The sequence below is a fragment of the Cuculus canorus genome, chromosome 34 (genome assembly GCF_017976375.1).
Source record: "Cuculus canorus isolate bCucCan1 chromosome 34, bCucCan1.pri, whole genome shotgun sequence".
In the NCBI taxonomy this organism is placed as follows: Eukaryota; Metazoa; Chordata; class Aves; order Cuculiformes; family Cuculidae; genus Cuculus; species Cuculus canorus.
This window is the reverse complement of record NC_071434.1, coordinates 562,622-624,465: the sequence shown is the minus strand read 5'-3', so window position 1 is coordinate 624,465 and position 61,844 is coordinate 562,622. Positions and strand designations below refer to the sequence as shown.

The following is a 61,844-nucleotide window of genomic DNA, read 5'->3' as shown; positions in this document are numbered from 1 at the left end:
GTTGCTAGGCAGGCACCAGTGCTAACTGGTCCATACTGGTTTATACTGGTTTATACTGGTTTGTACTGGGACTCACGCGGATGGTGGGGTGGGTCTTGGTGGTGTCGGTGCTGTGCTCTCCGGGGATGGGGATGCTCGGAGGGGTCGGGGGGGGGGTTGCTAGGCAGGCACCAGTGCTAACTGGTCCATACTGGTTTATACTGGTCCATACTGGTTTGTACTGGGACTCACGCGGATGGTGGGGTGGGTCTTGGTGGTGTCGGTGCTGTGCTCTCCGGGGATGGGGATGCTCGGAGGGGTCGGGGGGGGTGTCGCTAGGCAGGCACCAGCGCTAACTGGTCCATACTGGTTTATACTGGTCTATACTGGTTTATACTGGTTTGTACTGGGACTCACGCGGATGGTGGGGTGGGTCTTGGTGGTGTCGGTGCTGTGCTCTCCGGGGATGGGGATGCTCGGAGGGGTCGGGGGGGGTGTTGCTAGGCAGGCACCAGTGCTAACTGGTCCATACTGGTTTATACTGGTCTATACTGGTTTATACTGGTTTGTACTGGGACTCACGCGGATGGTGGGGTGGGTCTTGGTGGTGTCGGTGCTGTGCTCTCCGGGGATGGGGATGCTCGGAGGGGTCGGGGGGGGTGTTGCTAGGCAGGCACCAGTGCTAACTGGTCCATACTGGTTTATACTGGTCCATACTGGTTTGTACTGGGACTCACGCGGATGGTGGGGTGGGTCTTGGTGGTGTCGGTGCTGTGCTCTCCGGGGATGGGGATGCTCGGAGGGGTCGGGGGGGGTGTCGCTAGGCAGGCACCAGTGCTAACTGGTCCATACTGGTTTATACTGGTCCATACTGGTTTGTACTGGGACTCACGCGGATGGTGGGGTGGGTCTTGGTGGTGTCGGTGCTGTGCTCTCCGGGGATGGGGATGCTCGGAGGGGTCGGGGGGGGTGTCGCTAGGCAGGCACCAGTGCTAACTGGTCCATACTGGTTTATACTGGTCTATACTGGTTATACTGGTTTGTACTGGGACTCACGCGGATGGTGGGGTGGGTCTTGGTGGTGTCGGTGCTGTGCTCTCCGGGGATGGGGATGCTCGGAGGGGTCGGGGGGGGTGTCGCTAGGCAGGCACCAGTGCTAACTGGTCCATACTGGTTTATACTGGTCCATACTGGTTTGTACTGGGACTCACGCGGATGGTGGGGTGGGTCTTGGTGGTGTCGGTGCTGTGCTCTCCGGGGATGGGGATGCTCGGAGGGGTCGGGGGGGGTGTTGCTAGGCAGGCACCAGTGCTAACTGGTCCATACTGGTTTATACTGGTTTATACTGGTTTGTACTGGGACTCACGCGGATGGTGGGGTGGGTCTTGGTGGTGTCGGTGCTGTGCTCTCCGGGGATGCTCCCGGCCGAGCGCCCCTCACATTTGTAGCGGAATCTCATCCCTCGCGCCTTCGGCTGCTCCAGGATCTCCACCGAGGGCAACGGCTCCCCCCCCTCTGCCGGGAACCCCAAAACCCCCTTAGGGACCCCCCCAATCCATAGGGACCTCCCAATCCATAGGGACCCTGGAGACCCCCATAGGGACCCCCCATCATCCATAGGGACCCCCCAATAGGGACCCCCCATCCATAGGGATCCTGGAGACCCCCATAGGGACCCCCCATCATCCATAGGGACCCCCCAATAGGGACCCCCTCATCCATAGGGACCCTGGAGACCCCCATAGGGACCCCCCATCATCCATAGGGACCCCCCCATAGGGACCCCCTCATCCATAGGGACCCCAAAGACCCCCTTAGGGACCCCCCCCCAATCCATAGGGACCCCCCCCACCCATAAGGACCCCCCCCAATCCATAGGGAAACCCCATAGGGACCCCCCCCCACCCATAGGGACCCCAGAGACCCCCTTAGGGACCCCCCAGTCCATAGGGACCCGGAGACGCCCTTAGGGACCCCCCCCAATCCATAGGGACCCCTCCATAGGGACCCCCAAAACCCCCTTAGGGACCCCCTCCCCATCCATAGGGACCCCGGAGACCCCCATAGGGACCCCCATCATCCATAGGGACTCCCCAATAGTGCCCCCCCAATAGTGCCCCCCCCAATAATGCCCCCCCATAGGGATGGGTGAACCCCTACTCGTGACGCCCCCCATAGCCCCCCCCCCATAGGGCCCCCCCCATATGACCCCCCCACCCCCATAGGGCCCCCCCCAAACTCACCCTGCGCCCCCCAGTCCTGCTGCAGGAGGAAGGGCAGGAGATCCGGGGGGGTCACTGCGGGGGGGGGGGGACACACACACATTAAGGGGAGAACACACATCTTTGGGCACACAGCGGCACTTACTGGTTTAGACTGGTTCATACTGGTGTGCCTCCCCCCCATTTGCAGTTAAAGCACCTTTGTTTTCTTGTTAACCCTGAAACCTACTGACGGCCCTTTGTTAACCCAAGAGCCTACTGATGGCCTCTATTAACCCCGGAACCTATTGACAGCTCCCGTTAACTCTTGAACCTACTGATGATTCCTGCTTCCCCATTAAACCTAGAACCTAAGGATGGTTCCCGTTAACCCTGGAACCTAATGATGGCCCCCATTAACCCCGGAACCTAATGATGGCCCCCATTAACCCTGTTAACTCTGGAACCTAATGATGGCCCCCATGAACCCCGTTAACCCTGGAACCTAATGATGACACCCATTAACCCTGTTAACCCTGGAACCTAATGATGGCCCCCATTAACCCTGTTAACCCTGGAACCTAATGATGGCACCTATTAACCCTGAAACCTAATGATGGCATCCGTTATCCCTGTTAACCCTGAAACCTAATGATGGCCCCCATTAACCCTGTTAACTCTGGAACCTAATGATGGCACCCATCAACCCTGGAACCTAATGATGGCCCCCATTAACCCTGTTAACTCTGGAACCTAATGATGGCACCCATCAACCCTGGAACCTAATGATGGCCCCCATTAACCCTGTTAACTCTGGAACCTAATGATGGCACCTATTAACCCTGGAACCTCATGATGGCATACGTTATCCCTGTTAACCCTGAAACCTAATGATGGCACCCATCAACCCTGTTAACCCTGAAACCTAATGATGGCACCCATTAACCCTGGAACATAATGATGGCCCCCCATTAACCCTGGAACCTAATAATGTCATCCATCCCCCCCGTTAACCCTGGAACCTAACGACGACCCCCGTTCACTCTGGACCCTACTGACGTCACGGGGCAGGGGTAAAAAGGGGGGGGGGAACCCCCCCAAATCAAGGCGGGGGGGGGGGGAAGGGGGGCACTCACCGTCCTCCATGGCGGGGGGGGAGGGGGGGCCCGGGGGGTCCCCCAAAAGATTTGGGGGGGGGGCGGGAAGGGGGGGGGAAAGGCGCTTCCCTCGCTGCTTTGCGGAAGCGCCGCCACCACCGCCCCCCACGTGACCCGCGCTGCCGGGAAAGCCCCGCCCCTTCCGCGCTCTGATTGGGAGGGGGGAGAGAGCTCGGGGAGAGCGGAAGTGGGCGGAGACAAACCCGGAAGTGAAGCCCCTCAAAGTCCGGAAGCGGAGGTTGAGGAGAATGGCGGAGGTGGTGAGTGGGAAAGGAGGAGGACCCCCCCCCCAAAGCCCCCCGGGAACCCCACAAAGCCCCCCCGGAACCCCCCCAAAACCCACTGAACCCCCCCCAACCCACTGGAACCCCCAAAATCCCACTGAAACCCCAAACGCCCTGGAACCCCCAAAAACCCACTGAACCCCCCAAACCCACTGGAACCCCCCAAAGTCCATGGAATCCCCTGGAACCCCTCAAACCCATGGAACCCCCCAAAACCCACTGAACCCCCCAAACCCACTGGAACCCCCCAAAGTCCATGGAATCCCCTGGAACCCCCCAAACCCATGGAACCCCCCAAAACCCACTGAACCCCCCAAACCCACTGGAAACCCCAAAATCCCACTGAAACCCCCCAAATCTCTGGAGCCCCCCAAACCCACTGGAACCCCCAAAAACCCACTGAACCCCCCAAACCTCTGGAGCCCCCCAAACCCACTGGAACCCCCCCAAAATCCACTGAACCCCTAAAAAGCCCCTGGAACCCCCCAAACCCACGGGAGCCCCCCCAAAGCCTTGGAACCCCCCAAAAGCCCTGGAACCCCCCAAAGCCTCTGGAGCCCCCCCAAAGCCTTGGAACCCCCCAAAAGCCCTGGAACCCTCCAAAGCCTCTGGAACCCCCCCAAACCTCTGGAGCCCCCCAAAGCCCCTGGAACCCCCAAACCCTCTGGAACCCCCTGGAGCCCCCCCAAATCCCCTGGACCCCCCCAAATCCCTGGAACCCCCCGCAGGGGGAGGTGTCCGAGGGCTGCCGGCTGCCGGTGCTGCGCCGCAACCAGGACAACGAGGACGAGTGGCGTGAGTGGTGGAGGGGCGTGGCTAAAGGGAGGGGGCGTGGTTAAAAGGAGGGGGCGTGGTTAAAAGGAGGGGGCGTGGGTTTGTGGGGCAGGTGGGGTCTGGTTGGTTTCTGTGAGGGAGGGGGCGTGGCTTGAGGGAGGGAGTGGGGTGTGGCGTATATCATGGAGGGGGCGTGGCTTTAAGGGACGAGGTATTGTTCAATAGGAAGGGGCGTGGCTTGATTCTTAGGGCGTGGCTTGAGGGTTGGTGGGATGTGGCTTTAGGGCATTGGGGGTGAGGCTTCTGGGTTTGGGGCGTGGTTTGAGGGGCTGGGGGGGCATGGCTTGACGACAGGTGTGGCGTGGGTGTTGGGGGCGTGGTTTGAGGACTGGGGTGTGGCGTGACTGTGGGGGCGTGGTTTCAGACCAAAGGGGGTGTGGTTTGAGCGGTTTGGAGGGGCGTGGCCTGGGGACTGGAGGTGTGGCTTGGGTGTTGGGGCGTGGCTTGAGGATGGGTGTGGCATTGGTGTTGGGGGCGTGGTTTCAGACCAAAGGGGGTGTGGCTTTAGTGGTTTGGAGGGGCGTGGCCTGGGGACTGGAGGTGTGGCTTGTGTGGTGAGGGTGTGGCATACATGTTGGGGGCGTGGCTTGAGAACCAAGGGGGTGTGGTTTGTGTGGGCGTGGCCTTTGGCTGGAGGTGTGGTTTGTGCCTTGGGGGCGTGGCTTGAGGACTAGGGTGTGGTTTATGTCTTGGGGGCATGGCTTGAGGACTGGGGTGTGATTTATGTCTTGGGGGCGTGGCTTGAGGACTGGGGGTGTGGTTTAGGTCTTGTGGGCATGGCTTGAGGACTGTGGGCATGGTTTAGGTCTTGGGGGCGTGGCTTGCAGTCTGGGGGTGTGGTTTATATGTGGGGCGTGGCTTGGTTGCTCGGAGGGGCGTGGTCTGATGACTGAAGAGGTGTGGCTTAAAGGTGGGAGTTACTTTGGGTGGGGGCGTGGCTTGGGGGCGTGGCTTAAAGCTGGGAGGGGCGTGGCTTGAGGGCTTGGGGGGGGCACACCTGGGGGTCCCAATGGGACAATTTGGGGGGGGGAGGGGGGTGGAAAAGCGGGGGGGGGGGGGGATTGGGGGGGTCCCCGGGGTCACGTGCTGAGGTGGGGGGGGTCCCCAAAAAGGGGGGGGTGACCCTCTTTTGGCCCCCCCAGCGTTGGCCGAGATCCTCAGCGTGAAGGACATCAGCGGGAGGAAACTCTTCTACGTACACTACATCGACTGTGAGTTGGGGACACGGGGGGGGACAGTAGGGGACATTGGGGGGGGCAGCACCCCCATAGTGGCCTTAAAAAGGGGGGGGGACACACATAGAAGGGGACATTAGGGGACATTGGGGGGGCAGCACCCCCATAGTGGCCTTAAAAAGCGGGGGGGACACACATAGAAGGGGACAGTAGGGGACATTGGGGGGCAGCACCCCCATGGTGGCCCCAGAAATGGGGGGGACACACATAGAAGGGGACATTGGGGGGGCAGCACCCCCATGGTGGCCCCAAAAAGGGAGGGGGGATACATAGAGGGGGACATTAGGGGGCATTGGAGGGGGGCAGCACCCCCATAGTGGCCTTAAAAAGGGGGGGGGGACACATAGAGGGGGACATTAGGGGACATTGGGGGGGCAGCACCCCCATAGTGGCCCCAAAAAGGGGGGGGACACATAGAGGGGGACATTAGGGGACATTGCGGGGGGGCAGCACCCCCATAGTGGCCTTAAAAAGGGGGGGGGGGACACATAGAGGGGGACATTAGGGGACATTGGGGGGGCAGCACCCCCATAGTGGCCTTAAAAAGGGGGGGGGGGGACACATAGAAGGGGACATTAGGGGACATCAGGAGGCATTGGGGGACAGGAGAGGACTTGATGGGATATTTGGGGTCCCAGAGGTGCCATCACCCCATTGTCACCTCATGTGTCCCCTTCAGTGTCCCCAAGAGGGGAATGGGGACACAGAGGGGTTCTGAGAGGGGACAGAGGGGACGTGAGGAGATGGAGAAGGAACGTCGAGGGATGGAGAGAGCTTTGAGAGGGATGGAGAGAGCTTTGAGGGGACACAGAGGGGACACGAGGGGACATGAGGTGTCGTAGGGGTTCTGTCACTCTCTTGTCACCCTTCGTGTCCCCTTCAGTGTCCCCAAGATGGGAATGGGGACACAAAGGGGTTCCGGGACGACGCAGAGAGGACGTGAGGAGATGGAGAAGGAACATAGAGGGATGGAGAGAGCTTTGAGGGGACACAGAGGGGATATGAGGGGACCTGGAGGTGATATCGTCCCTGTGTCACCCCATGTGTCCCCTTCAGTGTCCCCAAGAGCGGAATGGGGACACAGAGGGGTTCCGGGAGGGGACAGAGGGGACGTGAGGAGATGGAGAAGGAACGTAGAGGGATGGAGAGAGCTTTGAGAGGGATGGAGAGAGCTTTGAGGGGACACAGAGGGGACACAGAGGGGACATGAGGGGTCGTAGGGGTTCTGTCACGCTCTTGTCACCCTTCGTGTCCCCTTCAGTGTCCCCAAGAAGGGAATGGGGACACAGAGGGGTTCCAGGAGGACACAGAGGGGACGTGAGGAGATGGAGGAGGAACATAGAGGGATGGAGAGAGCTTTGAGGGGACACAGAGGGGACATGGGGGGACATGAGGTGTCGTAGGGGTTCTGTCACTCTTTTGTCACCCGATGTGTCCCCTTCAGTGTCCCCAAGAGCGGAATGGGGACACAAAGGGGTTCCGGGAGGGGACAGAGGGGACATGAGGAGATGGAGAAGGAACATAGAGGGATGGAGAGAGCTTTGAGAGGGGTGGAGAGAGCTTTGAGGGGACACAGAGGGGACACGAGGGGACATGAGGGGTCGTAGGGGTTCTGTCACTCATTTGTCACCCCATGTGTCCCCTTCAGTGTCCCCAAGAGCGGAATGGGGACACAAAGGGGTTCCGGGAGGGGACAGAGAGGACGTGAGGAGATGGAGAAGGAACATAGAGGGATGGAGAGAGCTTTGAGGGGACACAGAGGGGACACAGAGGGGACATGAGGGGTCCCAGAGGTGCCATCACCCCATTGTCACCCTATGTGTCCCCTTCAGTGTCCCCAAGAGCGGAATGGGGACACAGAGGGGTTCCGAGAGGATACAGAGGGGACGTGAGGAGATGGAGAAGGAACGTAGAGGGATGGAGAGAGCTTTGAGGGGACAGAGAGAGCTTTGAGAGGACACAGAGGGGACACAGAGGGGACATGGGGGGACGCGGAGGTGACATTGTCCCCGTGTCCCCTCGGCAGTCAACAAGCGCTTGGACGAATGGGTGACGCAGGAGCGGTTGGACCTGAAGCGCGTGCAGGTTCCTCGCAAGGAGGCCAAAACGCCCACCAAGAACGGACTGCCCGGCTCGCGACCCGGCTCCCCCGAACGCGACCCGGTGAGGGGACAGCGGCGGGGACATCGGGGACAGCAGCGGGGACAGGGGCTGCGGGGGACATCGGGGACAGCAGCGCTGGGAGAGGGTCGTGGGGATGAGATGGACGGGGAGGGACGTCACGGATGGGTTGGGGACAGGAGGTGGCCCTGAGGGACATCAGGGACAGGAGGTGGCCATGGGGGACATCAAGGACAGGAGGTGGCCTTGGGGGACATCAGGGACAGGAGGTGGCCCTGAGGGACATCAGGGACAGGAGGTGGCCCTGAGGGACATAAAGGATAGGAGGTGGCCTTGGGGGACATCAGGGACAGGAGGTGGCCCTGAGGGACGTCAGGGACAGGAGGTGGCCCTGAGGGACATCAGGGATAGGAGGTGGCCCTGAGGGACATCAAGGACAGGAGGTGGCCTTGGGGGACATCAGGGACAGGAGGTGGCCCTGAGGGACATCAGGGACAGGAGGTGGCCCTGGGGGACATCAGGGACAGGAGGTGGCCCTGAGGGACATCAGGGACAGGAGGTGGTCCTGGGGGATATCAAGGACAGGAGGTGGCCTTGGGGGACATCAGGGACAGGAGGTGGCCTTGAGGGACATCAGGGACAGGAGGTGGCCCTGAGGGACATCAGGGATAGGAGGTGGTCCTGGGGGATATCAAGGACAGGAGGTGGCCTTGAGGGACATCAGGGACAGGAGGTGGCCCTGGGGGACATCAGGGACAGGAGGTGGTCCTGGGGGACATCAGGGACAGGAGGTGGTCCTGAGGGACATCAGGGACAGGAGGTGGTTGTGGAGGACACAAAGGACAGGAGGTGGTCCTGGGGGACATCAAGGACAGATTGGGGACAGGAGGTGGCCCTGAGGGACATCAAGGACAGGAGGTGGCCCTGGGGGACATCAGGGATAGGAGGTGGCCTTAGGGTACATCAAGGACAGGAGGTGGCCTTGAGGGACATCAAGGATAGGAGGTGGCCTTGAGGGACATCAGGGACAGGAGGTGGCCCTGAGGGACATCAAGGACAGGAGGTGGCCCTGGGGGACATCAGGGACAGGAGGTGGCCCTGAGGGACATCAGGGACAGGAGGTGGCCTTGGGGGACATCAGGGACAGGAGGTGGCCCTGAGGGACATCAGGGACAGGAGGTGGCCTTGGGGGACATCAGGGACAGGAGGTGGCCCTGAGGGACATCAGGGACAGGAGGTGGCCTTGGGGGACATCAGGGACAGGAGGTGGCCCTGAGGGGACATCAGGGACAGGAGGTGGTCCTGGGGGACATCAGGGACAGGAGGTGGCCTTGGGGGACATTGAGAGCAGGAGGTGGTCCTGAGGGACATCAAGGACAGGAGGTGGCCCTGAGGGACATCAGGGACAGGTTGGGGACAGGAAGTGGCCTCGGGGGACATCGGAGCCGTTGGGGACAGAGCCGGAGCAGAAGGATGTCCCCAAACGCCTTTTTGGGAGGACTTGGGGACATCTCAAGGTCCACCTTGTGGGGCCACCGGGACCTCTTGGGGTCACCTCAAGGCCTTGGGGACATCCTTGGCCGTTAATGGGACCTTGGGGACATCCCTGAGCCCTGATGGGACCCTTGGGGACATCCCAACCCCTGATGGGACCCTTGGGGACATCTCAACCCCCTGGTAGGACCTTGGGGACATCTCTGAACCATAATGGAACCCTGAGAACATCCCTGTCACCTGATGAGACCTTGGGGACATTTCCAACCCTCATAGGACCTTGGGGACATCTTCAACTCCCTTTATGGGACCTTTGGGGACATCTCCAACCCTGATAGGACCTTGAGGACATCCTCAACTCCTTCTCTGGGACCTTTGGGGACATCTCCAGCCCTGATAGGACCTTGGGGACACCTTCAACTCCCTTTATGGGACCTTTGGGGACATCTCCAACCCTGATAGGACCTTGGGGACACCTTCAACTCCCTTTATGGGACCTTTGGGGACATCTCCAGCCCTGATAGGACCTTGGGGACACCCTCAACTCCCTTTATGGGACCTTTGGGGACATCTCCAACCCTGATAGGACCTTGGGGACATCCTCAACTCCTTCTTTGGGACCTTTGGGGACATCTCCAGCCCTGATAGGACCTTGGGGACATCCTCAACTCCCTTTATGGGACCTTTGGGGACATCTCCAACCCTGATAGGACCTTGGGGACATCCTCAACTCCTTCTCTGGGACCTTTGGGGACATCTCCAACCCTGATAGGACCTTGGGGACATCCTCAACTCCCTTTATGGGACCTTTGGGGACATCTCCAACCCTGATAGGACCTTGGGGACATCCTCAACTGCTTTTATGGGACCTTTGGGGACATCTCCAGCCCTGATAGGACCTTGGGGACATCCTCAACTCCTTCTCTGGGACCTTTGGGGACATCTCCAGCCCTGATAGGACCTTGGGGACATTCTCAATTCCCTTTATGGGACCTTTGGGGACATCTGCAGCCCTGATAGGACCTTGGGGACATTCTCAACTCCCTTTATGGGACCTTTGGGGACATCTCCAGCCCTGATAGGACCTTGAAGACGTCCTCAACTCCTTCTCTGGGACCTTTGGGGACATCTCCAGCCCTGATAGGACCTTGGGGACATCCTCAACTCCTTCTCTGGGACCTTTGGGGACATCTCCAACCCTGATAGGACCTTGGGGACATCCTCAACTCCCTTTATGGGACCTTTGGGGACATCTCCAACCCTGATAGGACCTTGGGGACATCCTCAACTCCCTTTATGGGACCTCTGGGGACATCTCCAACCCTGATAGGACCTTGGGGACATCCTCAACTCCTTCGCTGGGACCTTTGGGGACATCTCCAGCCCTGATAGGACCTTGGGGACGTCCTCAACTCCCTTTATGGGACCTTTGGGGACATCTCCAACCCTGATAGGACCTTGGGGACATCCTCAACTCCTTCTCTGGGACCTTTGGGGACATCTCCAGCCCTGATAGGACCTTGGGGACGTCCTCAACTCCCTTTATGGGACCTTTGGGGACATCTCCAACCCTGATAGAACCTTGGGGACATCCTCACCTCCCTTTATGGGACCTTTGGGGACATCTCCAACCCTGATAGGACCTTGGGGACATCCTCAACTCCCTCTTTGGGACCTTTGGGGACATCTCCAGCCCTGATAGGACCTTGGGGACACCCTCAACTCCTTCTTTGAGACCTTTGGGGACATCTCCAACCCTGATAGGACCTTGGGGACATCCTCAACTCCTTCTTTGGGACCTTTGGGGACATCTCCAACCCTGATAGGACCTTGGGGACATCCTCAACTCCCTCTTTGGGACCTTTGGGGACATCTCCAGCCCTGATAGGACCTTGGGGACATCCTCAACTCCCTCTTTGGGACCTTTGGGGACATCTCCAGCCCTGATAGGACCTTGGGGACATCCTCAACTCCCTTTATGGGACCTTTGGGGACATCTCCAACCCTGATAGGACCTTGGGGACATCCTCAACTCCCTTTATGGGACCTCTGGGGACATCTCCAACCCTGATAGGACCTTGGGGACATCCTCAACTCCTTCGCTGGGACCTTTGGGGACATCTCCAGCCCTGATAGGACCTTGGGGACGTCCTCAACTCCCTTTATGGGACCTTTGGGGACATCTCCAACCCTGATAGGACCTTGGGGACATCCTCAACTCCTTCTCTGGGACCTTTGGGGACATCTCCAGCCCTGATAGGACCTTGGGGACGTCCTCAACTCCCTTTATGGGACCTTTGGGGACATCTCCAACCCTGATAGGACCTTGGGGACATCCTCAACTCCTTCTTTGGGACCTTTGGGGACATCTCCAACCCTGATAGGACCTTGAGGACATCCACAACTCCCTTTATGAGACCTTTGGGGACATCTCCAGCCCTGATAGGACCTTGAGAACACCTTCAACTCCTCCTTTGGGACCTTTGGGGACATCTCCAACCCTGATAGGACCTTGGGGACATTCTCAACTTCCTTTATGGGACCTTTGGGGACATCTCCAACCCTGATAGGACCTTGGGGACATCCTCAACTCCCTCTTTGGGACCTTTGGGGACATCTCCAGCCCTGATAGGACCTTGGGGACACCCTCAACTCCTTCTTTGAGACCTTTGGGGACATCTCCAACCCTGATAGGACCTTGGGGACATCCTCAACTCCTTCTTTGGGACCTTTGGGGACATCTCCAACCCTGATAGGACCTTGAGGACATCCACAACTCCCTTTATGGGACCTTTGGGGACATCTCCAGCCCTGATAGGACCTTGGGGACATCCACAACTCCCTTTATGGGACCTTTGGGGACATCTCCAGCCCTGATAGGACCTTGGGGACGTCCTCAACTCCCTTTATGGGACCTTTGGGGACATCTCCAACCCTGATAGGACCTTGAGGACATCCACAACTCCCTTTATGGGACCTTTGGGGACATCTCCAGCCCTGATAGGACCTTGGGGACATCCTCAATTCCCTTTATGGGACCTTTGGGGACATCTCCAGCCCTGATAGGACCTTGGGGACACCTTCAACTCCCTTTATGGGACCTTTGGGGACATCTCCAACCCTGATAGGACCTTGGGGACACCTTCAACTCCCTTTATGGGACCTTTGGGGACATCTCCAGCCCTGATAGGACCTTGGGGACATCCTCAACTCCTTCTCTGGGACCTTTGGGGACATCTCCAGCCCTGATAGGACCTTGGGGACATCCTCAACTCCTTCTCTGGGACCTTTGGGGACATCTCCAGCCCTGATAGGACCTTGGGGACATCCTCAACTCCCTTTATGGGACCTTTGGGGACATCTCCAGCCCTGATAGGACCTTGGGGACATCCTCAACTCCCTTTATGGGACCTTTGGGGACATCTCCAACCCTGATAGGACCTTGGGGACATCCTCAACTCCCTTTATGGGACCTCTGGGGACATCTCCAACCCTGATAGGACCTTGGGGACATCCTCAACTCCTTCGCTGGGACCTTTGGGGACATCTCCAGCCCTGATAGGACCTTGGGGACATTCTCACCTCCCTTTATGGGACCTTTGGGGACATCTCCAACCCTGATAGGACCTTGGGGACATCCTCAACTCCTTCTCTGAGACCTTTGGGGACATCTCCAACCCTGATAGGACCTTGGGGACATCCTCAACTCCTTCTCTGGGACCTTTGGGGACATCTCCAGCCCTGATAGGACCTTGGGGACATCCTCAACTCCTTCTTTGAGACCTTTGGGGACATCTCCAACCCTGATAGGACCTTGAGGACATCCTCAACTCCTTCTCTGAGACCTTTGGGGACATCTCCAACCCTGATAGGACCTTGGGGACATCCTCAACTCCCTTTATGGGACCTTTGGGGACATCTCCAGCCCTGATAGGACCTTGGGGACATCCTCAACTCCCTTTATGGGACCTTTGGGGACATCTCCAACCCTGATAGGACCTTGAGGACATCCTCAACTCCTTCTCTGGGACCTTTGGGGACATCTCCAACCCTGATAGGACCTTGGGGACACTCTCAACTCCCTTTATGGGACCTTTGGGGACATCTCCAACCCTGTTAGGACCTTCTCTGGGACCTTTGGGGACATCTCCAGCCCTGATAGGCCCTTGAGAACATCTCCACCCCTTTCGTTGTCACCTTGTGACGTCCCCAACCTCCTTCTGGGCCTCTTTTTGGGGACCTCCTGTGGCGAAGGGAACCTCCTCGGAGGATTCCTTTGAAGGAATGGGGTTGGGGGGTGTTTTTTTTTTGGGGGGGTGGTGGGGGGACAATCCCGGGTGGCTTTGAAATGCCCCCAACTTTTGGCCGTCCTTTTCTTTTGACTTCGTTCCCCAAAGGTCCTCGTGGTGGCTTTGTCCCCAAGGTCCCTAAATTCCTCCTCTTCCTCCTCGCCGCAGAGGAAGAGCCTGGAGCTGCCGTTGCCGGCGACTCCGGCCACCGGGAAGAGCTTACCAGGGCCACCACCGGTGCCACCAGGGCCACCACCACCACCTCCACCACCACCACCACCACCACCGGCGGCGGCGGCGGCGGGAGGGCCACCGGGGGGGCCGCAAGGGCCACCGGGGACGGTGCCCGTTCACATCACCCTTCGCTTTCACCTGCCCAAGGAGAGCGAGGCCGAACCCCCCTCGGCCGCCGGGCAGCGCCCCACGGTAACGCCACAGAAAAAAAAGGGGGTCCCCAAATGGCCCCAAAAAGGCCTCCACTGCTCCCAAACCGCCTCCGAAATGACCCGAAACGGCCCAAAAATGACCCGAAATGGCCCGAAACGGCCCTGAAATGACCCAAAATGGCCCCAAATGGCCCAAAAATGACCCAAAACGGCCCCGAAATGACCCGAAATGACCCAAAATGGCCCAAAACGGCCCCGAAATGATCCAAAATGACCCAAATATGACCCGAAATGGCCCCAAATGGCCCAAAAATGACCCAAAATGGCCCTGAAATGACCCGAAATGACCCAAAATGGCCCCGAAATGATCCAAAATGGCCCAAATATGACCCAAAACGGCCTTGAAATGACCCAAAATGACCTGAAATGACCCAAAATGGCCCAAAAATGACCCAAAACGGCCCAAAACGGCCCCAAAATGACCTGAAATGACCCAAAACGGCCCTGAAATGACCCGAAATGGCCCAAAACGGCCCAAAAATGACCCAAAATGACCCAAAACGGCCCTGAAATGACCTGAAATGGCCCAAATATGACCCAAAATGATCCAAAATGACCCCAAAATGGCCCAAATATGACCCAAAATGATCCAAAATGACCCCAAAATGACCGGAAATGACCCAAAACGGCCCCGAAATGATCCAAAATGGCCCAAATATGACCCAAAATGACCTTGAAATGACCCAAAACGGCCCCAAAATGACCCGAAATGACCCAAAATGGTCCAAATATGACCCAAAAGGACCTAAAAAGACCCAAAATGGCCCAAATATGACCCAAAACGGCCCCCAAATGACCCAAAAGGACCTAAAATGACCCAAAATGATCCAAATATGACCCGAAATGGCCCAAATATGACCCAAAATGACCCAAAATGGCCCAAAACAGCCCCAAAATGACCCAAAATGGTCCAAATATGACCCAAAAGGACCTAAAATGACCCAAAATGGCCCAAATAGGACCCGAAATGACCCTGAAATGACCCAAAACGGCCAAAAAATGACCCGAAAAGGGTCCCTGGTGGCATCTCCAGAGGGTTCCTGTCCCCATCCCTGTCCCAAAGGGTCTCTGATGGCATCTCCAGAGGGTTCCTGTCCCCATCCCTGTCCCAAAGGGTCTCTGATGGCATCTCCATAGGGTTCCTGTCCCCATCCCTGTCCCAAAGGGTCTCTGATGACATCTCCAGAGGGTTCCTGTCCCCATCCCTGTCCCAGAGGGTCTCTGGTGGCATCTCCATAGGGTTCCTGTCCCCATCCCTGTCCCAAAGGGTCTCTGGTGACATCTCCAGAGGGTTCCTGTCCCCATCCCTGTCCCAGAGGGTCTCTGATGGCATCTCCAGAGGGTTCCTGTCCCCATCCCTGTCCCAGAGGGTCTCTGATGGCATCTCCAGAGGGTTCCTGTCCCCATCCCTGTCCCAAAGGGTCCCTGATGGCATCTCCAGAGGGTTCCTGTCCCCATCCCTGTCCCAAAGGGTCTCTGGTGGCATCTCCAGAGGGTTCCTGTCCCCATCCCTGTCCCAAAGGGTCTCTGGTGGCATCTCCAGAGGGTTCCTGTCCCCATCCCTGTCCCAGAGGGTCTCTGATGACATCTCCAGAGGGTTCCTGTCCCCATCCCTGTCCCAAAGGGTCTCTGATGACATCTCCAGAGGGTTCCTGTCCCCATCCCTGTCCCAAAGGGTCCCTGGTGGCATCTCCAGAGGGTTCCTGTCCCCATGCCTGTCCCAAAGGGTCTCTGATGGCATCTCCAGAGGGTTCCTGTCCCCATCCCTGTCCCAAAGGGTCTCTGATGACATCTCCAGAGGGTTCCTGTCCCCATCCCTGTCCCAAAGGGTCTCTGATGACATCTCCAGAGGGTTCCTGTCCCCATCCCTGTCCCAGAGGGTCTCTGGTGGCATCTCCAGAGGGTTCCTGTCCCCATCCCTGTCCCAGAGGGTCTCTGATGGCATCTCCAGAGGGTTCCTGTCCCCATCCCTGTCCCAGAGGGTCTCTGATGACATCTCCAGAGGGTTCCTGTCCCCATCCCTGTCCCAAAGGGTCTCTGATGGCATCTCCAGAGGGTTCCTGTCCCCATCCCTGTCCCAGAGGGTCTCTGGTGGCATCTCCAGAGGGTTCCTGTCCCCATCCCTGTCCCAAAGGGTCTCTGATGGCATCTCCAGAGGGTTCCTGTCCCCATCCCTGTCCCAGAGGGTCTCTGATGGCATCTCCAGAGGGTTCCTGTCCCCATCCCTGTCCCAGAGGGTCTCTGATGGCATCTCCAGAGGGTTCCTGTCCCCATCCCTGTCCCAAAGGGTCTCTGATGGCATCTCCAGAGGGTTCCTGTCCCCATCCCTGTCCCAAAGGGTCTCTGATGGCATCTCCAGAGGGTTCCTGTCCCCATCCCTGTCCCAAAGGGTCTCTGATGGCATCTCCAGAGGGTTCCTGTCCCCATCCCTGTCCCAAAGGGTCTCTGATGACATCTCCAGAGGGTTCCTGTCCCCATCCCTGTCCCAGAGGGTCTCTGATGGCATCTCCAGAGGGTTCCTGTCCCCATCCCTGTCCCAGAGGGTCTCTGGTGGCATCTCCAGAGGGTTCCTGTCCCCATCCCTGTCCCAAAGGGTCTCTGATGGCATCTCCAGAGGGTTCCTGTCCCCATCCCTGTCCCAGAGGGTCTCTGATGACATCTCCAGAGGGTTCCTGTCCCCATCCCTGTCCCAAAGGGTCTCTGATGGCATCTCCAGAGGGTTCCTGTCCCCATCCCTGTCCCAAAGGGTCTCTGATGACATCTCCAGAGGGTTCCTGTCCCCATCCCTGTCCCAAAGGGTCTCTGATGGCATCTCCAGAGGGTTCCTGTCCCCATCCCTGTCCCAAAGGGTCTCTGATGGCATCTCCAGAGGGTTCCTGTCCCCATCCCTGTCCCAGAGGGTCTCTGATGGCATCTCCAGAGGGTTCCTGTCCCCATCCCTGTCCCAAAGGGTCTCTGGTGGCATCTCCAGAGGGTTCCTGTCCCCATTCCTGTCCCAAAGGGTCTCTGGTGGCATCTCCAGAGGGTTCCTGTCCCCATCCCTGTCCCAAAGGGTCTCTGGTGTCATCTCCAGAGGGTTCCTGTCCCCATCCCTGTCCCAGAGGGTCTCTGATGGCATCTCCAGAGGGTTCCTGTCCCCATCCCTGTCCCAGAGGGTCTCTGATGGCATCTCCAGAGGGTTCCTGTCCCCATCCCTGTCCCAAAGGGTCTCTGGTGGCATCTCCAGAGGGTTCCTGTCCCCATCCCTGTCCCAAAGGGTCTCTGATGACATCTCCAGAGGGTTCCTGTCCCCATCCCTGTCCCAAAGGGTCTCTGATGGCATCTCCAGAGGGTTCCTGTCCCCATCCCTGTCCCAGAGGGTCTCTGATGACATCTCCAGAGGGTTCCTGTCCCCATCCCTGTCCCAAAGGGTCTCTGATGACATCTCCAGAGGGTTCCTGTCCCCATCCCTGTCCCAAAGGGTCTCTGATGACATCTCCAGAGGGTTCCTGTCCCCATCCCTGTCCCAAAGGGTCCCTGATGGCATCTCCAGAGGGTTCCTGTCCCCATCCCTGTCCCAGAGGGTCTCTGATGGCATCTCCAGAGGGTTCCTGTCCCCATCCCTGTCCCAGAGGGTCTCTGATGGCATCTCCAGAGGGTTCCTGTCCCCATCCCTGTCCCAGAGGGTCTCTGATGGCATCTCCAGAGGGTTCTGGGAGCACTGGAGGGCTACTGGGGGCATACTGGGAGCACTGGGAGGCTGTTAGGGGCATACTGGGAGCACTGGGAGGCTGTTAGGGGCATACTGGGAGCACTGGGAGGCTGCTAGGGGCATACTGGGAGCACTGGGGGAGCCCCTGGGGACTGTTAGGTGATACTGGGGGGGATACTGGGAGCACTGGGAGGCTGCTGAGGTGGTTACTGGGAGCACTGGGGGGATACTGGGAACACTGGGAGGTTGTTAGGGATATACTGGGAGCAGTGGAGGGGCACTGGGGGGATGCTGGGGGGTTACTGGGAGCACTGGGGGGATACTGGGAGCACTGGGGGGATGCTGGGGGGTTACTGGGAGCACTGGGGGGGTTACTGGGGGTATACTGGGAGCACTGGGGGTATACTGGGAGCACTGGGAGGCTGCCGAGGTAGTTACTGGGAGCACTGGGAGGTTACTGGTAGGATACTGGGAGCACTGGGAGGCTGCTGAGGTGGTTACTGGGAGCACTGAGGGGATACTGGGAGCACTGGGGTGATACTGGGAGCACTGGGAGGCTGCTGAGGTGGTTACTGGGAGCACTGGGGTGATACTGGGAGCACTGGGAGGCTGCTGAGGTGGTTACTGGGAGCACTGGGGGTATACTGGGAGCACTGGGAGGCTGCCGAGGGAGTTACTGGGAGCACACTGGGAGCACTGGGAGGCTGCTAGGAGGATACTGGGAGCACTGGGGGGATACTGGGAGCACTGGGGAGATACTGGGGAGATACTGGGGGGTTACTGGGAGCACTGGGGGTATACTGGGAGCACTGGGAGGCTGCCGAGGGGGTTACTGGGAGCACTGGGAGGCTGCTAGGAGGATACTGGGAGCACTGGGAGGATACTGGGAGCACTGGGAGGCCCAGAGAGGCACTACAGAGCCTCTTTGTCGCTCCCAGTTGCCCATTGGGCGCTGCGTTGGGCCTTACTGGGAGGAACTGGGATTAACTGGGTGGAACTGGGAGAAACTGGGAGGAACTGGGGGGATACTGGGAGGAACTGGGAGGGACTGGGAGGGACTGGGAGGCCTAACTGGTGTCCCTGCAGAAGCGGAAGGTGGAGGTGGTGTCCCCCGCGACCCCCGTCCCCGCCGCCACCGACACCTCCCCGGCCTCCGTCTTCCCCCAGGTGAGACCAGTATAGACCAGTATAAACCAGTATAAACCAGTAAGAGCCCAATAACCCCGGTTCTAACAGCAAAACCCCTCTCCCAGTAAAACCAGTACCATCCCAGTAAGGGCGGGAGGCGGTTACTGGGCTTTGGGGTCTCACCAGTATAGGGTAGGGAGATCCCAGTAACACCAGTAAAGACCAGTAAGGGGGGGGGGGGACCCAAACTGGGAGGGGGAGTGGTCAAACTGGGAGGGGGAGTGCTCAAACTGGGAGGGGAGACCCCAAACTGGGAGAGGAGTCCTCAAACTGGGAGAGGAGTCCCCAGACTGGGAGGGGAGTGCTCAAACTGGGAGAGGAGTCCTCAAACTGGGAGAGGAGTCCCCAAACTGGGAGGGGAGACCCCAAACTGGGAGGGGAGACCCCAAACTGGGAGAGGAGTCCCCAAACTGGGAGAGGGGAGTCCTCAAACTGGGAGGGGAGTCCCCAAACTGGGAGGGGAGTCCTCAAACTGGGAGGGGAGTCCCCAAACTGGGAGGGGAGACCCCAAACTGGGAGAGGAGTCCTCAAACTGGGAGAGGAGTCCCCAAACTGGGAGGGGAGTCCTCAAACTGGGAGGGGAGTGCTCAAACTGGGAGAGGAGTCCTCAAACTGGGAGGGGAGTCCCCAAACTGGGAGGGGAGTCCTCAAACTGGGAGGGGAGACCCCAAACTGGGAGAGGAGTCCTCAAACTGGGAGAGGAGTCCCCAAACTGGGAGGGGAGTCCCCAAACTGGGAGAGGAGTCCGCAAACTGGGAGGGGAGTCCCCAAACTGGGAGAGGAGTCCCAAACTGGGAGGGGAGTCCCCAAACTGGGAGAGGAGTCCCCAAACTGGGAGGGGAGTCCTCAAACTGGGAGGGGAGTCCCAAACTGGGAGAGGAGACCCCAAACTGGGAGAGGAGTCCCCAAACTGGGAGAGGAGTCCCCAAACTGGGAGAGGAGACCCCAAACTGGGAGGGGAGTCCTCAAACTGGGAGGGGAGTCCCCAAACTGGGAGAGGAGTCCGCAAACTGGGAGGGGAGTCCCCAAACTGGGAGGGGAGTCCCCAAACTGGGAGAGGAGTCCCCAAACTGGGAGGGGAGTCCCCAAACTGGGAGAGGAGACCTCAAACTGGGAGAGGAGTCCCCAAACTGGGAGGGGAGTCCTCAAACTGGGAGGGGAGTCCTCAAACTGGGAGAGGAGTCCTCAAACTGGGAGAGGAGTCCCCAAACTGGGAGAGGAGACCCCAAACTGGGAGGGGAGTCCCCAAACTGGGAGGGGAGACCCCAAACTGGGAGGGGAGTCCTCAAACTGGGAGGGGGGGGTCTCCAAACTGGGAGGGGGTCCCCCCAAACTGGGAGGGGGTCCCCCCAAACTGGTTTGTCCCCCCTTTTTGGCAGCAGAATGGTTCGGCTCGGAGAGCGGCGGCCGCGCAGCCCGGGAGGAAGAGGAAGTCGGCGTGTCTGGGGACCGACGAGGTGGGGAAACTGAGGCACGGCAGGAAGGGAGGCGGAAATGGGGAGGAAATGGGGTTTGGAAGGGGGAAACTGAGGCACCGAGGGGGGAAATGGGGAGGAAATGGGGCTTGGAGGGGGGAAATTGAGGCACCGGGGGGGGAAATAAGGAGGAAATGGGGTTTGGAGAGGGGAAACTGAGGCACCGGGGGGGGGAAATAGGGAGGAAATGGGGTTTGGAGAGGGGAAACTGAGGAACAGGGAGGAGAAATGGAGAGGAAATGGGGTTTGGAGAGGGGAAACTGAGGCACCGGGGGGAGAAATGGGGAGGAAATGGGGTTTGGAGAGGGGAAACCAGCCCTGAAGTGGGGAAACTGAGGCACAGGAGTGGAAAATGGGAGAAATCAGCCCTGCAGTGGGGAAACTGAGGCACGGAAGGAGGAAAGCGAACCTTAAAGTGGGGAAACTGAGGCAGAGGAGAGGAAAAAGGAACTTTCAAATGGGGAAACTGAGGCAGAGACAATAGAAATGGGAGAAACCAGCCTGGAAATGGGGAAACTGAGGCAGAGTAGAGGGAAAAAATGACCTTGAAGTGGGAAATTGAGGCAGAAGGCAGGAAAAATGGGGGAAACTGAGGCAGAGAAGGAGGGAAATGGGGGAAATCAGCCTGGAAATGGGGAAACTGAGGCAGAGTAGAGGGAAATGGGGGAAATCAGCCTGGAAATGGGGAAACTGAGGCAGAGAAGAGGGAGAAATGGGGGAAACCAGCCTGGAAATGGGGAAACTGAGGCACAGTAGAGGGGGAAAATGACCTTGAAGTGGGAAATTGAGGCAGAAGATGGGAAAAATGGGGGAAACTGAGGCAGAGAAGAGGGGAAATGGGGGAAATCAGCCTGGAAATGGGGAAACTGAGGCAGAGAAGAGGGAGAAATGGGGGAAACCAGCCTGGAAATGGGGAAACTGAGGCAGGGTAGAGGGAAAAAATGACCTTGAAGTGGGAAATTGAGGCAGAAGATGGGAAAAATGGGGGAAACTGAGGCAGAAAAGGGGGGAAATGGGAGAAACCAGCCTGGAAATGGGGAAACTGAGGCAGAGAAGAGGGGGAAATGGGGGAAACTGAGGCAGAGGATGGGGGAAATGGGGGAAACTGAGGCAGAGAAGAGGGGAAATGGGGGAAACTGAGGCAGAGAAGGAGGGAAATGGGGGAAACCAGCCTGGAAATGGGGAAACTGAGGCAGAGAAGGAGGGAAATGGGGGAAATCAGCCTGGAAATGGGGAAACTGAGGCAGAGAAGAGGGGGAAATGGGGGAAACCAGCCTGGAAATGGGGAAACTGAGGCACAGTAGAGGGGGAAAATGACCTTGAAGTGGGAAATCGAGGCAGAAGACGGGAAAAATGGGGGAAACTGAGGCAGAGAAGGAGGGAAATGGGGGAAACTGAGGCAGAGAAGGAGGGAAACGGGGGAAACTGAGGCAGAGAAGGGGGGAAATGGGGGAAACTGAGGCAGAGAAGGAGGGAAACGGGGGAAACTGAGGCAGAGGATGGGGAAACGGAGCCCTTGAAGCGCACGCCCTGATCCCGGCGCCCCTTCAGGACTCTCAGGACTCGTCGGACGGAGCCCCGTCGGCGCCGCGGATGACGGGCAGTTTGGTTTCGGACCGGAGTCACGACGATATCGTGACGCGGATGAAAAACATCGAATGCATCGAACTGGGGCGGCACCGCCTCAAACCGTGGTACTTCTCCCCATACCCCCAGGAGCTGACGGCGCTGCCCGTCCTCTACCTCTGCGAGTTCTGCCTCAAGTACGGCCACAGCCTGCGCTGCCTCCAGCGCCACCTGGTACGGGCACCCCAAAACCGGGGGGGACCCCCCTGGAAAGATTGGGGACCCCCATCACCTCCAAACCCCATTTTTCCCCCCTCAAACCCCATTTTTCCACCTCCAAACCCCATTTTTCCACCTCTAAACCCCATTTTCCACCTCCAAACCCCATTTTCCACCTCCAAACCCCATTTTTCCACCTCTAAACCCCAATTTTCCACCTCTAAACCCCATTTTCCACCTCCAAACCCCATTTTTTCACCTCTAAACCCCATTTTTCCACCTCCAAACCTCATTTTTCCACCCCCAAACCCCATTTTTCCACCTCTAAACCCCATTTTTCCACCTTCAAACCCCATTTTTCCACCTCCAAACCCCATTTTTCCACCTCCAAACCCCATTTTTCCACCTCCAAACCCCAATTTTCCACCTCCAAACCCCATTTTTCCACTTCCAAACCCCATTTTTCTACCTCCAAACCCCATTTTCCACCTCCAAACCCCATTTTTCCACCTCCAAACCCCATTTTTCCACTTCCAAACCCCATTTTTCCACCACTAAACCCCATTTTTCCACTTCCAAACCCCATTTTTCCACCCCTAAACCCCATCTTTTGACCCCCAAACCCCATTTTTCCACCTCTAAACACCATTTTTTCACCTCTAAACCCCATTTTCCATCTCTAAACCCCATTTTTCCACCTTCAAACCCCATTTTTCCACCTCCAAACACCATTTTCCACCTCCAAACCCCATTTTTTCACCTCTAAACCCCATTTTTCCACCTTCAAACCCCATTTTTCCACCTCTAAACCCCATTTTTCCACCTTCAAACCCCATTTTTCCACCTCTAAACACCATTTTTCCACCTTCAAACCCCATTTTTCCACCCCCAAACCCCATTTTCCACCTCCAAACCCCATTTTTCCACCTCCAAACCCCATTTTTCCACCTCCAAACCCCATTTTCCACCTCTAAACCCCATTTTTCCACCTCTAAACACCATTTTTCCACCTTCAAACCCCATTTTTCCACCTCTAAACACCATTTTTTCACCTCTAAACCCCATTTTCCATCTCTAAACCCCATTTTTCCACCTTCAAACCCCATTTTCCATCTCTAAACACCATTTTTCCACCTCCAAACCCCATTTTTCCACCTCTAAACACCATTTTTCCACCTTCAAACCCCATTTTTCCACCCCCAAACCCCATTTTCCACCTCCAAACCCCATTTTTCCACCTCCAAACCCCATTTTCCACCTCTAAACCCCATTTTTCCACCTCTAAACACCATTTTTCCACCTTCAAACCCCATTTTCCCCCCCCAAACCCCCTTTTCCCCGCCCAAACCCCGTTTTTCCCCCCAAACCCAATTTTTCCACCCCCAAACCCCTTTTTTCCCCCCCAACCCCCATTTTCCCCCCCAACCCCCATTTTTTCCCCCCCAAACCCCATTTTCCCCCCCAACCCCCATTTTTCCCCCCCAAATCCCCATTTTCCCCCCCAAATCCCCATTTTCCCCCCCCAAATCCCCATTTTTCCCCCCCAAACCCCATTTTTCCACCCCCAAACCCCCTTTTTTGCCCCCCCCAACCCCCATTTTTCCCCCCCAAACCCCCTTTTTCCCACCCCCAACCCCCATTTTTCCCCCCCAAACCCCCTTTTTCCCACCCCCAACCCCCATTTTTTCCCCCCCCAACCCCCATTTTTCCCCCCAAACCCCCTTTTTCCCCCCCCCAAACCCCCTTTTTCCCCCCCCAAACCCCATTTTTCCCCCCGCAGACCAAATGCGATTTGCGCCACCCCCCCGGCAATGAGATCTATCGCAAAGGCACCATCTCCTTCTTCGAGATAGACGGTCGCAAGAACAAAGTAAGAAGAGATTTTGGGGGGGTAGGGGGTCCCCCAAATCTTGGGGGCCCCCCCTGACCCCCCCTGTTGTTTTCCCCCCCCCTCCAGAGTTATTCGCAGAACCTTTGCCTCTTGGCGAAGTGTTTTTGGATCATAAAACGTTGTATTACGACACTGATCCTTTTCTTTTCTACGTTATGACCGAGTACGACTGTAAAGGCTTCCACATCGTCGGCTACTTCTCCAAGGTGGGGGGTTTGGGGGGGCTGGAGGGGTTTAAAGGGGGTCTTGGGGGGATAAAAGGGGGTTTTGGGCGGCTGAAGGGGTTTAAAGGGGGTTTGGGTGGGCTAAAAGGGGGGGTTGAGGGGTTTAAAGGGGGTTTGGGGGGCTTAAAGAGGGGGATAAAAGGGGGTTTTAGGGGGCTGAAGGGGTTAAAAAGGGGGTTTTGGGGGGATAAAAGGGGGTTTAAAGGGGCTTTTGGGGGGCTGAAGGGGTTAAAAGGGGGTTTTGGGGGGCTGGAAGGGGGGGTTGAGGGGTTTAAAGGGGGTTTGAGGGGGATAAAAGGGGGTTTTGGGGGGCTGAAGGGGTTAAAAAGGGGGTTTGGGGGGGCTGGAAGGGGGGGGTTGAGGGGTTTAAAGGGGGTTTGAGGGGGATAAAAGGGGGTTTTGGGGGGCTGAAGGGGTTAAAAAGGGGGTTTGGGGGCTAAAAGGGGGGGTTGAGGGGTTTAAAGGGGGTCTTGGGGGGATAAAAGGGGGTTTTGGGGGGCTGAAGGGGTTAAAAAGGGGGTTTTGGGGGGCTAAAAGGGGGGTTGAGGGGTTTAAAGGGGGTCTTGGGGGGATAAAAGGGGGTTTTGGGGGGCTGAAAGGGTTAAAAAGGGGGTTTGGGGGGGATAAAAGGGGGTTTGGAGGGTTTAAAAGGGGGTCTTGGGGGGATAAAAGGGGTTTTGGGGGGCTAAAAAGGGGGTTTGGAGGGGTTTAAAGGGGGTCTTGGAGGGATAAAAGGGGGTTTTGGGGGGCTGAAGGGGTTAAAAAGGGGGTTTTGGGGGGCTAAAAAGGGGGGTTGGAGGGGTTTAAAGGGGGTTTGGGGGGATAAAAGGGGGTTTTGGGGGGCTGAAGGGGTTAAAAAGGGGGTTTTGGGGGGCTAAAAGGGGGGTTGGAGGGGTTTAAAGGGGGTTTGGGGGGCTAAAAGGGGGGTTTTGGGGGGTTTTGAAGGGGTTTGGATGTGGATTGAAGGTTTTGGGGTGCCCTGAGGTGGAGTTTGGGGCAGTTTCGCGGTCCTTGGGGGGTATTTTGGGGTTCTTGGGGAGATTTTGGGGTCCCTCGTGAGGCTTTGGGGTCCCTGGGGAGGTTTTGGGGTGCAGGGGTGGCAACTGGAGGAGGTTTTGGGGTCCCTCCTGAACTTTTGGGGTCCCTGGGGAGGTTTTGGGGTGCAGAGGTGAGGTTTAGAGGAGATTTTGGGGTCCCTGGGGTGGTTTTTGGGGTACAGGGGTGTGGTTTAGAGGAGATTTTGGGGTCCCTGGGGTGGTTTTTGGAGTGCCGGGGTGGGATTTGGAGAAGGTTTTGGGGTCCCTCCTGAGCTTTTGGGGTCCCTTTGGAGGTTTTGGGGTCCCTGGGGTGGTTTTGGGGTACAGAGGTGTGGTTTGGAGGAGCTTTTGGGGTCCCTGGGGTGGTTTTTGGGATCCCTGGGGAGGTTTTTGGGGTCCCTGGGGTGGTTTTTGGGGTGCCAGGGTGTGGTTTGGAGGAGATTTTGGGGTCCCTGGGGTGGTTTTTGGGGTTCCTGGGGAGGTTTTGGGGTCCCTGGGGTGGTTTTTGGGGTCCCTGGGGAGGTTTTTGGGGTGCCTGGGTTGGTTTTGGGGTCCCTGGGGTGGTTTTTGGGGTCCCTGGGGTGGGTTTTGGGGTCCCTGGGGAGGTTTTTGGGGTGCCTGGGTTGGTTTTTGGGGTGCCGGGGTTATTTTTTGGGGTGCCATTGTGCGGTTTTTTGGGGTCCCCCCCCCCAGGAGAAGGAATCGACGGAGGACTACAACGTGGCGTGCATCCTCACCCTTCCCCCCTACCAGCGCCGCGGCTACGGGAAACTCCTCATCGAGTTCAGTGAGTGACCCCCAAATCCAGGAGGGGACCCCCAAATCCAGGAGGGGACCCCAAAATCCAGGAGGGGACCCCAAAACCACCTCAAGGGCTCCTCCAGGAGAGCCCCAAAACCTTATGATGGGGCAAAATTCGTGGTAGAAGACCCCAAAACTCCATTTTAGGTGGACAGAAGCACCGAAGGAGACCCCAAAATGCATGAGGGGACCCCAGAATCCATGAGGGGACCCCAAAATTCATGAGGGGACCCCAAAATCACATCAAGGGCTCCTCCTGGGGAGCCCCAAAACCTCATGATGGGGCAAAATTCATGGTAGAAGACCCCAAAAACCCCTTTTAGGTGGACAGAAGCACCGAAGGAGACCCCAAAATGCATGAGGGGACCCCAGAATCCATGAGGGGACCCCAGAATCACATCAAGGGCTCCTCCTGGGGAGCCCCAAAACCTCATGATGGGGCAAAATTCATGGTAGAAGACCCCAAAAACCCCTTTTAGGTGGACAGAAGCACTGAAGGAGACCTCAAAATCCATGAGGGGACCTCAAAATCAATGAGGGGACCCCAAAATCCATGAGGAGACCCCAAAATTCATGAGGGGACCCCAAAATCACCTCAAGGGCTCCTCCTGGAGAACCCCAAAACCTCATGATGGGGCAAAATTCATGGTAGAAGACCCCAAAAATCCATTTTAGGTGGACAGAAGCACTGAAGGAGACCCCAAAATCCATGCGGGGACCTCAAAATCAATGAGGGGACCCCAAAATCCATGAGGAGACCCCAAAATCACCTCAAGGGCTCCTCCTGGAGAGCCCCAAAACCTCATGATGGGGCAAAATTCGTGGTAGAAGACCTCAAAGATCCATTGTAGGTGGACAGAAGCACTGAAGGAGACCCCAAAATCCATGCGGGGACCTCAAAATCAATGAGGGGACCCCAAAATCCATGAGGAGACCCCAAAATCACCTCAAGGGCTCCTCCTGGAGAGCCCCAAAACCTCATGATGGGGCAAAATTAGTGGTAGAAGACCTCAAAGATCCATTGTAGGTGGACAGAAGCACTGAAGGAGACCCCAAAATCCATGAGGGGACCTCAAAATCCATGAGGGGACCCCAAAATTCATGAGGGGACCCCAAAATCCATGAGGAGACCCCAAAACCACCTCAAGGGCTCCTCCTGGAGAGCCCCAAAACCTCACGATGGGGCAAAATTCGTGGTAGACGACCTCAAAACTCCATTTTAGGTGGACAGAAGCACCGAAGGAGACCCCAAAATCCCTGAGGGGACCCCAAAATCCATGAGGGGACCCCAAAATCCGTGTCCTCCCGCAGGCTATGAGCTGTCGAAGGTGGAGGGGAAGACGGGGACCCCCGAAAAGCCGCTGTCGGATTTGGGGCTCCTCTCGTACCGCAGTTATTGGTCCCAAACCATCCTGGAGATCCTCATGGGACTGAAAGCCGAGGGCGGGGAGAGGCCCCAGATCACCATCAAGTGAGGGGGGGTACTGGGAGGCACTGGGAGCACTGGGAGGGGGTTCTTGGGTCGCTAGGAGGGCACTGGGAGGCACTGGGAGCACTGGGAGGGGGTTCTTGGGTCGCTAGGAGGGCACTGGGAGGAACTGGGAGGCACTGGGAGGGGGTTCTTGGATCACTAGGAGGGCACTGGGTGGAACTGGGAGGCACTGGGAGGGGTCTTATGGCTCCCCAGGAGGGCACTGGTTCTAACTGGGAGGCACTGGGAGGGGTCTTATGGCTCCCCAGGAGGGCACTGGTTCTAACTGGGAGGCACTGGGAGCACTGGGAGGGGTCTTATGGGTCACCAGGAGGGCACTGGGTGTAACTGGGAGGCACTGGAAGCACTGGGAGGGGTCTTATGGCTCCCCAGGAGGGCACTGGGTGTAACTGGGAGGCACTGGGAGGCACTGGGAAGGGTCTTATGGCTCCCCAGGAGGGCACTGGTTCTAACTGGGAGGCACTGGGAGCACTGGGAGGGGGCTGTTGGCTCCCCAGGAGGGCACTGGTTCTAACTGGGAGGCACTGGGAGGGGTCTTATGGCTCCCCAGGAGGGCACTGGGTGTAACTGGGAGGCACTGGGAGCACTGGGAGGGGCCCTATGGCTCCCCAGGAAGGCACTGGTTCTAACTGGGAGGCACTGGGAGGGGTCTTATGGCTCCCCAGGAGGGCACTGGGTGTAACTGGTTCTAACTGGGAGCACTGGGAGCACTGGGAGGGGTTTTATGGCTCCCCAGGAGGGCACTGGGTGTAACTGGTTCTAACTGGGAGGCACTGGGAGCACTGGGAGGGGTTTTATGGCTCCCCAGGAGGGCACTGGGTGTAACTGGGAGGCACTGGGAGCACTGGGAGGGGTTTTATGGCTCCCCAGGAGGGCACTGGGTGTAACTGGGAGGCACTGGGAGCACTGGGAGGGGGCGGAGCATCTGATTTAACCCCAATTGGAGCTCTGCGCTGGATTTAGGGGGGGGGGGGCAGCCCTTTTTGGGGTGAATTCCAAGGAATTGAGAGCTTTCTGAGAGGGATTTGGGGCGCAGAGGGGTCCGGGGGGGTCTGGAGAGTTTGGGGGTCCCGGTTGGTTTTGGGGGGACCCCCCTGACCCCCCCCAAATCTACCATTTCCCCCCCCCCCAGTGAGATCAGCGAGATCACCAGTATCAAGAAGGAAGACGTTATCTCCACTCTGCAGTACCTCAATCTCATCAACTACTATAAGGTGGGGGGACCCCAAAAACAAGGGACCCCCCCAAAAGTGAGACACCCCTAAAACCTATAGGACCCCCCCAAAAGCCTGAGGGAACCCCAAAAGTGAGACCCCCCCCCCAAAGCCTTTGACTTAGAGGAAAAGGTTTAGACCTCCCGAAAATTCGGGGGGGACCCCAAAAATAAGGGAACCCCCCCAAAAGCGAGACCCCCCCCAAAAATAAGCTGGGGGACCCCTAAAACCTATGGGACCCCCCCAAAAGTAAGACACCCCCCCAAAAGTCTGAGGGACCCCCAAAAGTGAGGACCCCCCACATACACACACACACAAAGCCTTTGACTTAAAGGAAAAGGTTTAGAGCCCCCCCCAAAATTCGGGGGGGACCCCAAAAATAAGGGACCCCCCCAAAAATAAGCTGGGGGACCCCCAAAACCTATGGGACCCCCCCAAAAGTAAGACACCCCCCCCCAAAAGTCTTGAGGGACCCCCAAAAGTGAGACCCCACACACAAACACACACACACACAAAGCCTTTGATTTAGAGGAAAAGGTTTAGAGCCCCCCCCCAAAATTCGAGGGGGACCCTAAAATAAGGGACCCCCCCAAAAGCGAGACACCCCCCCCCAAAAATAAGCTGGGGGACCCCTAAAACCTATAGGACCCCCCCAAAAAGTCTGAGGGAACCCCAAAAGTGAGACCCCCCCCACACACACACACACAAAGCCTTTGACTTAAAGGAAAAGGTTTAGAGCCCCCCCAAAATTCGGGGGGGGACCCCCAAAAAAGCCCTTTTAGCCCCAAAAACCCCCTTTTTTGCCCCCCCCTTTTTGCCCCTGACTCCCTTTCTGCCCCCCCAAAACCCCCTTTTTACCCCCTGACCCCCCTTTTTACCCTCTGAACCCCCTTTTTGCCCCCTAAACCCCACTTTTTACCCCCGACCCCCCCTTTTCCCCCCCCTCGCCCCCCTTTTTTGCCCCCCGGACCCCATTTTTTCCCCCCTCGCCCCCCTTTTTTTACCCCCCAGACCCCATTTTTCCCCCCTCGCCCCCCATTTTTTGCCCCCCAGACCCCATTTTTTCCCCCCCTCACCCCCTTTTTTGCCCCCAAACCACATTTTTTCCCCCCTCGCCCCCGTTTTTTACCCCGGACCCCATTTTTTCCCCCCTCGCCCCCGTTTTTTTACCCCCAGACCCCATTTTTCCCCCCTTGCCCCCCCTTTTTACCCCCTGGACCCCATTTTTTCCCCCCCTCACCACCCTTTTTTTGCCCCCCGGACCCCATTTTTCCCCCCTTTCCCCCCTTTTTTACCCCCCGGACCCCATTTTTCCCCCTCGCCCCCCATTTTTTCCCCCCGACCCCATTTTTACCCCTCTCGACCCCATTTTTACCCCTCTCGACCCCATTTTTTCCCCCCTCGACCCCATTTTTTTTCCGCCAAACCCCATTTTTACCTCTCTCGACCCCATTTTTCCCCCCCTCGCCCCCATTTTTTTACCCCCAGACCCCATTTTTCCCCCCCTCGCCCCCATTTTTTACCCCCCGGACCCCATTTTTTACCCCCAGACCCCATTTTTACCCCTCTCGACCCCATTTTTACCCCTCTCGATGCCATTTTTTTCCTCCAAACCCCCTTTTTCCCCCCCCGGCCCCCCTTTTTTGCCCCGGCCCCCCGTTCGGCCCCGCTGACGCGCTCTCTGCCCCCCAGGGGCAGTACATCCTGACCCTCTCGGAGGACATCGTGGAGGGCCACGAGCGGGCGATGCTGAAGCGCGTCCTGCGCATCGACGCCAAATGCCTCCACTTCACCCCCAAAGACTGGAGCAAGAGGGGCAAGTGGTGACCCCAATAAACACAGCCCCGCGCGCCGCCCCGCGCTCTTTACTGGGGGGCACTGGGACGGGATCGGGGGGCACTGGGAGGGGATCGGAGGGGACTGGAAGGCACTGGGAGGGGATTGGAGGAGACTGGGAGGCACTGGGACGGGATCGGAGGGCACTGGGAGGCACTGGGACGGGATCGGAGGGCACTGGGAGGGGATTAGAGGGGACTGGGAGGGGATCGGAGGGGACTGGGAGGCACTGGGAGGGGATTGGAGGGGACTGGGAGGCACTGGGAGGGGATTGGAGGGGACTGGGAGGGGATTGGAGGGGACTGGGAGGCACTGGGAGGGGACTGGGAGGCACTGGGAGGGGACTGGAGGGGACTGGGAGACACTGGGAGGGATCGGAGGGGACTGGGAGGCACTGGGAGGGAATCGGAGGGGACTGGGAGGCACTGGGAGGGGATCGGAGGGGACTGGGAGGCACTGGGAGGGGATTGGAGGGGACTGGGAGGGGATTAGAACGGACTGGGAGGGGATTGGAGGATACTGGGAGGCACTGGGAGGGGATCGGAGGGGACTGGGAGGGGATCGGAGGGGACTGGGAGGCACTGGGAGGGGATTGGAGGGGACTGGGAGGCACTGGGAGGGGATCGGAGGGGACTGGGAGGGGACTGGAGGATACTGGGAGGCACTGGGAGGAGATTGGAGGGGACTGGGAGGGGATTGGAGGGGACTGGGAGGGGTTTGGAGGAGACTGGGAGGGCACTGGGAGAGACCAGTGGGAACTGGGAAGGACTGGGAGGGCACTGGGAAGGGCTCACGGCGGCCTCAGGGCTTCAACTCATCGTCCTCGTCGTCCTCCGGGACCGCAGCGTGGAGCTGTGGGGCGGGACCCACAAGTGGCACCCCGGCCGCCCTCCTGCCCCACAAGTGGCACCCCGGCCGCCCTCCTGCCCCACAAGTGGGGACAAAGGGGTTCTGGACCCATAAGTGGGGGCCCTGCCCCATAAGTGGGACCTCAGCCTTCCCTCCTGCCCCATAAGTGGGACCCCGGCCGCCCTCCTGCCCCATAAGTGGGAATAAAGAGGTTCTGGACCCATAAGTGGGGGCCCTGCCCCATAAGTAGGACCTTGACCCTCCCTCCTGCCCCATAAGTGGGACCTCGGCCCTCCCTCCTGCCCCATAAGTGGGAATAAAGAGGTTCTGGACCCATAAGTGGGGGCCCTGCCCCATAAGTAGGACCTCAACCCTCCCTCCTGCCCCATAAGTGGGACCCCGGCCGCCCTCCTGCCCCATAAGTGGGAATAAAGAGGTTCTGGACCCATAAGTGGGGGCCTTGCCCCATAAGTAGGACTTCTACCCTCCCTCCTGCCCCATAAGTAGGAATAAAGAGGTTCTGGACCCATAAGTGGGGGCCCTGCCCCATAAGTGGGACCTCAGCCCTCCCTCCTGCCCCATAAGTGGGACCTCGGCCCTCCCTCCTGCCCCATAAGTGGGACCTCAACCCTTCCTCCTGCCCCATAAGTGGGACCTCAACCCTCCCTCCTGCCCCACAAGTGTGCCCCCGCCCCATAAGTGTGCCCCCCAAGCGCTGCCCCATAGCGCGGCTCACCGCCTGGGCCAGGCTGCCCCACTGCAGCGCCCGCGCCAGCCCCATAGCGGGGGGGGGGCACAGCGTCTGCCCCCCACTCCGTCACCGCCCCGAACGTCCCCGTCTCCGTCAGCCACCGCTCCTGGGGGGCACAGCGCTATGGGGCTGCCCCACACCCTGCCCCACAGCAGCCCCTCCGGCCCCACAGATTTACCACCACCCTCACAATTCCCCCCCCCTCTGCCCCACAGATCCCTCTATAGGGCTCCCATGTGACCCCTCTGCCCCATAGATTCCCCCCCTCTGCCCCACAGATCCCTCTATGGGGCTCCCATGTGACCCCTCTGCCCCATAGATTCCCCCCCTCTGCCCCACAGATCCCTCTATGGGGCTCCCATGTGACCCCTCTGCCCCATAGATTCCCCCCCTCTGCCCCACAGATCCCTCTATGGGGCTCCCGTGTGTCCCCTCTGCCCCACCGATCCCACTATGGGGCCCCCATGTGACCCCTCTGCCCCATAGATTCCCCCCCTCTGCCCCACAGATCCCTCTATGGGGCTCCCGTGTGTCCCCTCTGCCCCATAGATCCCTCTATGGGGCTCCCATATGACTTCTCTGCCCCATAGATTCCCCCCCCCAGCCCCACAGATCCCTTTCTAGGGCTCCCGTGTGACCCCTCTGCCCCACAGATCCCTCTATGGGGCTCTCATGTGACCCCTCTGCCCCACAGATTCCCCCCCAGCCCCACAGATCCCTCTATGGGGCTCCCATGTGACCCCTCTGCCCCATAGATTCCCCCCCTCTGCCCCACAGATCCCTCTATGGGGCTCCCGTGTGTCCTCTCTGCCCCATAGATCCCTCTATGGGGCTCCCATATGACTTCTCTGCCCCATAGATTCCCCCCCAGCCCCACAGATCCCTCTATGGGGCTCCCGTGTGTCCCCTCTGCCCCACAGATCCCTCTATGGGGCTCTCATGTGACCCCTCTGCCCCACAGATTCCCCCCCCAGCCCCACAGATCCCTCTATGGGGCTCCCATGTGACCCCTCTGCCCCATAGATTCCCCCCCTCTGCCCCACAGATCCCTCTATGGGGCTCCCGTGTGTCCCCTCTGCCCCACAGATCCCTCTATGGGGCAGCCCCATAGCGTGTGGGGTGGCCCCACCTCGGGGTCGCCGTGGGGCGGCTCTTCTTCACGCAGCACTGCCCCACGGAATCCGTGGGGCAGCGGCAACTCCCGGCCCCCCAAGCGGCGTCCACGGAACGAGGCCCACAGATCTATGGGGCAGAGGGAAAAGAGGGGGTCAGCGCCCCCAAACCTGCCCCATAGCGGCCCCTCAGCCCCATAGATTCCCCCCGTTATCACTCCCTGCCCCACAGATTCCCTCCGTTATCACCCCCTGCCACATAGATTCCCCCCCATTATCACCCCCTGCCCCATAGATTCCCTCCGTTATCACCCCCTGCCCCATAGATTCCCCCCATGACCTCTCCAGCCCCATAGATTCAGCCCACCCCCCTCTCCAGCCCCATAGATCCCCCTCGCCCCACACCTCCCTCAGCCCCACATCTCCCCTCAGCCCCACACCTCCCTCAGCCCCACAGCCCCCCCTGCCCCACAGCTCCCTCAGCCCCACAGCCCCTCATCCCGCCCCATAGCCGCCCTCCCAGCCCCATAGATCCCCCCTGCCCCACAGCTCCCTCAGCCCACACCTCCCCTCGCCCCACACCTCCCTCATCCCGCCCCATAGCCCCCCCTGCCCCACAGCCCCTCATCCCGCCCCATAGACGCCCCCCCAGCCCCCCCTGCTCCCTTCCAGCCCCATAGATCCCCCTGCCCCACAGGTCCCCCCTGCCCCACACCTCCCCCCGCCCCACAGCCCCCTCAGCCCCACATCTCCCTCCTCCCGCCCCATAGACGCCCCCCAGCCCCCACTGCTCCCTCTGAGCCCCACAGATCCCCCCTGCCCCATAGATCCCCCCGCCCCACAGCCCCTCATCCCGCCCCATAGACGCCCCCCCAGCCCCATAGATTCCCCCCGTGCCCCACAGCTCCCTCAGGCCTACACCTCCCTCCTCCCGCCCCATAGACGCCCCCCCAGCCCCATAGATCCTCCTCCGCCCCACAGCCCCTCCAGCCCCATAGCTCCCCCCCGCCCCACAGCCCCTCATCCCGCCCCATAGACGCCCCCCCAGCCCCATAGATTCCCCCCCTGCCCCACAGCTCCCTCAGCCCCACACCTCCCTCCTCCCGCCCCACAGACGCCCCCCCAGCCCCATTGACGCCCCCCCAGCCCCACACCTCCCTCACCCCGCCCCCCAGCCCCTCCTCCCGCCCCACAGCCGCCCCACACCCCCTCACCGCCTTGGGGCCCCTCCCTGGCCCTCAGAAGGCCCTCACGGGGGCGTCGCCGTCGCTGCGGACGCGACACGGCAGGAGCTGAACGGGCCCCACCGGCCCCGCCGAGCGCCGCCTCAGCCGCACCGCCATGGCCGCGCGCCGGAAGTCAGGGCCCCGCGAGGCCGGAAGTGCCCGGGGAGGGGCGCGGGGCATCATGGGAGTTGTTGTTTTCTTTGGAGGAGAGCCCCCCCCCCCCCCCAGCTCCATAAGGACCCCTATAGCCCCTCTCTATAGAGCCCCTATAGAGCCTCCTATAGCCCTGCCTGTAACCCCTATGGAGCCCCTATAGGTCCTATAGACCCCCCCATAGCCTTTATAGCCCTCTTCTCCCCCCTATAGAACCCCCCCATAGCCTCTATAGTCCCCCTATAGCCCCTATAGACCCCCCCCTATAGCCTCTATAGTCCCCCTATAGCCCCTATAGACCCCCCCATAGCCTTTATATCCCTCTTCTCCCCCTTATGGAGCCCCTATAGACCCCCCCCATAGCCTCTATAGCCCTCTTCTCCCCCCTATAGACCCCCCCATAGCCTCTATAGCCCTCTTCTCCCCCCTATAGACCCCCCCATAGCCTCTATAGCCCTCTTCTCCCCCTATAGACCCCCCTATAGCCTCTATAGCCTCTTCTCCCCCCTATAGACCCCCCCATAGCCTCTATAGCCCCCCTATAGCCCCTATAGACCCCCCCATAGCCTCTATAGCCCTCTTCTCCCCCCTATAGACCCCCCCCCATAGCCTTTATAGCCCTCTTCTCCCCCTATAGACCCCCCCCATAGCCTCTATAGCCCTCTTCTCCCCCCTATAGACCCCCTATAGCCCTCTTCTCCCCCCTATAGACCCCCCCCATAGCCTCTATAGTCCCCAATAGCCCCTATAGACCCCCCCATAGCCTCTATAGCCCCCCTATAGCCCCTATAGACCCCCCATAGCCTCTATAGCCCCCCTATAGCCCCTATAGACCCCCCCTATAGCCTCTATAGCCCCCCTATAGCCTCTATAGCCCTCCTATAGCCCCTATAGACCCCCCCATAGCCTCTATAGCCCCCCTATAGCCCCTATAGACCCCCCTATAGCCTCTATAGTCCCCCCATAGCCTCTATAGCCCCCCTATAGCCCCTATAGACCCCCCTATAGCCTCTATATCCCTCTTCTCCCCCCTATAGACCCTATAGACCCCCCCATAGCCTCTATAGCCCCCCTATAGCCCCTATAGACCCCCTATAGCCCCTATAGACCCCCCCATAGCCTCCGTCCCCTCCCCCTCTATCCCCATCTCCCCATATCCAACGTCCCCCTCATCTCATTCCGATGTCCCCAGGCCGGGGCGGTTGCTCCCCGTTATTTCCCAACGCGGTTCCCGACGGACCGGCTCCGACGTCGGCTCCGGTTCCAACCGGTCTCTCCGGTCCCCCTCCGAAGCACAAAGGGTGGGATCAGCCACGGAGACGCCACGAGACGGGACAACCCAGCGGCGTCCCGACCGGATAACGCCGTCGGAGAACTCCAGAGAGGTCCTCCGGGCTCGGGATAGGGAATATCCGTCTGTGGATAACCCCATCGGAACCATCCGACCTCGGAGAACCCAATCGGAACCATCCGACCTTGGATGGTCCATCCGTGTTGGGATAACTCCATCGAACCATCCGACCTCGGAGAACCCCATCGGAACATCCGACCTCGGAGAAACCCCATCAGCATAATCCAACCTTGGAGGACCCATCTGTGTTCGGATAACCCCATCGGAACCATCCAACCTCGGATAACGCAATCGGCATCATCTGACCTTGGAGGACCCATCCGTGTTGGGATAACCCAATCGGAACCATCCGACCTTGGAGGACCCATCCGTGTTGGGATAACCCCATCAGAACCATCCGACCTCGGAGAACCCAATCGGAACCACCCGACCTCGGAGAACCCCATCGGCATCATCAGACCTTGGAGGACCCATCCGTGTTCGGATAACCCCATTGGAACCATCCGACCTCGGATAACCCAATTGGAACCATCCAACCTTGGAGAACCCCATCAGCATCATCCGACCTTGGAGGACCCATCCGTGTTCGGATAACCCAATCGGAACCATCCAACCTTGGAGAACCCAATCGGAACCATCCAACCTCGGATAACCCCATCGGCATCATCCGACCTTGGAGGACCCATCCGTGTTCGGATACCCAATCGGAACCATCCGACCTCGGATAACCCAATCGGAACATCCGACCTCGGAGAACCCCATCGGCATCATCCGACCTCGGAAGACCCATCCATGTTAGGATAACCCAATCGGGACCATCCAACCTCGGATAACCCAATTGGAACCATCCGACCTTGGAGGACCCATCCGTGTTCGGATAACCAATCGGAACCATCCACCTCGGAGAACCAATCGGAACCATCCGACCTTGGAGGACCCATCCGTGTTCGGATAACCCAATCGGAACCATCCAACCTCGGATCATCCATCTGTGTTCGGATAACCCAATCGGAACCATCCAACCTTGGATTGATCCATCTGTCTTCGGATAACCCAATCGGAACCATCCGACCTTGGAGAACCCAATCGGCATCATCTGACCTTGGAGGACCCATCTGTGTTCGGATAACTCCATCGGAACCATCCAACCTCGGATAACCCCATCAGCACCATCCGACCTTGGAGGACCCATCCGTGTTCGGATAACCCCCATCGGAACCATTCGACCTCGGAGAACCCAATCGGCATCATCCGACCTTGGATGGTCCATCCAACCTTGGATAACCCAATCGAACCATCCGACCTCGGATAACCCAATCAGAACCATCCAAACTTGGAGGACCCATCCGTGTTCGGATAACTCCATCGGAACCATCCAACCTCGGATAACCCCATCAGCATCATCCGACCTTGGAGGACCCATCCGTGTTCGGATAACTCCATTGGAACAATCCAACCTCGGATAACCCCATCGGCACCATCCGACCTCAGAGAACCCATCCGGTGTCCTGGTGGAACCACCAAAGCTCCACTTTCCCTTTGATGTTCATTCCGTTGAGCGTTGAATTCCACCCCCGGGAAGACCGAAAGGGAGTTGGGGGACTCCAAAAGAAGGAGGTGAGGGCGACGCGGGATTGGGGCGCTGGGATGGACTGAAGGGGACGGAATCCCGCGGGAAGTTCAGGGGGTGGAAGTCCGTAGGTGTTTGGCCAAAAAAAACCCCCGGATTTGGTGTCGAAATTGATGGAAATCGGGGATGCGGCGCTAAAATGGAATGAAAGGAGGGGATCCACCACCAACATTGATCGGAAGTTCGGGCTTCGGAGTCAAAGTTGAGCCAAAAGCTGGGATTCAGCGCTAAAAGTGGCCGAAGGTCTCGGATCCACCACCGAAAGTGGCAAAAATCTGGGATAGAGCATCAAAAGTGGCCAAAGGTCTCGGATCCACCACCAAAAACCAACCTGGGATTTGGGATCCACCACCAGAAGTGACCAAAGATCTGGGATAGAGCACCAAAAGTGATCAAAGATCTCGTATCCACCACCAAAAGTGACCAAAGGTCTGGGATAGAGCATCAAAAGTGGCCAAAAATCTGGGATAAAGCACCAAAGGTGACCAAAGATCTCGGATCCACCACCAGAAGTGACCAAAGGTCTGGGAATAGAGCATCAAAAGAGACCAAAGGTCTCGGATCCACCACCAAAAGTGATCAAAGATCTGGGATAGAGCACCAAAAGTGACCAAAGGTCTCGGATCCACCACCAGAAGTGACCAAAGATCTGGGATAGAGCATCAAAAGTGACCAAAGGTCTGGGATAGAGCACCAAAAGTGACCAAAGGTCTCGGATCCACCACCAAAAGTGACCAAAGATCTCAGATCCACCACCAGAGGTGACCAAAGATCTGGGATAGAGCATCAAAAGTGACCAAAGGTCTGGGATAGAGCACCAAAAGTGACCAAAGATCTCGGATCCACCACCAAAAAGTGGCCAAAGATCTCGGATCCACCACCAAAAAGTGGCCAAAGGTCTCGGATCCACCAACCAAAAGTGACCAAAGATCTGGGATAGAGCATCAAAAGTGACCAAAGATCTCGGATCCACACCAAAAGTGATCAAAGATCTGGGATAGAGCACCAGAAGTGACCAAAGGTCTCGGATCCACCACCAAAACCAACCTGGATTTGGGATTCCCCCACCGACATTGACCAAGGATTGAGGATCCACCACCGAAATTGCTTCAAGATCTCGGATCCGACCTTCAAAGTTGACCAAATTCTGGGATCTAAGACCAAAGCAACCAAGGATCCGGGATCCAGCCCCAAGATTGACCCAAGATCGGGGATCCACCACCAAATTGACCCAAGATCTGGGATTTAACACAGACGTTGACCAAAAATCTGGGATCTAAGACCAAAGTTGACCCAAGATTTGGATCCACCACCAAAATTGACCCAAGATTTGGGATCTAACCCCAACATTGACCCAAAATCTGGGATCTAAGACCAAGTTGACCAAAGATTTGGGATCCACCACCAAAATTGACCAAAAATCTGGGATCTAAGACTGAAGTTGACCAAAGATTGGGGATCCACCACCGACATTGACCAAAGATCTGGGATTTAACACCAAAGTTGACCAAAGATCTGGGATCCACCACCGACATTGACCAAAGATTGGGGATCCACCACCAAAGTTGACCAAAGATTGGGGATCCACCACCGACATTGACCAAAGATCTGGGATTTAACACCAAAGTTGACCAAAAATCTGGGATCCACCACCAAAGTTGACCAAAGATTGGGATCTAAGCCCGACATCGACACCCAAGCTCCGGTCTCGGGGTTCCGTTGGGTTCCGTTGGGGTTCTGTTGGGTTCCGTTGGGTTCCGTTGGGGTTCCGTTGGGTTCCGTTGGGGTTCCGTTGGGGTCGGACAATGCCTCGCGCTTTCCTGGTGAAGAAGCCGTGCGTGACCTCCACCAAACGCAATTGGAGCGAAGTGCCCGACGAGCAGCGGGCGGACATCTACGTCCCCGGTACGGGGGGGTTGGGAGGTTTCCGGGGGGGCAGAATCCTGGGAATTGGGGGGGGTCCCAGATGTTAGAGGGGTCCCCAGATGGTGGGGGAGCGTTTTGAGGGGGACACGAGGGTTTGGGGGGGCATTTTGGGGCAACACAGGGGTTTGGGGAAGCATTGAGGGGGCACAAGGGTTTGGGGGAGCATTTTGAGGGGGACACAGGGGTTTGGGGAAGCATTTTAGGGGGGGACACAGGGATTTTGGGGGGCATTTTGGGGGGCATAAGGGTTTTGGGGGCATTTTGGGGGGTCATCATGGTTTTTGGGGGAGCATTTTTGGGGGGACACAGGGGTTTTGGGGGAGCATTTTGGGGGTTCATAAGGGTTTGGGGGAGCATTTTGGGGCAACACAGGGGTTTGGGGGAGCATTTTGGGGGGACACAGGGGTTTTGGGGGGTCATTTTGGGGGGTCATAAGGGTTTGGGGGCATTTGGGGGGTCATAATGGTTTTTGGGGGAGCATTTTTGGGGGACACAGGGGTTTGGGGGAGCATTTTAGGGGGACACAGGGGTTTTGGGGGGTCATTTTGGGGGGTCATAAGGGTTTGGGGGCATTTGGGGGGTCATAATGGTTTTTGGGGGAGCATTTTAGGGGACACAGGGTTTGAGGGAACATTTTGAGGGGACACAGGGGTTTGGGGGAGCATTTTGGGGGACACAGGGGTTTTGAGAGGTCATTTTGGGGGTTCATAAGGGTTTGGGGGGCATTTTGGGGGGACACAGGGATTTTGGGGGGCATTTTGGGGGGACATAAGGTTTGGGGAAGCATTTTAGGGTGACACAGGGGTTTGGGGGGTGTCATAGGGGGTTTGGGGGTCATTTTGGGGGTGTCATAGGGGTTTTGGGGGGCCATTTTGGGGGACATAAAGATTTTGGGGGGGTCATAATGGTTTTAGGGGGGAATTTGGGGGGGTCACAGGGATTGGGGTCATTTTGGGGGGTGTCATAAGGATTTTAGGTGTCATTTTGGGGGGGTCACAGGGATTTGGGGGTGGTCATAATAGGGTCTTTGGGGTCATTTTGGGGGTGTCACAGGCTTTGGGGGGTCATTTTGGGGGTGTCATAAGGGTTTTGGGGGTCATTTTGGGGTGTCATAAAGGTTTTTTGGGGTCATTTGGGGGGGTCACAGGGGTTTTTGGGGGGCATTTGGGGGGGTCACAGGGATTTTGGGGGTGTTAATAATGGTTTTAGGGGGGGAATTTGGGGGTATCATAAGGGTTTTTGGGGGCAAACTGGGGGTCATAATGGTTTTGGGGGTCATTTTGAGGGGTCATAATGGTTTTGGGGGGAATCTGGGGGGCGTCACAGGGGTTTGGGGGGGCATTTTGGGGGTCACCAGGGGGGTTTTTGGGGGTCATTTTGGGGGGGTCATAAGGGTTTGGGGGGGCATTTGGGGGTGTCATAAGGGTTTTGGGGCACATTTTGGGGGTGTCATAAGGGTTTTGGGGGTCATTTTGGGGGGGGTCACAGAGATTTGGGGGTTGTCCTAAGGCTTTGGGGGGGCATTTTGGGGGGGTCATAAGGCTTTTGGGGGGAATTTGGGGGTCACAGAGATTTTGGGGTGTCCTAAGGGGTTTTGGGGGTCATTTTGGGGGGGTCATAAGCTTTTGGGGCTCATTTTGGGGGGGTCACAGAGATTTGGGGGTGTCCTAAGGCTTTTGGGGGGGCATTTTTGGGGGTCACGAGGTTTTGGGGACCCCATTTTTTATACCCTTTTTTTGGGGGGACCCCTTTTTTCCCCCTTTGGGCAAAGATTTGGGGTCCTTTCAAGAGGGATTTTTGGGGGCGCCTCTGTGCCCGAACCCCCATTTTTTTTTGGGGGGGTTTAAATTTTGGGGTGCCCTGCCCCCCCCCTTTTTTTTTGGGGTGCCCCCCCCTTTTTTTGGGGTGTGGGTGTGGGTTGGTGGCGTCCCCCCCCCCGGGCCCCACGCGGTGACACCCGCCTGAACCCCCATAATTTTTGGGGCGTCGTGGCCGGAGCGGCAAAACCGGCTGGGGGGGGGGGGGGGGGGGCACCCCCATATCCGGGAGCCCGCGGGGGGGGGGAGGGGAGGAGGGGGGGGAGGTTTGGGGGGGACTTTTGGGGGGGTCACATTGGGGGGGGGATAGTTTGGGGGGGTCATTTTGGGGGTGACTTTTGGGGGGGTCATTTTGGGGGGGGTCATTTTGAGGGTGATTTTTGGGGGTGACTTTTGGGGGGGTCACATTGGGGGGTGATAGTTTGGGGGGTCATTTTGGGGGGGTCACATTTGGGGGTGACTTTTTGGGGGGGTCAGTTTTGGGGGTGACTTTTGGGGGGTTCATTTTGGGGGGTCACATTTGGGGGTCACTTTTGGGGGGTCATTTGGGGAGGTGATATTTTGGGGGGGTCCTTTTTGGGGGGGTCAATTTGGGGGGTCACATTGGGGGTGAGTTTTGGGGGTGCGACTTTTGGGGGGTCATTTTTGGGGGGTCATTTTTGGGGGGGTCATTTTGGGGGGGTCACATTTTGGGGGTGACTTTTGGGAGGTCATTTTGGGGGTCACATTTGGGGGTGACTTTTGGGGGGTCATTTTGGGGGTTGACATTTTGGGGGGTCATTTTAGGGGGGTCACATTTGGGGGTGACTTTTGGGGTGTGACATTTTGGGGGGTCACATTTGGGGGTGACATTTTGGGGGGGTCATTTTGGGGGTGACTTTTCGGGGTGACATTTGGGGGGGTCATTTTAGGGGGTCATTTTGGGGAGTGACTTTTGAGGGGGTCATTTTGGGGGGGTCACATTTTGGGGGTGACCTTTTGGGGGGTCATTTTGGGGGGGTCACATTTGGGGGTCACATTTTGGGGGGTCATTTTGGGGAGGTGATATTTTGGGGTTCATTTTGGGGGGTTCATTTTGGGGGTGACTTTTGGGGCGTGACATTTTGGGGGGGTCGTTTTGGGGGTGACATTTTGGGGGGTCACATTTGGGGGTGACTTTTGGGGGGTCGTTTTGGGGGGGGTCGCATTTGGGGGGGGTCATTTTTGGGGGGTCATTTTGGGGGTCACATTTTGGGGGTGACTTTTGGGGGGGTCATTTTGGGGGGGTCACATTTTGGGGGTGACTTTTGGGGGGGTCATTTTGGGGGGGTCATTTTGGGGGGGTCATTTTTGGGGGTTCATTTTGGGGGGGGGTCCCTTTTTGGGGGGTCTATAGGGGTTCCCTTATGTGTGTGTGGGGTCCCTATTTGAGGGGGGGGTCATTATTTTTGGGGGGTCCCCCCAATATTTGGGGGTGCAGCCCCCCCCCTCCTCACTCTTCTCCCCCCCCCCCCAGTGTGTTTGGGGGTTCCCCCCCCCCTGCAGAGACCCCGAACCCACAGTTGGGGGGTCCCCCCCGGCCCCCCCCGGGCTCCCCCTGCACCCCACGGGCAAGGTAAGGGGGGGACCCAAAAATGGGGAGGGGGACCCCAAAAATGGGGGGAAGGGGCTAAAAAGGGGGGTTTTGAAGTTGGGGGGGCCCCAAAGTTGGGGGGGCTTTGATATTGGGGGGGGGTCCCAAAGTTGGGGGTCCCCAAGTTGAGGGGTCGTTGATGTTGGGGGTCCCCAAACTTGGGGGGGGTCCCAGAGTTGGGGGTCCCAAAGTGGAGGATCTTTGCTGTTGGGGGTCCCAAAGTTGGGGGTCTTCAAAGTTGGGGTCCCCAAAGTTGGGGGTCTTTGATGTTGGGGGTCTCAAAGTTGGGGGGTCCCAAAGTAGGGGGTCCCAAAGTGGGGGATCTTGATGTTGGGGGTCCCAAAGTTGAGGGGTCCCCAAAGTTGGGGGTCCAAAGTTGGGGGGTCCCAAAGTTGGGGTGTCCTTGATGTTGGGGGTCTTCAAAGTTGGGGGGTCCCCAAAGTTGGGGGATTGTTGATGTTGGGGGTCCCCAAAGTCAGGGGTCCAAAGTTGGGGGGTCCCAAAGTTGGGGTGTCCTTGATGTTGGGGGTCTTCAAAGTTGGGGGATCCCAAAGTTGGGGGGTCCCAAAGTTGGGGGTCTTGATGTTGGGGGTCTTCAAAGTTGGGGGTCCCAAAGTGGAGGATCTTGATGTTGGGGGTCCCAAATTTGGGGGTCTTTGATGTTGGGGGTCCCCGAAGTTGGGGTGTCTTCAAAGTTGGGGATCTTTGATGTTGGGGGTCCTCAAAGTTGGGGTCCCAAAGTGGAGGATCTTTGATGTTGAGGGTCTTCAAAGTGGGGTTTCCCAAAGTTGGGGTTCTTCAAAGTTGGGGGTCCCAAAGTTGGGGGGTCCTTGATCTCGGGGGTCTTCAAAGTTGGGGGGTCCCAAGGTTGGGGGGGTCCTCAAAGTTGGGGGGTCGTTGATGTTGGGGGTCCCCAAAGTTGGGGGGGTCCCAAAGGTGGGGGGTCGTGGATGTTGGGGGTCCCCAAACTTGGGGGGTCCCAGAGTTGGGGGGTCCCCAAAGTGGGGGTTCTTTGATATTGGGCGTCCCCAAAGTTGGGGGGTCCCAAACTTGAGGGTCTTCAAAGTTGGGGGGTCCCAAAGTTGGGGTGTCCTCAAAGTTGGGGGTCCCCAAAGTTGGGGGTCCTCAAAGTTGGGGGGTCTTTGATATTGGGGGTCTTCAAAGTTGGGGGGTCCCAAGGTTGGGGGGTCCTCAAAGTTGGGGGTCGTTGATGTTGGGGGTCCCCCAAAGTTGGGGGTCTTCAAAGTTGAGGTGTTGATGTTGGGGGTCTTCAAAGTTGGGGGTCCCAAAGTTGGGGTGTCCTTGGTGTTGGGGGGTCCCCAAAGTTGGGGGTCTTTGATGTTGGGGGGTCCCCAAAGTAGGGGGGTCCCCAAAGTTGGGGTCCCCAAAGTTGGGGTGTCCTTGGTGTTGGGGGTCCCAAAGTTGAGGGTCCCCAAAGTTGGGGGGTTCTTAATGTTGGGGTATCCTTGGTGTTGGGGGTCCCCAAAGTTGGGGGTCCCCAAAGTTGGGGGGTTCTTAATGTTGGGGTGTCCTTGGTGTTGGGGGGGTCCCCAAAGTTGGGGTGTCCTTGGTATTGGGGGGTCCTCAAAGTTGGGGTCCCCCCCGGTTTAACCCCTCCCCCCCCCCTCTTTCTCCGCAGGTCCCCTCCGTTCCCTTTGGGGCACCGTCGTCATCGTTGTCCGCTGCGGTGCCGCCGGGGTTCCCCGGTTTTGGGGGGTCCCCCCCTGTCGGGGTCCCCCCGGCGGAGGTCTTCTCGTGCCCCGTTTGCCATAAGAGCTTTGGGTTCCAACGGCTCCTGAACCGCCACCTCAAGTGTCACAGCGAGGTCAAACGGCACCGCTGCCCCCACTGCGGCAAAGGCTTCAACGACACCTTCGACCTCAAACGGCACATCCGGACCCACACCGGTACCGGGGGACACCGGGGGGGACACCGGGGGGGGGGACCGGGGGGGGTGGGGACCTCAAACGGCACATCCGGACCCACACCGGTACCGGGGGGGACAGGGGGGGACACCGGGGGGGGCACCGGGGGGGACACCGGGGGGGGTGGAGACCTCAAACGGCACATCCGGACCCACCCCGGTACCGGGGGGGACACCGGGGGGGACACCGGGGGGGTGGAGACCTCAAACGGCACATCCGGACACACACCGGTACCGGGGGGGGGACAGGGGGGGGGACACCGGGGGGGACACCGGGGGGGTGGAGACCTCAAACGGCACATCCGGACACACACCGGTACCGGGGGGACACCGGGGGGACACCGGGGGGGACACCGGGGGGGTGGAGACCTCAAACGGCACATCCGGACACACACCGGTACCGGGGGGACACCGGGGGGGGCACCGGGGGGGACAGGGGGGACACCGGGGGGGGGACAGGGGGGGTGGAGACCTCAAACGGCACATCCGGACACACACCGGTACCGGGGGGACACCGGGGGGGACACCGGGGGGGACAGGGGGGGACACCGGGGGGGGGACAGGGGGTGGTGGGAGACCTCAAACGGCACATCCGGACACACACCGGTACCGGGGGGACACCGGGGGGACCGGGGGGGACACCGGGGGGGGGCACCGGGGGGGGACAGGGGGGGTGGAGACCTCAAACGGCACATCCGGACCCACACCGGTACCGGGGGGGACACCGGGGGGGACACCGGGGGGGGGGCACCGGGGGGGACACCGGGGGGACACCGGGGGGGGTGGAGACCTCAAACGGCACATCCGGACCCACACCGGTACGGGGGGGACACCGGGGGGGACACTGGGGGGGACACCGGGGGGGACACAGGGGGGGTGGAGACCTCAAACGGCACATCCGGACCCACACCGGTACCGGGGGGACACCGGGGGGGACACTGGGGGGGTGGAGACCTCAAACGGCACATCCGGACCCACACCGGTACCGGGGGGACACGGGGGGACACTGGGGGGGACACCGGGGGGGACACCGGGGGGGGGGAGACCTCAAACGGCACATCCGGACCCACACCGGTACCGGGGGGACACCGGGGGGGGCACCGGGGGGGACACCGGGGGGGTGGAGACCTCAACGGCACATCCGGACCCACACCGGTACCGGGGGGGACAGGGGGGACCGGGGGGGGGACAGGGGGGGACACCGGGGGGGTGGAGACCTCAAACGGCACATCCGGACCCACACCGGTACCGGGGGGACAGGGGGGGACACCGGGGGGACACCGGGGGGGGGGACAGGGGGGGTGGAGACCTCAAACGGCACATCCGGACCCACACCGGTACCGGGGGGGACACCGGGGACACCGGGGGGGACACCGGGGGGGGGACGGGGGGGGGGGACAGGGGGGATGGAGACCTCAAACGGCACATCCGGACCCACACCGGTACCGGGGGGGGACACCGGGGGGACCGGGGGGGGCACCGGGGGGGACACCGGGGGGTGGAGACCTCAAACGGCACATCCGGACACACACCGGTACCGGGGGGACACCGGGGACACCGGGGGGGACACCGGGGGGGCACCGGGGGATGGAGACCTCAAATGGCACATCCGGACCCACACCGGTACCGGGGGGGGACAGGGGGGACACCGGGGGGGACACCGGGGGGGACACCGGGGGGGGGGAGACCTCAAACGGCACATCCGGACCCACACCGGTACCGGGGGGGACACCGGGGGGGACACTGGGGGGGGGCACCGGGGGATGGAGACCTCAAACGGCACATCCGGACCCACACCGGTACCGGGGGGGGCACCGGGGGGGACACCGGGGGGGTGGAGACCTCAAACACCACATCCGGACCCACACCGGTACCGGGGGACAAGGGGGGGCACCGGGGGGGGCACCGGGGGGACACCGGGGGGGGTGGAGACCTCAAACGGCACATCCGGACCCACACCGGTACCGGGGGGACACCGGGAGGGGACACCGGGGGGGGGACAGGGGGGGTGGAGACCTCAAACGGCACATCCGGACCCACACCGGTACCGGGGGGGACACGGGGGGGACACCGGGGGGGGGACCGGGGGGGACACCGGGGGGGTGGAGACCTCAAACGGCACATCCGGACCCACACCGGTACCGGGGGGGGCACCGGGGTGGGACCACCGGGGGGGTGGAGACCTTCAAAAACCACATCCGGACCCACACCGGTACCGGGGGGACAGGGGGGGCACCGGGGGGGGCACGGGGGGGACACGGGGGGTGGAGACCTCAAACGGCACATCCGGACCCACACCGGTACCGTGGGGGACACCGGGGGGACAGGGGGGGACACCGGGGGGGACACCGGGGGGGGTGGAGACCTCAAACGGCACATCCGGACCCACACCGGTACCGGGGGGACACCGGGGGGGACACCGGGGGGGGGACAGGGGGGGTGGAGACCTCAAACGGCACATCCGGACCCAACACCGGTACCGGGGGGGACACCGGGGGGGACACTGGGGGGGGACACCGGGGGGGTGGAGACCTCAAACGGCACATCCGGACCCACACCGGTACCGGGGGGGACACCGGGGGGACCGGGGGGGACACCGGGGGGGTGGAGACCTCAAACGGCACATCCGGACCCACACCGGTACGGGGGGGGACAGGGGGGGACCGGGGGGGACACCGGGGGGGGGACAGGGGGGGTGGAGACCTCAAACGGCACATCCGGACACACACCGGTACCGGGGGGGACAGGGGGGACACCGGGGGGGGCACCGGGGGGGTGGAGACCTCAAACGGCACATCCGGACACACACCGGTACCGGGGGGACACCGGGGGGGGACACCGGGGGGGTGGAGACCTCAAACGGCACATCCGGACACACACCGGTACCGGGGGGACAGGGGGGGGACACCCGGGGGGACACCGGGGGGGTGGAGACCTCAAACGGCACATCCGGACCCACACCGGTACCGGGGGGGGACACCGGGGGGACCGGGGGGGACACCGGGGGGGGGAGACCTCAAACGGCACATCCGGACCCACACCGGTACCGGGGGGGCCACCGGGGGGGACACCGGGGGGGACACCGGGGGGGTGGAGACCTCAAACGGCACATCCGGACCCACACCGGTACCGGGGGGGGACAGGGGGGGACACCGGGGGGGGACACCGGGGGGGACACCGGGGGGGAGGAGACCTCAAACGGCACATCCGGACACACACCGGTACCGGGGGGACACCGGGGGGACCGGGGGGGGGCACCGGGGGGGCACCGGGGGGGACACCGGGGGGACACTGGGGGGGTGGAGACCTCAAACGGCACATCCGGACACACACGGTACCGGGGGGGACACCGGGGGGACACCGGGGGGGGGACCGGGGGGGTGGAGACCTCAAACGCACATCCGGACCCACACCGGTACCGGGGGGGGACAGGGGGGGACACCGGGGGGGGACCACCGGGGGGACACTGGGGGGGTGGAGACCTCAAACGGCACATCCGGACCCACACCGGTACCGGGGGGGACACCGGGGGGGACACCGGGGGGGTGGAGACCTCAAACGGCACATCCGGACACACACCGGTACCGGGGGGGACACCGGGGGCACCGGGGGGGGTGGAGACCTCAAACGGCACATCCGGACCCACACCGGTACCGGGGGGACACCGGGGGGGGGACACCGGGGGGGACACCGGGGGGTGGAGACCTCAAACGGCACATCCGGACCCACACCGGTACCGGGGGGGACACCGGGGACACCGGGGGGGGCACCGGGGGGGACACCGGGGGGGTGGAGACCTCAAACGGCACATCCGGACCCACACGGTACCGGGGGGGACACGGGGGGGACACCGGGGGGGGACACCGGGGGGGGGGAGACCTCAAACGGCACATCCGGACCCACACCGGTACCGGGGGGGACACCGGGGGGGACACCGGGGGGGACACCGGGGGGGTGGAGACCTCAAACGGCACATCCGGACACACACCGGTACCGGGGGGACACCGGGGACACCGGGGGGGACATCGGGGGGGGCCACCGGGGGGGGGGAGACCTCAAACGGCACATCCGGACCCACACCGGTACCGGGGGGGACACCGGTGGGGACCACGGGGGGGGGACACCGGGGGGGTGGAGACCTCAAACGGCACATCCGGACCCACACCGGTACCGGGGGGGACCGGGGGGGACACCGGGGGGGGCACCGGGGGGGTGGAGACCTCAAACGGCACATCCGGACCCACACCGGTACCGGGGGGGGACACCGGGGGGGACACCGGGGGGACACCGGGGGGATGGAGACCTCAAACGGCACATCCGGACCCACACCGGTACCGGGGGGGGACAGGGGGGACACCGGGGGGACACCGGGGGGGTGGAGACCTCAAACGGCACATCCGGACACACACCTCGGTTACCGGGGGGGGACACCGGGGGGGACACCGGGGGGGTGGAGACCTCAAACGGCACATCCGGACCCACACCGGTACCGGGGGGACTACCGGGGGGACACCAGGGGGGGGTGGAGCCCTTCAAACGGCACATTCCGGACACACACCGGTACCGGGGGACACCGGGGGGGACACCGGGGGGGTGGAGACCTCAAACGGCACATTCGGACACACACCGGCTACCGGGGGGACACCGGGGGGGACACCGGGGGGGTGGAGACCTCAAACGGCACATCCGGACACACACCGGTACGGGGGGACAGGGGGGGCACCGGGGGGGGCACCGGGGGGGGGACAGGGGGGGTGGAGACCTCAAACGGCACATCCGGACCCACACCGGTACCAGGAGATGGTGGAGGTGGAGATGGAGATGAGATGGAGGTGGAGATGAGGTGGAGGTGGAGATGGTGGAGATGAGATGGAGATGATGGAGATGATGGAGGTGGAGATGATGGAGGTGGAGATGAGATGGAGGTGGAGATGATGGAGATGGAGGTGGAGATGGAAATGGAGGTGGAGGTGGAAATGGAGGTGGAGGTGGAGATGGAGATGGAGGTGGAGATGGAGGTGGAAATGGAGGTGGAGATGGAGATGATGGAGATGGTGGACATTATGGAGATGATGGAGGTGGAGATGAGATGGAGATGATGGAGATGGAGATGATGGAGGTGGAGATGAGGTAGAGGTGGAGGTGGAGATGGAGGTGGAGATGGAGATGGTAATGGAGATGATGGAGATGATGGAGGTAGAGGTGGAGATCAGGTGGAGGTGGAGATGAGATGGAGGTGGAGATGGAGATGATGGAGATGATGGAGATGGAGGTGGAGATGGAGGTGGAGATGAGATGGAGATGATGGAGATGATGGAGGTGGAGATGAGATGGAGGGTGAGATTGAGAAGAGGTGGAGATGATGGAGGTGGAGATGAAGATGGAGGTGGAGATGAGGTGGAGATGGAGGTGAATGTGGAGGTGGAGGTGAGATGGAGATGAGATTGAGGGTGGAGGTGGAGATGGAAATGGAGATGGAGGTGGAGATGATGGAGATGATGGAGATGATGGGTTGTGTTTGGATGAGCTGAAGATGATGGGATGGGATGGAGCTGCTGGGATGGGATGGGATGAGCTGGAGCTGATGGGATGGAGCTGATGGGATGGGATGGAGATGGAGCCTCTGTGATGGAGCCTCTGTTCCGCGGCTGTCCCCATATCTCCCCCCATATCTCCCCCATTCCCCTCTCAGGCGTGCGGCCCTACAAGTGCAGCCTCCTGCGAGAAGGCCTTCACGCAGCGCTGTTCGCTGGAGTCGCACCTGAAGAAGATCCACGGGGGTGGCGCAGCGCTACGCCTACAAAGAGCGCCGCGCGAAGCTCTACGTCTGCGAGGAGTGCGGCGGCACCGCCGACAGCCACGAGGGGCACCTCGCGCACCTCCGCCTCAGCCACCCGCACCAGCCCCCTCCTCGCCAAGATGGCGCGCAAGGCCGCCCCCCGCCCCATAGCGCCCCCACGGCTCCACCCATAGCGCCCCGGGGCTCCACCGTAGCGCCACAGCCACCCGCACAGCCCCCTCCTCGCCAAGATGGCGCGCAAGGCCGCCCCCCGCCCCATAGCGCCGCCGGGGCTCCACCCGTAGCGCCACAGCCACCCGCACAGCCCCCTCCTCGCCAAGATGGCGCGCAAGGCCGCCCCCCACGGCCCGCGCCCCCGCCCCATAGCGCCCCGGGGCTCCACCCATAGCCCCACGGCTCCACCCATAGCGCCATGGCTCCACCCATAGCCCTACGGCTCCACCCATAGCGACCCGGGGCTCCACCCATAGCCCCACGGCTCCACCCATAGCGCCCCACGGCTCCACCCATAGCGCCCCGGGGCTCCACCCATAGCCCCACGGCTCCACCCATAGCGCCCACGCTCCACCCATAGCGCCCACGGCTCCACCCATAGCGCCCCGGGGCTCCACCCATAGCGCCTCAGCCACCCGCACAGCCCCCTCCTCGCCAAGATGGCGCGCAAGGCCGCCCCCACGGCCCGCCGCCTCGCCCCATAGCGCCATGGCTCGACCCATAGGCCCACGGCTCGCCCCATAGCGCCATGGCTCGCCCCATAGCGCCCACGGCTCGACCCATAGCGCCATGGCATCCACCCATAGCCCCAGGGCTCACCCCATAGCCCAAGGGAGGGGGAAAGGAGGACCCCTTTTGGGGCCAATCAATATGATTATGGGGGCTTATGGCCACTCTTGGGGGCATATCAGTGGTCTTTGGGGGCTTATCAGTCTTCTTTGGGGGCTTATCACCATCCTTAGGGTCTTATCAGTCTTCTTTGGGTCTTATCACCATCCTTTAGGGTCTTATCAGTGTTCTTTGGGGGCTTATCACCCCTCTTTGGGGGCTTATCACTCTTACTTTAGGGTCAAATCCCACTCTTTAGGGTCTTATCACTCTTTTTTTTGGGGTCAAATCCCCCCCTTTGGGGTCTTATCACCATCCTTTAGGACCTTATCACTGTCCTTTAGGGTCTTATCACCCTTCTTTGGGGTCCTTATCAGTCTTCTTTGGGGTCAAATCCCCCCCTTTGGGTCTTATCAGCCTTCTTTAGGACCTTATCACCCCTCTCTTAGGGTCTTATCACTCTTCTTTGGGCTCTATCACCCCCTTTAGGATCTTATCACCTTTCTTTGGGGTCCAACCCCACCTTTTTGGGTCCAACCCCCCCTTTTTTATGGTCCAATCCCCCCTTTTTGGGGTCCAACCCCCCTCTTTTAGGGTCCGATCCCCCCTTTTTGGGGTCCTGACCCCCCCTTTTTGGGGTCCAACCCCCTTTTCTGGGGTCCAATCCCCCCTTTTTGGGGTCCAACCCCATCCTTTTTTAGGGTCCAACCCCCCCTTTTTTGGTGTCCCGACCCCCCCTTTTTGGGTCCTGAACCCCCCTTTCAGGGTTAGGGGCGGTGTGTTACTGTGGGTAATAAAACTCTTATTCGCACGCACCGCACCTTCAGGAAGCCACGCCCACTGTGAATAACCACGCCCCCTAGGAGTGGACCACGCCCCCTAGAGTGACCCAAGGGAGGCCTATGGGTGCTATAGGGGCGATGGGGGAGAAGAAGGGGGGGCTATGGGTGCTAAGGGGAGAAGAAGGGGGGGCTATGGGTGCTATAGGGGCTGCGGGGGAGAAGAAGGGGGGGGCTATGGGTGCTATAGGGGAGAAGAAAGGGTGTATGGGTGCTATAGGGGCTACGGGGGGGAAGAAGAGGGGTATGGGTGCTATAGGGGAGAAGAAGGGGGGGTATGGGTGGCTATAGGGGAGAAGAAGGGGGGTATGCGTGCTATAGGGGCTATGGGGGAGAAGAAGGGGGGGCTATGGGGGAGTTACGGGGTGGAGGGTGTCCCATATGGATACTATAGGGGCTATGGGAGGGGAGGGCCTATGGATGCCAGGGGGGATTGGGGAGGGCTTGAGGGGGGGCCTTTGGATCCTGGGGGGGCTATGGGGGGGCCTATGGATTCTATAGGGGATGGGTTCCCTACGGATGCTTCGGGGGGGGGGGGGGGAAAGGCTATAGGGGATGGGGAGGGCTACGGGGTGGGGGGGGGTGGTTGATGGGGGATTGGCCCTATGGATCCTATGAGGAGGGCATATGGATACGGAGGGGTGTGGCCACTCAGAAGGGGGCGTGGCTTCAAGCCCATGAAAGGCTCCTGGGGGTCTCTATAAGGCTATTGGGAGTCTCTATAGGACTGTTGGGGGTCTCCACAGGCTCCTGGGGGTCTCTATAGGGCTATTGGGGTCTCTATGGGGCTCCTCGGGGCCCTTACAAGGCCCGAGGAGATTCTGGGAGGCTCCTGGGTGCTCTTAAAGACCCCCAGGATCCCTCTGGAGCCCCCCCAGGACCTTTTAAGGACCCCAGGATCCCTCTGGAGCCCCCCAGGACCTTTTAAAAGACCGCCAGGATCCCTCTAGAGCCCCCCAGGACCTTTACAGGACCCCACGATCCCTCTAGAGCCACTGAAGACCTCTACAGTGTCTCCCAATATGGTTATTACAAGAATTAATATGTTTTATTACATTTATACATTATATATTTGTTTTACATTTTAGGTTTATAACGAAACGCTGAATTATTATAAAGTAAATCCCATTCGGTTCTATTCCCCATCGCTGCGGGACCTGTGGTAGGAGGCAATGATACGGGAGGCCCCGCCCACCGAGGTCCTCCAAGCCACGCCCACCTTGACGTGGCCCCGCCCCACCGCTCATTCATGGATCCGCCCGGAAGTCACGTGACGCTCCGCCCCCTCTTCCCTTCCCCCCCCCCCCCGCCTCAGCCCATGCGGTCACTCAGCGCGGTCAGACTGGGCAGTAGAGGCTCATCTCGGCGGGGGGCGCCCCACAAGTGGCCCCATAAGAACCCCTAAGGCATCCCTCAGCCCCACAAGTGGCCCCATAAGAACCCCTATGGCGTCCCCCGGCCCCCACAAGTGGCCCCATAAGAACCCCTATGGCATCCTCAGCCCCACAAGTCGGCCCCTATGGGATCCTCAGCCCCCATAAACTGCTCCACGGGGGACCCTCTGGCACCCCTGAACCCCTATAGCAACCACCAGCCCACAAGTGACCCTATAGGGACCCTTCACGAGCCCCACAGATCCTCGTCAGCCCCAATAGAGACCCCCTATATACCCCCCCCTTCAGCCCTACAAGCTGCCCCACAAGTAATCCTGAGCCCCACAGATCACCCTCATGCCCCCACAGAGACCCCTATGGTCCCCCCCCTTTTAGCCCTACAAGCTGCCCCACAAGTAACTCCTGAGCCCCACAAGTGACCCTATGGCACCCCTGAAGCCCTTATAGCAACCACCAGCCCCACAAGTGACCCTATAAGGACCCTTTAACCCCCCCCCCCTCCCAGACCCCCCCCATCACCCCATAGCGCCCCCCACTCACCTCAGTGCCGCTTCTCCTCTCCCCTATGGGGCAGAAAAGGGTGGGGGTGCAGGTTCTCCCCACACTGGAGAACCCCTATTTTTTTTGCCCCCCCCCATTTTCAGGTGTTCGGGTATTTTCAGGGGGGCTCAAAGTGAGCTAGGGGGTGCTCATCACCAAACGGGGGTGCTGGGGGAGTTTTGGGGGGCAATACTGGGTGCTGGGGGAGTTTTGGGGGGCAAGGACATACCTGGGGCTGCCCCACACGGCGTCACCTGGGGGAATAAACGTGGGGGTCAGGGGGAGCCCAAAAAAGAAGAGGGAGCGCCCCAAAAGTGCTGCCACCCCCCCATGGTCAGAAGTGGGTGCTCAGCAGCGCGTGTCAGCCGAACGAGATTCCAGAATGGGATTCATCACGAAGGGGGGGTGCAAATCCGAAATCCCCCTTTTGGACCCCCCCAAATCCTCCCTCTGGCCCCTCACCTCCCTCCAGACCCCCCAAATCCTCCCTCTGAACCCTCATCTCCCTTCAGACCCCCCAAACCCTCTCTCCGTGTCCGCCATACCCTTCAGACCCCCCCCAAACCCTTCCTCTGAACCCCTAACCTCCCTTCAGACCCCCCCCAAACCACTCTCATTGTCTTCCATTCCCTCTCGTACTCCCCCAAACCCTCCTCTCTTCGTGTCCTCCATTTCCCTCCAGACACCCCCAATAACCCCCTCTTTGAGCCCTCACCTCCGTTCAGACCCCCCCAAACCCCCTCTCTGAACCCTCACCTCCCCTCAGACCCCCCAAAACCCACTCTTATGTCCTCCATTCCCCTTCAGACCACCCAACCCCCTCCCTCTGAACCTTCATCTCCTTTCAGATCCCCCCAAATCCCCTCTGAACCCTCATCTCCCCTTCAGACCCCCCCAAACCCTCTTGTTGTGTCCTCCATCCTCTTCAGACCCTCCAAACCCTCCCTCTGATCCCTCACCTCCTACCAGACCCCCCCAAACCCTCTCTTCGTGCCCTCCATCCCCTCCCGACCCCCCCAATCCCCTCCTCGTCCTCCCTCAAAGCCTCCCCTTCGCGCTCCTTTACGCTCTACGAACCAACCTCGCTCCACAATTTCCATCTCCTCCGCAAGCAACAGAAATGGGGGGGTCAGCACAGCCCCCTCTGAGGATCCCTTTTGTCCCCTGTCCCCCCCCCTTCCTTCTCGGCCCCCTCAGACCGTCCCCTCCTGCAGACGCGGTTTCCCCCTTTCCTCCCGCCGTCACCAGTGGGTTCAGCCTTTCGCAGGCGCTGGCGCCAGCACGGGGGGGGTCGGACGCGTGGGGTTTTCCTCATGGGGGCCCCCCCCCCCAAAATCCATAAAGAATCAGAACTCACGGCTGTAAAGAGAGAAGGTAAAAAAGAGAAGGAATTCAGGGTTGGAGGGAGACAAATGTGGAAGACACAGATCGAGATCTGTGTCCGATCAGGGCTTTGGTAACAGAAGCTGCCATGGGATTAATGTCCAGCATGGAATTCTCATCCCATCAGACTTGGGGGGGGACATAAAGGGGACACAGGGGGGGTCGTATACCTGAAGGGATGGGTCCACGTGGCGCGCTTCACGCTTTGGGATGAATTCAGAGCATTTTTGGGCCGATCTGGACCATCACCCTACCCTCATAGCTGTAAAAGCACTTATTAATTAGTTTAATTAACTAAATAAACCATACCTTAAAGCCCCCTTCCCGCGCAGCCGTTCTCAGCGTTTAAAGCAGCATCAGGGATGCTCAGCCATATGCTTGTCGTGACAATCGTCACTGAACAGCCATTGGGGGGACCCAAACTTTGCCCAAAACCCCCAAAGAATTTAACACCCTCGCGGGGGGGGTCACACAGAGGGTCCCACAGAGGTGGGAATGGCTTTGCAATGGGGAAAATCCCTCCAATCCCTCTAAAATGCAATAAAACCTGCGTTTACCCGCAAAGGAGGCGCTGAGGGAGGCAGGCGAGGGATTCCGCATCTAAATAAACGATATTAAAGGAGAAATGTTGAGTCACGAAGTCCTCACGCTGTGGAAATGGGGGTGGGGGGCCGCTCAGAGCAGTCTTGAGATTTCCCCACGAGCGTCGGAAAGAGAGAGTTCCGTGGCTCATCCCTGCGGCCCCGTTCCAGGGGGGGTTTAAACCCTCACACACCTCTTTTACGGGGTCCACGTGCAGCTCAGAGCCTGGAAAATGCCTGGAAAATCGTGAAATAAATCAGCGTTTGGAGCAAAAGTGAAGGAAAAAAGGTGCCCCCCCCCAACTCCAACTGCCTCCCAACCCTGGGTAGCGCCCCTCGCACCCCTCAGAGTCATTTGCAGCCTTCACACCGCAGTCAGCTCAGGTCTGTGAACGGACTCATCACCGAAAGCGCCTCAGTAATAAGGAGGGAGAAGAGTTTTGGCGCTTAAAACCCTTAAGAGAGAAGGAGGTCGCACAAAATGGCCGCCTTGCCGCCTCCTGCCCCCCCACCACCACCGTTTCTCTGCAGACGCCTCAACGCGACCGGAATGAGCTCGGTGAGGCCCCAGGAGAAAGCGATGGAGCTGCTAAAGGTGTTTTAGCCCGGGCAGGGCAGGCCCGAGCGCGCCCGTCATAAAGAGCAGCGACTCCAAAGAACTCACCCGCCTCGTGTGGGCTTCAGCGACAAAATGGTCGCCGCGCCGCCGCCCGAGAGGTTAAATAGGGCTCGGGGCATGGACGGGAAGGGGGCGGGGCTGGTGTGGGTGGTGGGGCGGAACGAATGCAAATGAAGTAATAGACGGACTCGGGTGTTGCCTTGCTGGAGGGGCGGGGCGAATGCCAAATGAAGCTCGGCACCGGGATGTGAATGTAAAATACGCAGCATGACTTGGGGTAAGGAGGAGCGGTTATCAAGGGAGGAGCTGTGTGGCTGCGGTGTATGTAAATGAGGAGGCGGGGTTATGCTAAGGAGCAGTGCTGTCCCATGGGGGTAACTGGGCTGCCAAGTGGGGCGCGGGGCATGCTGGGAAGGGGCGGGGGAAACGGTGTTTGGCGGGAAACGCGCGAGAGGCGTGAATTGGTGGAGCGAGCGGGGTGGGGCGGGGCGAATGCAAATGAGTTGTGTTGTCTTGTATGTAAACGAGGGGCGTTGGTTAGTGAAGCGGGCGTGGTTGAGGTGGGGTGTGTCTATAGGGCGTGGCCTGGGGGGGCGCTGGGAACCATAGTGGCCACAGGTGCTTTGGTGGCCATAGTGGTCATGGGTGACCACCAGTGACCACGAGGGCCATGAGACTGTGTAGGAGCTGTTGGTGGCCATGGTTGCCATGTGGCCACTACAGCCATGGCTGCTGTGGTGGCCATAGGGCCATTGGTGGTCATAGGTGGCCACGAGGGCCGTGGTTGCCATGTTGGCCACTACAGCCATGGGTGCTGTGGTGGCCATGAGGGTCATGGTTGCCATGTTGGCCACTACAACCATGGCTGCTGTGGTGGCCTTAGTGGTCATAGGTGGCCATGAGGGCCATGGTAAGCCATGTTGGCCACTACAACCATGGCTGCTGTGGTGGCCTTAGTGGTCATAGGTGGCCACGAGGGCCATGGTAGCCATGTTGGCCACTACAACCATGGCTGCTGTGGTGGCCTTAGTGGTCATAGGTGGCCACGAGGGCCATGGTTGCCATTGCTGGCCACTTCAACCATGGCTGCTGTGGTGTGCCTTAGTGGGTCCATAGGTGGCCACGAGGACCATGGTTGCCATGTGGCCACTACAACCATGGCTGCTGTGGTGGCCTTAGTGGTCATAGGTGGCCACGAGGGCCATGGTTGCCATCGCTGGCCATCTTTCAACCTGGCTGCTGTGGTGGCCTTAGTGGTCATAGGTGGCCACGAGGGTCATGGTTGCCATGTTGGCCACTACAACCATGGCTGCTGTGGGCCTTAGTGGTCATAGGTGGCCACGAGTGGCCATGGTTGCCATGCTTGGCCACTTCACCATGGCTGCTGTGGTGGGCCTTTAGTGGTTCATAGGTGGCCCACGAGGTCATGGTTTGCCATGGTTGGGCCACTACAAACCAGTGCTGCTGTGGTGGCCTTAGTGGTCATAGGTGGCCACGAGGGCCATGGTTGCCATGCTGGCCACTTCAACCATGGCTTGCTGTGGTGGCCTTAGTGGTCAATAGGTGGCCACGAGGGTCATGGTTGCCATGTTGGCCACTACAACCATGGCTGCTGTGGTGGCCTTAGTGGTCATAGGTGGACCACGAGGGCCATGGTTGCCATGCTGGCCCACTTCAACCATGGCTGCTGTGGTGGCCTTAGTGGTCATAGGTGGCACGAGGGTCATGGTTTGCCATGTTGGCCACTACAACCACGGCTGTTGTGGTGGCCATAGTGGCCACGGTGGTCATAGGTGGCCATGAGGGCCATGGTTGCCATGCTGGCCACTACAACCATGGCTGCTGCTGGTGGCCATGAGGGTCATGGTTGCCATGCTGGCCACTACAAACCATGGGCTTGCTGCGGTGGCCATAGTGGCCACGGTGGCCATGAGGGCCATGGTTGCCATGTTGGCACTACAACCATGGTGCTGTGGTGGCCATAGTGGCCACCGGTGGTCATAGGTGGCCATGAGGGTTGTGGTTGCCATGCTGGCCACTACAACCATGGCTGCTGTGGTGGCCTTAGTGGTCATAGGTGGCCATGAGGGCCATGGTTGCCATGCTGGCCACTACAACCATGGGTGCTGTGGTGGCCATAGTGGCCACGATGGTCATAAGTGGCCATGAGGGTCATGGTTGCCATGTTGGCCACTACAACCATGGGTGCTGCGGTGGCCATAGTGGCCACAAGTGCTTTAATGGCCATGAGGGCCATGGTTGCCGTGCTGGCCACTACAACCATGGCTGCTGTGGTGGCCTTAGTGGTCATAGGTGGCCATGAGGGCCATGGTAGCCATGTTGGCCACTACAACCATGGCTGCTGTGGTGGCCACAGTGGTCATAGGTGGCCTTTTCGCCTTTTTTTGGTGCCTCTCACCCATTTTTGGACTCTGAGCTTCTTTTTGGGGCGACTTTATGCCCATTTTGGGGCTCTTTCAGCTTTTCGGGGGTCTCTGCGCTCCTTTTTAGGGACTTTCAGCCTTCTTGGGGGCCCCTCTGCCCGTTTTTAGCATCCCCTACACCCATTTTTTGAGGTATTTTATAGGCCTTTTGGGCACCCTTTGCACACTTTTTGGGGTCCCCGGGACATTTTTTGAGGGGACACAGCGCCAGATTAACCCCTGTTGCCAGATTTTGGTTCAGATTCGCACAGATTTGGTAACTTTCTCGCCAAATCCTGTGGAAAACCACACGATTTGGGATATCTGACTCAAAAATGACAATTATGACGCGAAAAAGAGCAGCTATAGGTTTGGGGTCGGGGAGGGATTTCCGCTCATTTCCCTCCCAAGCGCTTCGCCCCTGCCTCTTCCTTAAATAAAAACCCCAAAATAGGTATTTTTGACCCTATTTCCTCTCACTTATCAGCGCCACTCGCAGCCCCTTTACACGCAAACCCCACTCCCCCCCTTTACCCCTGACACAAAATGGCCGCCACGCGCGGCGGGCGGGAAAGCGAGAGGACGCGCGAGCGCTCTTGCCTCCTCCCTCACCCAATCAACGCACGGCGTTCTCTGTTGCTAGGCAGAATCCACCTTCTCACCACCTTCTGATTGGTCAAGACGCGACCAATGAGAAAATAAGGCGCGGGATTGGGGGGAAGGGGGCCGCACGCGGGGAGCGTTTGCGCACGTAGGTGGGGGCAGGGCGGAGGGCGGGGGGGTGGTGGTGGTTGAAAAAGAGCTCTCGGCGCCATAGCGCACCAGCGCGCGGACAGCGGGGAAAGGACGCACTGCGGCTGCGCAGAGGTGGTGAGGGTCTTGGCTACGCGCTTGCGCCGAGGGCTGGGAAAGCGGGTTTGGCGAATGCCGCGGCGGCGCGTGCGCGCGCGCGGGAAGAAGCGACGCGGGTTGTGGGGGGGGGCGCGCGCGCATGCGCTGAGGCAACCGGGGGCGTCGTGAAGGCGGCGGCGGCGGTAGCGGCGGCGGGTAGCGGCGTCAACCGGAGGCCGAGCGGCGCGGCCTTTAAAGGCCACGCAGCGGGGGCGGGCAAAAGCCCCCCCTGGTTTCCCCATCTTCCTTTCTCCTAGCTCGCTAAGGCGTTTCCGTAAGGCTCCGCCTTCTTCTCACGCACCGGGCCCAGGCCCCGACCTTCCCCCCCCCCCCCCTTCCCCCTCAGCTCGGGCCCCCGCTTCCGCTTCCCCCCCCCCCATCCCTCCCCCCACCTTTTTCCTTCCCACCCCCCCACCCCCCTCCATCCCCGCCGTTTTGCCGCCGCCATGGATGTGAAGAGGCTGAAGGTGACCGAGCTACGGGCCGAGCTGGGCCGCCGAGGCTTAGATGCCCGTGGGTTGAAGGTGGAGCTGGCGCAGAGGCTTCAAGAAGCTTTGGACGCCGAGATGTTGGCGGCTGGGCCCGAAGAAGGAGGAGGAGGAGGAGGAGGAGGAGGCTCTACCGGGAAGCTGGGCCGGCGGGATGGCCCTGCTGCTCACCCCCACGGCGAGGAGGAGGAAGAGGAGGAGGAGGAAGACGAGGAAGAGGAGGAAGAAGAGGAGGAGGAAGCGAGGAAGCGCTTGCTGGCTGACGAGGAAGAGGCAAGCGGGGCCTCGGGAGGAATAACCGGGGCCTCGGCTGGGTTAACCGGAGCCACGGGGAGGAATAAGCGGAGCCGCGGCTTCCATCAGCGGTTGCCCCGGGAGGAATATCGGTGGGATAAGCGGTGTTCCGGAGGAATTACCGGAGCCGCGGAGGAATAAGCGGTGTCTCGGTTGGGAATAAGCGGTGCCACGGCGGGAATAGCGGCTCCAGCGGGGTGGAAGGCAGCGCGTCCGGTCCCGCCGAGGAAGAAGAGGAGGAGGAGAGGAAGAAGAAGAAGAGGAGGAGAAGAAGAACCGGTGGAAGAAACAGCAGCCGCGGAGGAGAAGAAGCAAGCGCCGTCGCAGGAGCAACCGGGGGGCGGAAGGGGAGCCCCGAGCTGAGCCCGGAGGGACCGAGGGCGGCGTTAACGGGGCCGAGAGGGCCGCAGGAGGAGGCGCCCAGCGGGGACGAAAGCGCTGCCGTTGAGGCCAAGGACGAAGGAGCCCAGGCCGGTGAGCGCGGAGCGGAGCGCCGTTTGCTGCTCTCCCTCCATCCGCTTTTTCTCTCCTCAGTCCCGTTTTCTGTATCCCCTTCACCTTGAGCCCCGGTTCCAGACCCCTTAAATCCCGGTTCTTCCGCCCCCCCCACCCCCCGAATCTCGGTCCTTTCCGCCTCCCCACCCCCCCAAATCCCCGTTCCTTTTCCCCCTCCAAATCCCGTCCTTTCCCCCTCCAAATCCCCGTTCCTTTTCCCCCTCCGAACCCCTCTTCCTTTTCCCCCTCC

At 59.8% G+C, this 61,844-nt stretch overlaps 4 protein-coding genes, 2 non-coding genes and 1 pseudogene across 6 annotated transcripts; 3 read left to right on the top strand and 4 right to left on the bottom strand.

Moving 5' to 3' along the window:
• Nucleotides 1–1,165: 1,165 nt before the first annotated feature.
• On the bottom strand, nucleotides 1,166–3,365 carry LOC128849844 (transcription factor p65-like). Its single transcript, XM_054052492.1, has 3 exons — nucleotides 3,317–3,365; nucleotides 2,223–2,276; nucleotides 1,166–1,494 (listed from the first exon to the last, which is right to left on the bottom strand). The coding sequence occupies exons 1-3, from the start codon at nucleotides 3,324–3,326 to the stop codon at nucleotides 1,310–1,312; spliced, it is 249 nt and encodes an 82-aa protein (XP_053908467.1). The 5' UTR covers nucleotides 3,327–3,365; the 3' UTR covers nucleotides 1,166–1,309.
• Nucleotides 3,366–3,520: 155 nt separating this feature from the next.
• On the top strand, nucleotides 3,521–30,797 carry LOC128849843 (histone acetyltransferase KAT5-like). Its single transcript, XM_054052491.1, is given in 15 exon segments — nucleotides 3,521–3,597; nucleotides 4,350–4,416; nucleotides 5,598–5,666; nucleotides 7,717–7,853; nucleotides 13,703–14,020; nucleotides 18,818–18,898; nucleotides 20,302–20,376; nucleotides 21,946–22,194; nucleotides 23,960–24,049; nucleotides 24,137–24,173; nucleotides 24,176–24,276; nucleotides 26,025–26,118; nucleotides 27,444–27,603; nucleotides 28,757–28,838; nucleotides 30,531–30,797. Coding segments are annotated over 15 exon segments (1,707 nt in total). The 5' UTR covers nucleotides 3,521–3,585; the 3' UTR covers nucleotides 30,666–30,797.
• A 565-nt stretch (nucleotides 30,798–31,362) lies between these two features.
• LOC128849878 (ribonuclease H2 subunit C-like) lies at nucleotides 31,363–34,744 on the bottom strand. The gene is given in 5 exon segments (XM_054052545.1): nucleotides 31,363–31,526; nucleotides 32,260–32,380; nucleotides 33,404–33,516; nucleotides 34,601–34,627; nucleotides 34,630–34,744. Coding segments are annotated over 5 exon segments (399 nt in total). The 5' UTR covers nucleotides 34,730–34,744; the 3' UTR covers nucleotides 31,363–31,488.
• A 4,807-nt stretch (nucleotides 34,745–39,551) lies between these two features.
• On the top strand, nucleotides 39,552–51,213 carry LOC128849833 (putative transcription factor Ovo-like 1). Its single transcript, XM_054052458.1, is given in 7 exon segments — nucleotides 39,552–39,558; nucleotides 39,611–39,651; nucleotides 42,985–43,083; nucleotides 44,741–45,008; nucleotides 50,718–50,743; nucleotides 50,745–50,801; nucleotides 50,803–51,213. Coding segments are annotated over 7 exon segments (909 nt in total).
• A 4,395-nt stretch (nucleotides 51,214–55,608) lies between these two features.
• LOC128849887 (small nucleolar RNA SNORD22) lies at nucleotides 55,609–55,740 on the bottom strand. The gene has a single exon (XR_008447497.1). It is a non-coding gene; the product is annotated as a small nucleolar RNA SNORD22 (small nucleolar RNA).
• A 733-nt stretch (nucleotides 55,741–56,473) lies between these two features.
• On the bottom strand, nucleotides 56,474–56,544 carry LOC128849886 (small nucleolar RNA SNORD26). Its single transcript, XR_008447496.1, has one exon. It is a non-coding gene; the product is annotated as a small nucleolar RNA SNORD26 (small nucleolar RNA).
• A 4,193-nt stretch (nucleotides 56,545–60,737) lies between these two features.
• Nucleotides 60,738–61,844, top strand: part of LOC128849832 (heterogeneous nuclear ribonucleoprotein U-like protein 2) — a 21,123-nt pseudogene continuing 20,016 nt past the window's right edge.

Coding starts and splice junctions, on each gene's coding strand:
- LOC128849844 (XM_054052492.1), bottom strand. Junction 1,495..2,222: donor GCAGGACTGGGGGGCGCAGG/GTGAGTTTGGGG, acceptor GGTTCCCGGCAG/AGGGGGGGGAGCCGTTGCCC.